At 56.6% G+C, this 71551-nt stretch overlaps 2 protein-coding genes across 3 annotated transcripts; one reads left to right on the top strand and one right to left on the bottom strand.

The window, feature by feature from the left end:
• Positions 1-14815: 14815 nt before the first annotated feature.
• Positions 14816-53904, top strand: LOC311164843 (retinal guanylyl cyclase 1-like; the record flags this gene model as incomplete). Its single annotated transcript, XM_084224470.1, has 26 exons — positions 14816-16037; positions 16194-16781; positions 19449-19750; positions 23167-23521; positions 24467-24551; positions 25052-25148; positions 25892-25942; positions 26028-26126; positions 26540-26599; positions 27520-27597; positions 29038-29118; positions 31250-31426; positions 36041-36197; positions 37173-37322; positions 37937-38085; positions 40191-40354; positions 41488-41680; positions 44364-44538; positions 45388-45486; positions 48202-48296; positions 50093-50178; positions 53198-53276; positions 53327-53369; positions 53432-53488; positions 53580-53668; positions 53830-53904. The coding sequence occupies 26 exons, from the start codon at positions 14816-14818 to the stop codon at positions 53902-53904; spliced, it is 4806 nt and encodes a 1601-aa protein (XP_084080596.1).
• A 615-nt stretch (positions 53905-54519) lies between these two features.
• Positions 54520-67545, bottom strand: ZNHIT1 (zinc finger HIT-type containing 1). 2 transcript variants are annotated; one of them, XM_084224458.1, is made up of 6 exons: positions 67488-67545; positions 63775-63887; positions 63111-63168; positions 60499-60578; positions 56601-56770; positions 54526-54983 (listed from the first exon to the last, which is right to left on the bottom strand). In XM_084224458.1, exons 1-6 carry the CDS (start codon positions 67510-67512, stop codon positions 54962-54964), a joined length of 468 nt encoding a protein of 155 aa, XP_084080584.1. In that variant the 5' UTR covers positions 67513-67545; the 3' UTR covers positions 54526-54961. The 2 variants fall into 2 exon arrangements, with proteins under 2 accessions (XP_084080583.1, XP_084080584.1); XM_084224457.1 differs by lacking the exon at positions 63111-63168 and having other exon boundaries at positions 54520-54983; positions 63717-63887.
• Positions 67546-71551: the final 4006 nt, after the last annotated feature.

Raw genomic sequence — 71551 nt, 5'->3', positions numbered from 1 at the left:
CAAAAAATTCCCAAAAAATCCAAAAAAAATCCCCCTAAAATTCCCAAGAAGTTCCCAAAAATCCCTAAAAAATCCTGGAAAAAATCCAAAAAAATTCCAATTAAATCTCAAAAAATCCCCCCAAAATCCCAAAAAAGTCCCAAAAAATCCCCAAAAAATTCCCAAAAAATTCCCAAAAATTCCCCCCAAAAAATCTCAGAAAAATTCCCCAAAAAATCCTCAAAAATCCTAAAAATTCCCCCAAAATTCCAAAAAAAATCCCCCAAAAAATTCAAATTAAATCTCAAAAAACCCCAAAAAAATCCCCCAAAAAATCAAAATAAATCCCCCAAAATCCCCTAAAAATTCCCAAAAAATCCCCAGAATTCCCAATTTTCCCCCCAAATTCCCAAAATTCCCCAGAATTCCATGGAAAGTTCTGGAATGTCACCTCCTCCTGGGGGATGCCCGGGCTCCTCCTGCGGTGCCACTCGCTGTAGCAGAGGCAGCGGCCGCTGCGGTCGAAGATGTACAGGTTGTGGATGGTCATGGGATCCCCAAAATTCCCAAAAAATTCCCAAAAAATTCCCAAAAAATTCCCAAAAAATTCCCAAAAAATGAGGAAAAAAAATTGGGGGGAAAAGTCCCCAAAAAAATCCGGGAATGGGGAGAAATTCCTGTGGGAAAAGGGAAAAAATCGGAATTAAATTGTGATTTTTGAGGGGAAAAATTCCCCAAATTCCATCAAAAAATGGAGAAAAAATTCCCAAAAAATTCCCAGAAATTTTGGGATCCCAAAAAATCCGGGAATGGGGAGAAATTCCTGTGGGAAAAGGGAAAAAATTCAATTTAATTCTGATTTTTGAAGCTAAAAATTAAAAAAAAATCCCAAAAAATTCCCCCAAAAATTCCCCAAAAATTTCCCAAAAAATTCCCAGAAATTTTGGGATCCAAAAAAATCCGGGAATGGGGAGAAATTCCTGTAGGAAAAGGGAAAAAATTCCAATTAAATTCTGATTTTTGAGGGGAAAAATTCCCCAAATTTCCTCAAAAATTCCCTCAAAAATTCCAAAAAAATTCCAAAAAAATTTCAAAAAAAATCCCAGAAATTTTGGGATCCAAAAAAATCCGGGAATGAGGAGAAATTCCTGTGGGAAAAGGGAAAAATTCCAAATAAATTCTGATTTTTGAAGCTAAAAATTCCCCAAATTTCCTCAAAAATTCCCCAAAAATTTCCAAAAATTCCCAAAAAATTCCCCCAAAACTTTCCAAAAAAATTCCCAAAAATTCCCAGAAATTTTGGGATCCCAAAAAATTCGGGAATGGGGAGAAATTCCTGTGGGAAAAGGGAAAAAATGCAGTTAAATTCTGATTTTTGAAGCTCAAAATTCCCAAAAGAATCCCAAAATTTCCCCAAAAATTCCCAAAAAATTCCCCAAAATTTCCCAAAAATTCCCAAAAAATTCCCAGAAATTTTGGGATCCCAAAAAATCCGGGAATGCCGAGAAATTCCTGTGGGAAAAGGGAAAAAAATCCAATTAAATTCTGATTTTTGAGGGTAAAAAATCCCCAAATTCCCCCCAAAATTCCCAAAAAATTCCCAAAAAATTCCAGAAAATTCCCAAAAAATTCCCAAAAAAATTCCCAAAAATTCCCAGAAATTTTGGGATCCCAAAAAATTCGGGAATGGGGAGAAATTCCTGTGGGAAAAGGGGAAAAATTCCAATTAAATTCTGATTTTTGAGCCTAAAATGAACAGGAAAATTCCCCCCAAAAAATGCCCAAAAATTTCCCAAAAAATTCCAAAAAAATTTCCAAAAATTCCCAGAAATTTTGGGATTCCAAAAAAATCCGGGAATGGGGAGAAATTCCTGTAGGAAAAGGGAAAAAAAATCCAATTAAATTCTGATTTTTGAGGGTAAAAAATCCCCAAATTCCCCCCAAAATTCCCCAAAAATTCCCAAAAAATTCCCAAAAAATTCCCAAAAAATTCCAGAAAATTCCAGAAAATTCCCCAAAACTCTCGAGATTCGGGAATGCCCAAAAATTCCAAGAAAATTCCCCCAAAATTTGGGGAATTCCACCCAAAAATTCCCGGAAGATCCCAAAAATCGGAAGAACGGGGGGGGGGGGGGAAGGGGGAAGGGGGGGGGGGGGAATTTTTGGGAGAAACCAAAATTGAAAAGGGGGGGGGGGAAATCTGGTGGGGTCCAAAATTCACCCCCGGGGCTCCCAGTATGGACCAGTATGGACCAGTATGGACCAGTACGGACCAGTATAAACCAGTATGGACCAGTATAAACCAGTATGGACCAGTATGGACCAGTACGGACCAGTATAAACCAGTATGGACCGGTATGGACCAGTACGGACCAGTATAAACCAGTATGGACCGGTATGGACCAGTATAAACCAGTACGAACCAGTACAGACCAGTATAAACCAGTATGGACCAGTACAAACCAGTATAAACCAGTATGGACCAGTATGGACCAGTACGGACCAGTATGGACCAGTATAAACCAGTATGGACCAGTATGGACCGGTATGGACCGGTATGGACCAGTATGGACCAGTACGGACCAGTATGGACCAGTATAAACCAGTATGGACCAGTATGGACCGGTATGGACCGGTATGGACCAGTATGGACCAGTATGGACCGGTACAGACCAGTATGGACCGGTACGGACCAGTATAAACCAGTATGGACCGGTATGGACCGGTACAGACCAGTACGGACCAGTACGGACCAGAATGGACCAGTATGGACCAGTATGGACCGGTACAGACCAGTATGGACCAGTACGGACCAGTATAAACCAGTACGGACCAGTATGGACCGGTACAGACCAGTACGGACCAGTACGGACCAGAATGGACCAGTACGGACCAGTATAGACCAGTATAAACCAGTATGGACCGGTACGGAGCAGTGTAACCAGTATGGACCAGTATAAACCAGTATAAACCAGTATGGCCCTGTATAAGCAGGACAGACCAGTATAAACCAGTGCTCCCAGTATAACCAGTCCCAGTGCTCCCAGTCCCTCCCAGTATCCCCCAGTCCTTCCCAGTATCAGTCCCAGCATTCCCAGTATAAACCAGTGTTCCCAGTATAACCAGTCCCAGCAATCCCAGTATCCCCCAGTGCTCCCAGTATCCCCCAGTGCTCCCAGTCTCTCCCAGTATAACCAGTCCCAGCAATCCCAGTAACCCCCAGTGCTCCCAGTATAAACCAGTTCCAGTGCTCCCAGTAAGTCCCAGTCCCTCCCAGTGCTCCCAGTATAAACCAGTCCCAGTGCTCCCAGTGCTCCCAGTATAACCAGTCCCAGCATTCCCAGTATAAACCAGTGCTCCCAGTATCCCCCAGTCCCTCCCAGCATTCCCAGTATAACCAGTCCCAGTGCTCCCAGTCCCTCCCAGTATCCCCCAGTATAACCAGTCCCTCCCAGTATCCCCCAGTATAACCAGTCCCTCCCAGTATCCCCCAGTATAACCAGTCCCTCCCAGTATAACCAGTCCCAGTAACCCCCAGTGCTCCCAGTATGGACCAGTCCCAGTGCTCCCAGTACAAACCAGTGCTCCCAGTATGTCCTGGTGGCTCCCAGTCCCTCCCAGTATAAACCAGTCCCCCCCAGTCCCCTCCCAGTCCCTCCCAGTATAAACCAGTGCCCTCCAATCCCATCCCAGTCCCTCCCAGTCCATCCCAGTTCCTCCCAGTTTGTCACTCCCAGTCCCCCCCAAACCTCTCCCAGTCCCTCCCAGTATAAACCAGTCCCCCCCAATCCCCTCCCAGTATAAACCAGTCCCCCCCAGTCCATCCCAGTTTGTCAGTCCCAGTTCCCCCCCAGTCCATCCCAGTATAAACCAGTGCCCCCCAATCCCCTCCAGTCCCTCCCAGTTCCCCCCCAGTCCCTCCCAGTATAAACCAGTGCCCCCCAATCCCCTCCAGTCCCTCCCAGTTCCCCCCCAGTCCCTCCCAGTATAAACCAGTGCCCCCCAATCCCCTCCAGTCCATCCCAGTTCATTCCCAGTCCCCCCCAGTCCCCACCAGTCCATCCCAGTTCCTCCCAGTATAAACCAGTGCCCCCCAATCCCCTCCCAGTGCTCCCCCAGTCCCCCCCAGTCCCCCCCCAGTCCCTCCCAGTCCCCCCCAGTCCCATCCCAGTCCCTCCCAGTCCCTCCCAGTCCCATCCCAGTCCCTCCCAGTCCCATCCCAGTCCCTCCCAGTCCCTCCCAGTCCCATCCCAGTCCCTCCCAGTCCATCCCAGTCCATCCCAGTCCCCCCCAGTCCATCCCAGTCCATCCCAGTCCCCCCCAGTCTATCCCAGTCCCATCCCAGTCCCTCCCAGTCCATCCCAGTCCCTCCCAGTCCCCCCCAGTCCCTCCCAGTCCATCCCAGTTTCTCGCTCGCCTCTTTTCCCGCCGCCTTCACTTCCGCCCTCCCTGCCGCTTTCCGTGACGTCACTTCCGCTTTCCGCCCGAATCCAACATGGCGGCGAAGCCAGATTCCACCCCATTAAGGGGCGTGGTTACGTGGAGTGGGCGTGGTCTCGCGCCATATAAGGATATCTCCATATAAGGCGCGAAGGGGCGTGGCCACGCCTTATGCGGCTTGATTGACAGTTCGGCTGCGGTGGGCGTGGCCTCGGCGGCGCTTTCGGGGCCGTTTTGGGGCGGCGGGGGCGTCCCGATAATCGGAAAAAATCCCAAAATTGCCCCAAAAATTTGGAAAATCGGCAAAATTGAAAAAAAACCAAACAAACCAAAAAATCCCCCCCCCAAATAAAAAAAAATCCTCCCAAAAATTCCCCAAAAAATCGCGAAAATCATCAAAATTAAAAAAAAATCCCCACAAAAATCCCAAAAAATCCCCAGAAAGTCCCAAAAAATCCCCCAAAAATCTCCCCAAAAATCTCGAAAATCCTCAAAATGTAAAAAAAAACAAAACCAAATAATCCCCAAAAAATCCCTCAAATCCCCCCCCAAAATTCACAAAAAATCCCCCCCAAAATTCACAAAAATCTCGAAAATCCTCAAAATTAAAAAAAAAAAATCCCCAAATAATCCCCAAAAATCCCCAAAAAAATCCCCTAAAAAATCTGAAAAAAATCCCCCCCAAAAATCCCACAGAATAAAAATAAAAAAATCAAAAAAATCCTCAAAAAATCCCCAAAAATCCCTAAAAATAAAAATTTTAAAAATCAAAAAAATTCTAAAAAAATCTCCTCAAGAAATCCCTTAAAATAAAAATTAAAAAATTCCAAAAAATCCTCAAAAAATCCCCCAAAAATCCCAAAAAATGAAAAATAAAAAATCCCCCCAAAATCCTCAAAAAATCCCCCAAAAAATCCCTAAAAATAAAAATTAAAAAATCAAAAAAATCCCCCCAAAATCCCAAAAAATAAAAATAAAAAATTTCAAAAAATCCTCAAAAATCCCCCCAAAAATCCCTAAGAATAAAGATTTTAAAAATCAAAAAAATCCTCAAAAATTCCCCCAAAAAATCCCAAAAAATAAAAATAAAAATCAAAAAAATCCTCAAAAAATCCCCCAAAAATCCCTAAAAATAAAAATTTAAAAATCAAAAAAATCCTCAAAAAATCCCCCCAAAATCCCTAAAAATAAAATTTTAAAAAATCCAAAAAATTCTCAAAAAATCCCAAAAAAATCCCCCCCAAATAATTTTAAAAAATTTTTAAAATCCTCCAAAAATCCCAAAAAATAAAAATTAAAAAAATTCCAAAAAATCCTCAAAAAAAATCCCCAAAATTCCTAAAAATAAAAATTTAAAAATAAAAAAATAAAAAAAATTTAAAAAAAAATCCCAGAAAATAAAATTTTAAAAATCCAAAAAATCCAAAAAAATCCCTAAAAATCAAAATTTAAAAATCAAAAAAATCCCCCAAAAACCCCAAAAAATAAAAATTTAAAAAATCCAAAAATCCTCAAAAAATCCCCAAAAAATCCCAAAAAATAAAAAAAAAAATTAAAAAAATCCTCAAAATTTCCCCTCCCCCCCATTTTCCCACCCCCCCCCACCGTGTCCCCCCCCCTCCCCTCCCCCCCCCCTCCGGTGTCCCCGTGTCCCCTCCCCGCCCCTCCCCCACCCCCCCCCCCGTTAATCCGATTTTCCCCCGGGGGTGGGGGAGGGGCGGATTAACTCCCCCCCCCCTCCCCTCCCCTCCCCCACCCCCCCCGCGCCCCCTCCCCCCCCCGCTCCGGCCGCACTCGGGCGGCGCCGCCGGCGGGGGCTGCAGGGGGAGAGCCGAGACCCCCCCGGGAGCCCCCAAAAACCCCCCCGGGATCCCCCTAAACCCCCCCTGGATCCCCAAATTCCCCCCGGGACCCCCCTAAACCCCCCGGGACCCCCAAACCTTCCCCGGGATCCCTCCCCGGGACCCCCCCGGGACTCCTAAACCCCCCCGGGACCCCCCCGGGACCCCCAAACCTTCCCCGGGATCCCCCCCCCGGGACCCCTAAACTCCCCCCGGGACCCCTAAACCCCCCCCGGGATCCCCCAAACCTTCCCCGGGATCCCCCCGGGACCCTCCCGGGACCCCTAAACCACCCCGGGATCCCTAAACCCCCCCGGGACTCCCCCAAAACTCCCCCCGGGACCCCCAAACCCGTCCCGGGACCCCCCCGGGACCCCCAAACCTTCCCCGGGATCCCCCCCCGGGACTCCTAAACCCCCCCGGGACCCCCAAACCTTCCCCGGGACCCCCCCGGGACCCCCAAACCTTCCCCGGGATCCCCCCCCGGGACCCCCAAACCTTCCCCGGGATCCCCCCCCGGGACTCCTAAACCCCCCCGGGACCCCCAAACCTTCCCCGGGATCCCCCCCCGGGACCCCCAAACCTTCCCCGGGACCCCCCCGGGACCCCCAAACCTTCCCCGGGATCCCTCCCCGGGACTCCTAAACCCCCCCCGGGACCCCCAAAACCCCTCCCGGGACCCCCCCGGGACTCCTAAACCTTCCCCGGGATCCCCCCCCGGGACCCCTAAACCCCTCCCGGGATCCCCAAAATCGCCCCCGGGACCCGAAACCCCCCCCCCGAAACCCCCCCGGGACCCCCACCGGGACCCCCTAAACCCCTCCCGGGACCCCCAAACCCCCCCCGGGACTCCCCCGGGACCCCCCCGCGACCTCCAAAACCCCCCCGGGACCCCCGAATCCCCCCCCCCGGGACCCTCAAAACCCCCCGGGAACCCCCAAACCCCCCCGGGGACCCCTAAATTTCCCCCGGGACCCCCCCCACGACCTCTGAACCCCTCCCAATTCCCCCCAGGACCCCCCCAAAACCCCCCCGGGACCCCCCCAAACCCCCCGGGACCCCTAAACCCCTCCCAACCCCTCTCCCCCCACCCCCAAATCCCCCCGGGACCCCCCCAAAACCCCCCCGGGACCCCCCCCGGGACCCCCGAAACCCCCCCGGAATCGTCTCAGAGCCCCCCCGAGACCCTCAAACCCCTCCCCCCTCCTCCAAACCCCCCCGGGAACCCCCCTAATTCCCGGGACCCCCCCAAAATCCCCCCTCGGGACCCCTAAACCCCTCCCAATCCCCCTCCCCCCACCCCCAAATCCCCCCGGGACCCCCAAAACTCCCCCGGGATCCTCTCAGAGCCCCCCCGAGACCCTCAAACCCCCCCGGGACCCCCCCCTAATTCCCGGGACCCCCCTCCCCAGGACCACCCCAAACCCTCCCGGGACCCCCAAAAATCCTCCCAACCCCCCCTCCAGACCCCGAAAACCCTCCCGACCCCCCCCAAATCCCTCCCGACCCCCCCCAAACCCGCCGGGACCCCCAAACCCCCCCCGGGACCCCCCCCAAATCCCTCCCGACCCCCCCAAACCCCCCGGATCCCCCCCAAAACCCCCCGGGACCCCCAAACCTCACCCGGGACCCCCCCCGGACCCGCGGACAGGTAAGAGACCCCCCCAAACCCCGCCCACCCCCTAATTAAGGGATCACCCCACTAATTAAGGACCCTCCTCTAATTAAGGACACCCCCTTAATTAAGGACCCCCCCCAAAATAAGGACCCTCCCCTAATTAAGGAGTCCCCCTTAATTAAGGACCCCTCCCAAATTAAGGACCCCCCCCCTAATTATGGACCTCCCCCCCCTTAATTAAGGACCTCCTCTAATTAAGGACCCACTCCCTAATTAAGGACTGCCTCTAATTAAGGATCCCCCCCTAATTATGGACCTCCCCCCCCCTTAATTAAGGACGTCCTCTAATTAAGGACCCCCCCCAAATTAAGAACCCTCCTCTAATTAGGGACCTCCCCCTAATTATGAAACCCCCCACCAATTAAGGACCCTCCTCTAATTAAGGACCCTCCCCAAATTAAGGGACCCTTCTAATTACGGACCCCCCCCAAATTAAGAACCCTCCTCTAATTAGGGACCTCCCCCTAATTATGAAAACCCCCCCCTTAATTAAGGACCTCCCTCTAATTAAGGACACCACCCTAATTAAGGGCCCTGTCTAATTATGGACCCCTCCTGCTAATTAAAGGCTGCCTCTAATTTAGGGACTCCCCCCCCCCTAATTAAGGACCCCCCCTCTAATTAAGGACCCCCCCCCCAATTTACTGACCCCTCCCATTTTGGGACCCCCCCCTAATTAACGGAACTCCTCCCAATTAATGGACCCCTCCCAATTAAGGGATTCCCCCCTAATTAACGGCCCCCATCCGCAATTAACGGACCCCTCTCAATTTAGGACCCCCGCCAATTAATAGACCCCCCCGTCCTAATTAATGTACCCCCACTAATTAACAGCCCCCTCCCACTTAACGAACCCACCCCCCCCCAATTAATTGACCCCTCCTAATTAAGGGGCCGCCCATTAATGAACCCCTCCCTAATTAATTGATCCCTCCTAATTAAGGGACCGCCCATTAATGAACCCCTCCCTAATTAATTGACCCCTCCTAATTAAGGGATCACCCATTAATGGCCCCCCCCAATTAATTGACCCCTCCTAATTAAGGGACCGCCCATTAATGAACCCCCCCCAATTAATTGACCCCTCCTAATTAACGGATCACCCATTAATGAACCCCTCCCTAATTAATTGACCACTCCTAATTAAGGGGCCGCCCATTAATGAACCCCTCCCTAATTAATTGTCCCCTCCTAATTAAGGGGCCGCCCATTAATGGACCCCTCCCTAATTAATTGACCCCTCCTAATTAAGGGACCGCCCATTAATGGACCCCCCCCAATTAATTGACCCCTCCCCTAATTAATGGAGCCATTCTAATTAATGGAATCCCCCAATTAACAGACAGCCCCTAATTAAGGGACCTCCCCCCATTTCTGGGTTCCCGGGGGGGGTTGGGGACAGGTGACACGGACAGGTGACAGGTGACATGGACAGGTGACAGGTGACAGGGGACACGGACAGGTGACACGGACAGGTGACACGGTCAGGTGACATGGACAGGTGACACGGACAGGTGACAGGTGACAGGGACAGGTGACACGGACAGGTGACACGGTCAGGTGACACGGACAGGTGACACGGACAGGTGACAGGTGACAGGGACAGGTGACACGGACAGGTGACACGGACAGGTGACACGGTCAGGTGACACGGACAGGTGACAGGTGACACGGACAGGTGACAGGGGACAGGTGACAGGTGACAGGGGACACGGACAGGTGACATGGACAGGTGACACGGACAGGGGACAGGGGACACGGACAGGTGACAGGTGACAGGGACAGGTGACAGGTGACATGGACAGGTGACACGGACAGGGGACAGGTGACACGGACAGGTGACAGGTGACAGGGGACAGGTGACACAGACAGGTGACACGGACAGGGGACAGGTGACACGGACAGGTGACAGGTGACACGGGCAGGTGACACGGACAGGGACAGGTGACACGGACAGGTGACATGGACAGGTGACATGGACAGGTGACAGGTGACACGGACAGGTGACAGGTGACACGGGCAGGTGACACGGACAGGGACAGGTGACACGGACAGGTGACAGGTGACACAGACAGGTGACACAGACAGGTGACACGGACAGGTGACAGGTGACATGGACAGGTGACAGGTGACCCAGACAGGTGACAGGGACAGGTGACAGGGACAGGGGACACAGACAGGTGACACGGACAGGTGACAGGTGACAGGTGACACGGACAGGTGACAGGTGACACGGACAGGTGACACGGACAGGGGACAGGTGACAGGTGACAGGGACAGGTGATACGGACAGGTGACACGGACAGGGACAGGTGATACGGACAGGTGACACGGACAGGTGACAGGTGACACGGACAGGTGACAGGTGACATGGACAGGTGACAGGTGACAGGTGACACGGACAGGTGACAGGTGACCCAGACAGGTGACACGGACAGGTGACAGGTGACAGGTGACACGGACAGGTGACAAGTGACACAGACAGGTGACACGGACAGGTGACAGGTGACACGGACAGGTGACACGGACAGGTGACACGGACAGGGGACAGGTGACAGGTGACACGGACAGGGGACACAGACAGGTGACAGGGGACAGGTGACACGGACAGGTGACACGGACAGGGGACAGGGGACAGGTGACACGGACAGGTGACACGGACAGGTGACACGGGCAGGTGACACGGATAGGTGACAGGTGACAGGTGACACGGACAGGTGACAGGTGACACGGACAGGGGACAGGTGACAGGTGACACGGACAGGTGACACGGACAGGGGACAGGGACAGGTGACACGGGCAGGTGACACGGATAGGTGACAGGTGACATTTGATAAGTGACACTTGATATGTGACAGGTGACAGGTGATATTTGACAGGTGACACGGGCAGGTGACAGATGACAGGTGACATTTGACAGGTGACAGGTGACATTTGACAGGTGACATGTCACACAGGCAGTGACATGTGACGTGGCCCCGTGCCACGCACAGGTGACACGCAGGTGACACACAGGTGACACACAGGTGACACTCAGGTGACACTCAGGTGACATGCAGGTGTGACACAGGTGACACTCAGGTGACACTCAGGTGACACACAGGTGACACACAGGTGACACAGGTGACACAGGTGACACACAGGTGACACTCAGGTGACACTCAGGTGACACACAGGTGACACAGGTGAAACTCAGGTGACACACAGGTGACACAGGTGACACAGGTGACACAGGTGACACTCAGGTGACACGCAGGTGACACTCAGGTGACACACAGGTGACACAGGTGAAACTCAGGTGACACAGGTGACACTCAGGTGTGACACAGGTTACACAGGTGACACAGGTGACACTCAGGTGACACTCAGGTGACACAGGTGACACACAGGTGACACTCAGGTGACACAGGTGACACAGGGCACAGGTGACACCGGGCAGGTGACACACAGGTGACACAGGGGACAAGTGACACAGGGCACAGGTGACACAGGTGACACCAGGAACAGGTGACACAGGGCGGAGGTTTTGCCAGGTGAGGGTGACACAGGGGGTTGTGGGTGACACCGGGATGTGACCCCAGGTGTGACAGGGACAGGTGTGACAGGGACAGGTGTGACACCAGGGGGTGTCCCAGGTGGGAGTGTCCCTCCCCAGGTGTGTCCCCAGGTGTGTCCCCAGGTGTGTCCCCCCTCCCCCAGGTGTGTCCCCAGGTGTGTCCCCAGGTGTGTCCCCCCTCCCCAGGTGTGTCCCCAGGTGTGTCCCCAGGTGTGTCCCCTCCCCAGGTGTGTCCCCAGGTGTGTCCCCAGGTGTGTCCCCTCCCCCAGGTGTCCCCTCCTGTCCCCCCCTCCCCTCCCCTCCCCCCCCCCGTGTCGCTCCCTCACGTGGCCCCGCCCGGGTGGGGGAGGGGCGGGGATTATCCCGGTTTAACCCCTCCCCCCCCTCCCCTCCCCCCAGGGATTACCGCGGGGCATGATGGGAACGGGGGGGGAGGGGGGGGGGATGATCCTGCCCTGCCCCTCCCCCCACTCCCATCCCCTCCCCTCCCCCATTCCCGGAAGTGAGAGCGCGGCCGGAGCCCCCACGGACCAGTGACCCCTGACCCCCACTGACCACTGACCACTGACCACTGACCACTGACCACTGACCACTGACCAGTGACCCCCAGTGACCACTGACCACTGACCCCCACTGACCACTGACCCCCACTGACCACTGACCACTGACCACTGACCACTGACCACTGACCAGTGACCCTCAGTGACCACTCACCAGTGACCAGTGACCAGTGACCCCCACTGACCACTGACCACTGACCACTGACCCCACTGACCACTGACCACTGACCACTGACCACTGACCACTGACCACTGACCCTCAGTGACCACTGACCACTGACCACTGACCACTGACCCCCACTGACCACTGACCAGTGACCAGTGACCCCTGACCCCACTGACCACTGACCAGTGACCAGTGACCCCTGACCCCACTGACCACTGACCACGGACCCCTGACCACTGACCCTCAGTGACCAGTGACCACTGACCACTGACCACTGACCCTCAGTGACCAGTGACCACTGACCACTGACCACTGACCACTGACCCTCAGTGACCACTGACCACCGACCAGTGATCGCTGACCAGTGACCCCACTGACCACTGACCACTGACCACTGACCCCACTGACCACTGACCCTCAGTGACCACTGACCACTGACACTGACCAGTGACCAGTGACCACTGACCACTGACCCCTGACCACTGACCAGTGACCCCTGACCACTGACCAGTGACCCCTGACCCCTGCCCCCCCACTGACCCCTGCCCGCTGTCCCCGTGTCCCCCCAGGTGACCGCTGGTGGCCATGGTGACATCGCTGGACGCCTCCGGCCGCGGCCTGGCCTGAGGGACATCGCTGGACATGCGGCCGAGCGGGGGAGGGGCTGGGGACAGCGCCGGGGGTGGCACCGGGACCTTCCCTGGGGACACCAGGGACACCGGGACCTTCCTTGGGGACACCGGGACCTCCTGCAGGGACATTTCCCACGGTGGTGGTACCGGGACCTTCCTTGGGGACACCGGGACCTTCCTTGGGGACACCGGGACCTCCTGCGGGGACACTGGGACCTTCCCTGGGGACACCGGGACCTTCCTTGGGGACACCGGGACCTTCCTTGGGGACACCAAGACCTTCCCTGGTGACATCAGGACCACCAGGGGTGGCACCAGGATCCTCCCTGGGGACACCGGGACCTTCCTTGGGGACACCGGGACCTCCTGCAAGGACATTTCCCACGGTGGTGGCACCGGGACCTTTCTTGGGGACACTGAGACCTTCCCTGGGGACACCGGGACCTTCCTTGGGGACACCGGGACCTTCCTTGGGGACACCGGGACCTCCTGCGGGGACACCGGGACCTTCCCTGGGGACACCGGGACCTCCTGCAGGGACATTTCCCACGGGGGTGGCCTCTCCCGTGGCTTCGTCTCCCATGGTGGCACCGGCAGCAGGGACATCTGCGACAGCGGTGGCACCTCCCACGGTGGCATCTCCCACGGTGACATCTCCCAAGGGGACATTTCCTACGGTGACGTCTCTGACAGCAGTGGCACCTCCCACGGTGGCATCTCCCGCAGTGGTGGCACCTGCCACAGGGACATCTCCAGCAATGGTGACATCTCCCATGGTGGCATTTCCCACGGTGGTGGCACCTGCCACAGGGACATCTCCTGCAGTGGTGGCACCTCCCACGGTGGCTTCTCCCATGGTGACATTTCCTATGGTGGCATCTCCCACGGTGACATTTCCTACAGGGACATCTCTGACAGTGCTGGCACCTCCCATGGTGGCACCTCCCACGGTGGCATCTATCATGGTGACATTTCCAATGGTGGCATCTCCCATGGTGACATTTCCCACGGTGGCATCTCCCATGGTGACATTTCCCACGGTGGCTTCTCCCATGGTGACATTTCCTATGGTGGCATCTCCCACGGTGACATTTCCTACAGGGACATCTCCGACAGTGCTGGCACCTCCCATGGTGGCATCTATCATGGTGACATTTCCCATGGTGGCATCTCCCACAGTGGCATTTCCCACGATGGCATCTCCCAAAGTGACGTCTCCAACAGTGGTGACATTTCCCACGGTGGCATCTCCAGCAGTGGTGACACCTCCAATGGTGGCATCTCCCATGGTGACATCTCCAACGGTGACATCTCCCATGGTGGCATCTCCAGCAGTGGTGGCATCTCCCACGGTGGCACTTATCATGGTGACATTTCCAATGGTGGCATTTCCAATGGTGACATCTCCCATGGTGGCACTTCCCACAGGGACATCTCCCACGGTGGTGGCACCTGCCAGAGGGACATCTGCAGCAGTGGTGGCACCTCCCACAGTGGCATTTATCATGGTGACATTTCCAATGGTGGCATCTCCCACGGTGGCATCTCCCATGGTGACATCTCCCACGGTGGCATCTCCAGCAGTGGTGGCGTTTATCATGGTGGCATTTCCCACGGTGGCATCTCCCGTGGTGGCATCTCCCACGGGGACATCTCCCAGAGTGACATCTCTGACAGTGGTGGCACTTCCCACAGGGACATTTCTGATGGTGACATCTCCCACGGTGACAATTCTCACGGTGGTGGCTCCTCTCACGGTGACATCTCCAACAGCGGTGGCATCTCCAGCGATGGTGGCACCTCCAAAAGGGACACATCCCGTGGTGGCACCTCCAAAAGGGACACATCCCGTGGTGGCACCTCCGAAAGGGACACATCCCATGGTGGCACCTCCAAAAGGGACACATCCTGTGGTGACATCAGCCACAGTGACATTTTCCACGGTGGTGGCACCTGTCAGGTCATGACCCCCCACCATGGCCCCTCCCAGGGTGGTGGCATCTCCAACGGTGACGTCTCCCATGGTGACATCTCCAGGGGTGGCATCTCCCATGGTGACATCTGCCATGGTGGCGTCACCCACGGTGGCATCTCCAACGGTGACATCGGCCACAGTGACACTTCTTACGGTGGTGTCACCTCCCGCAGTGGTGGCACCTCCCATAACGACGTCCCCCAGGGTGGTGGCACCTCCAACAGGGACATCTCTGACAGTGGTGGCATCTCCCGTGGTGGCACCTCCTGTGACAATGACATCTCCCATGGTGGTGACATCTCCCATGGTGGTGGCACCTCCCATGACGTTGACGCCTCCCATGACAGTGACATCTCCCATGACGGTGCCACCTCCCATGACGGTGCCACCTCCCACAGTGACGTCTCCCATAATGGTGTCACCTCCCACGCTGGTGTCACCTCCCGCAGTGACACCTCCCATGACGTCATCACCTCCCATGACGCCATCACCTCCCGTGATGTCGTCACCTCCAATGACATCATCACCTCCCATGACGTCCTCACCTCCCATGACATCGTCACCTCCCATGACATCATCACTGCCAATGACGACATCACCTCCCATGATGTCATCACCTCCCATGACATCATCACCTCCGATGACGTCACCACCTCCCATGACATCACCACCTCCCATGACATCATCACCTCCAATGACGTCATCACCTCCCATGACATCATCACCTCCCATGACGTCATAACCTCCCACGACGTCACCACCTCCCATGACGCCATCACCTCCCGTGATGTCGTCACCTCCAATGACATCATCACCTCCCATGACGTCCTCACCTCCCATGACATCGTCACCTCCCATGACATCATCACTGCCAATGACGTCATCACCTCCCATGACGTCGTCGCCTCCAATGACATCGTCACCTCCCATGACGTCGTCACCTCCCATGACATCATCACCTCCAATGACGTCATCACTGCCAATGACGTCATCACCTCCCATGACGTCGTCGCCTCCAATGACATCGTCACCTCCCATGACGTCGTCACCTCCCATGACATCATCACCTCCAATGACGTCATCACCTCCTGTGACGACATCACCTCCCACGACGCCATCACCTCCTGTGACGTCACCACCTCCCATGACGTCATCACCTCTCGTGTTGTCACCTCCCATGACGTCATCACCTCTCGTGTTGTCACCTCCCGTGACGTCATCACCTCCCCCTCCACCCCCATCACCCGCACCTTCCCCTGCTCCCCCCTCCTCCCCCTCTCCCCCCACCCCCGCTCTCCCCTCCCCCCACCCTTCCTCCCCCTCCCCCTCCCCCTCCTCCTCCTCCTCCTCCTCGTCCCCGTCCCCTGCTCGGCCGCCACCTTCAAGGTGGGCGTCCTGGGCCCCTGGAGCTGCGACCCCGTCCTGGCGCGGGCGCTGCCGGACGTGGCCTCGCGCCTGGCGGTGGCGCGGCTCAACCGCGACCCGGCGCTGACCGCCGGCTACTGGTGGGACGCCGTGGTGATGTCCGAGGCCTGCGCCACGCCCCAGGCCGTGGCCGGAGTGGTCAGCGCCGAGCGTTACGCCAGCGCCATCGTCGGCCCGCTCAACCCCGCCGCCTGCGGCGCCGCCGGACTCTTGGCCGCCGCCTGGAACAAGCCGCTGGTGTCGTGGGCGTGCGGCGCGGCCGGAGCGGCCGGAGGGGGAGCAGCGGTCACTCTGGTGCGGCCGCTGCCCGCGCCGGCGGCCGTGCTGCACGCCGTGCTGCGGTATTTCCGGTGGGCGCACGTGGCCGTGGTGGCGGCGCCGCAGGACCTGTGGGTGGACACCGGGCAGGAGGTGGCCAGAGAGCTGAGGGCCAGGGGGCTGCCGGTCAGCGTGGTGACCGTGGCCGGAGAGGAGGAGGAGGAGGCGGAGGAGGCGCTGAGGAGGGTGCAGAGGGCGGATGGGGTGAGAGGTGAGGAGGGGGATGGGATGGACGGACAGATGGACGGATGGGCGGATGGATGGGTGGATGGGTGATGGAGGGAGGGATGGATGATGGATGGATGGATGATGGATGATGGATGATGGATGGATGGATGGATGGATGGATGATGGATGATGGATGATGGATGATGGATGATGGATGATGGATGGATGATGGATGGATGATGGATGGATGATGGATGATGGATGGATGATGGATGGATGATGGATGATGGATGGATGGATGGATGGATGATGGATGGATGGATGGATGGATGATGGATGGATGGATGGATGGATGGATGGATGGATGGATGATGGATGGATGATGGATGGATGATGGATGGATGATGGATGGATGGATGATGGATGGATGGATGACGGATGATGGATGATGGATGGATGGATGGATGATGGATGATGGATGGATGGATGGATGATGGATGGATGGATGGATGATGGATGGATGGATGGATGATGGATGATGGATGATGGATGGATGATGGATGGATGATGGATGGATGGATGGATGATGGATGGATGGATGGATGATGGATGATGGATGATGGATGGATGGATGATGGATGATGGATGATGGATGATGGATGGATGGATGATGGATGGATGGATGGATGGATGATGGATGGATGGATGGATGGGTGATGGATGATGGATGGATGATGGATGGATGGATGATGGATGATGGATGGATGATGGATGGATGATGGATGATGGATGGATGGATGATGGATGGATGGATGGATGGATGATGGATGGATGATGGATGATGGATGGATGGATGGATGATGGATGGATGGATGGATGATGGATGGATGGATGATGGATGGATGGATGGATGGATGGATGATGGATGGATGGATGGATGGATGGATGGATGGATAGATGGATGGATGGATGGATGATGGATGGATGGATGGATGGATGATGGATGGATGGATGGATGGATGATGGATGATGGATGGATGATGGATGATGGATGGATGGATGGATGGATGGATGGATGGATGGATGGATGATGGATGATGGATGGATGATGGATGATGGATGATGGATGGATGGATGGATGGATGATGGATGGATGGATGGGTGATGGATGGATGATGGATGGATGATGGATGGATGGATGGGTGATGGATGGATGATGGATGATGGATGGATGGATGCATGGATGATGGATGATGGATGGATGGATGGATGGATGGATGGATGATGGATGATGGATGGATGGATGATGGATGGATGATGGATGGATGGGAGATGGATGGATGGATGGATGGATGGATGGATGGATGGATGGGAGATGGATGGATGGATGGATGATGGATGGATGGATGATGGATGGATGGATGGATGATGGATGGATGGATGGATGGATGGATGGATGGATGGATGGATGATGGATGATGGATGGATGGAATGGATGGATGATGGATGATGGATGATGGATGGATGGATGATGGATGGATGATGGATGGATGGATGATGGATGGATGATGGATGATGGATGGATGATGGATGGATGATGGATGGATGATGGATGGATGGATGATGGATGATGGATGGATGGATGGATGATGGATGGATGATGGATGGATGGATGATGGATGGATGGATGGATGATGGATGGATGATGGATGATGGATGGATGATGGATGGATGGATGGATGATGGATGGATGGATGGATGGATGATGGATGATGGATGGATGATGGATGGATGGATGATGGATGGATGGATGGATGGATGATGGATGGATGATGGATGATGGATGGATGATGGATGATGGATGGATGATGGATGATGGATGATGGATGATGGATGGATGATGGATGGATGATGGATGGATGGATGGATGGATGATGGATGGATGGATGATGGATGGATGATGGATGGATGGATGATGGATGGATGATGGATGGATGGATGGATGATGGATGATGGATGGATGATGGATGATGGATGATGGATGATGGATGATGGATGGATGATGGATGATGGATGGATGGATGATGGATGGATGATGGATGATGGATGGATGGATGGATGGATGGATGATGGATGGATGGATGATGGATGGATGGATGGATGGATGGATGATGGATGGATGGATGGATGGATGGATGGATGGATGATGGATGGATGATGGATGGATGGATGATGGATGATGGATGGATGATGGATGGATGATGGATGGATGATGGATGATGGATGATGGATGGATGGATGATGGATGGATGATGGATGATGGATGGATGATGGACAGATGGATGGATGATGGATGGATGGATGGATGATGGATGGATGGATGATGGATGGATGGATGGATGGATGGATGGATGATGGATGGATGATGGATGGATGATGGATGGATGATGGATGATGGATGATGGATGGATGGATGGATGATGGATGGATGGATGGATGATGGATGGATGATGGATGGATGGATGGATGGATGGATGGATGGATGGATGATGGATGATGAATGCATGATGGATGGATGGGGATTGATCAACAATGGATCGATGGATGGATGGATGAACACAAACCCAGACAGACAGACAGATGACACCCCCTGCACCCCACCCCCTCCCCGTGTCCCCGTGTCCCCGTGTCCCCGTGTGTGTCCCCGCAGTGGTGCTGATGTGCATGCACTCGGTGCTCCTGGGCGGCCGCGAGCAGAAGGTGCTCCTGGAGAAGGCCGAGGACCTGGGCATGACCGACGGCTCCCTGGTCTTCATCCCCTACGACGCGCTCACCTTCGCGCTGCCCTACCGCCGCGTGCCCTACCCCGTGCTGGCCAACAACACCAAGCTGCGCCTGGCCTACGACGCCGTGCTCACCGTCACCATCGACTCGCCCGACGCCTCCTTCCGCGAGGCCCTGGAGGAGGCCAAGAAGGCCTACGAGGTGCCGGCCAACCTCGACCCCGCCCAGGTGGGGCTGGGGTCTGCGGTGGGGTTGGGGAGGTGTGTGGAGAGGGGTTGGGGGTGTGTGGAGAGGGGTTTGGGGTGTCTGGAAAGGGGTTGGGGGTGTCTGGAAAGGGGTTGGGGGTGTCTGGAGGGGTTGGGGGTGTCTCCAGGAGGTTTGAGGGCATCTTGAGAGGTTTGGGAGAGTCTCCAGGGGGTTTGGGGGGATCTCCAGGGGCTTTGGGGGAGTCTCCAGGGGGTTTGAGGGCATCTCCAGGGGGTTGGGTGTGTCTTGAGGGGGTTTGGGTGGTGTCTGGAGGGGTTGGGGGTGTCTCAAGAGGGTTTGGGGGTGTCTTGCGAGGGTTTGAGGGCATCTCGAGAGGTTTGGAGGAGTCTTGAGGGGGTTTGGGGGTGTCTGGAGGGGGTTTGAGGGCATCTCGAGAGGTTTGGGGGTGTCTTGAGGGGGTTTGGGTGGTGTCTGGAGGGGTTGGGGGTGTCTCCAGGGGGTTTGGGGGCATCTCTAGGGGGTTTTGAGGGCAACTCGAGAGGTTTGGGGGTGTCTTGAGAAGGTTTGAGGGCATCTCCAGGGGGTTTGAGGGGATCTCTGGAGGTTTGGGGGGGTCTCCAGAGGGTTTGAGGGCATCTCCAGGGAGTATGGGGGAGTCTCCAGGTGGTTTGGGGGGTGTCTGGAGGGGTTGGGGGTGTCTCCAGGGGGTTTGGGGGCATCTCCAGGGGGTTTGGGGGAGTCTCCAGGGGGTTTGAGGGCATCTCGAGAGGTTTGGGGGTGTCTCAAGGGGGTTTGGGTGGTGTCTGGAGGGGTTGAGGGCATCTCCAGGGGGTTTGGGGGAGTCTCCAGGGGGTTTGAGAGCATCTCCAGGGGGTTTGGGGGTGTCTCCAGGGGGTTTGGGGGCATCTCCAGGGGGTTTGAGGGCATCTCGAGAGGTTTGGGGGTGTCTTGCAAGGGTTTGAGGGCATCTTGAGGGGTTTGGGGGTATCTTGAGAGGTTTGGGGGCGTCTCCAGGGGTTTTGAGGGCATCTCAAGGGGGTTTGGGGGTGTCTCCAGGGGGTTTGGGGGTGTCTTGAGGGGGTTTGGGTGGTGTCTGGAGGAGTTGGGGGTGTCTCAAAAGGGTTTGGGGGTGTCTCCAGGGGGTTTGAGGGCATCTCAAGAGGTTTGGGGGTGTCTTGAGAGGGTTTGAGGGCATCTCCAGGGGGTTTGGGGGTGTCTTGAGGGGGTTTAGGTGGTGTCTGGAGGAGTTGGGGATGTCTCAAGAGGGTTTGGGGGTGTCTGGAGGGGGTTTGGGGGCATCTCTAGGGGGTTTTGAGGGCAACTCGAGAGGTTTGGGGGTGTCTTGAGAAGGTTTGAGGGCATCTCCAGGGGGTTTGAGGGGATCTCCAGGGGGTTTGGGGGTGTCTGGAGGGGTTGGGGGTGTCTGGAGGGGGTTTGAGGGCATCTTGTGAGGTTTGGGGGTGTCTTGAGAGGGTTTGAGGGCATCTCCAGGGGGTTTGGTGGAGTCTCCAGGGGGTTTGGGGGTGTCTCCAGGGGGTTTGAGGGCATCTCCAGGGGGTTTGGGGGAGTCTCCAGGGGGTTTGGGGGTGTCTCCAGGGGGTTTGAGGGAATCTCCAGGGGGTTTGGGGGTGTCTTGAGAGGGTTTGAGGGCATCTTGAGGGGTTTGGGGGTGTCTTGAGAGGCTTTGAGGGCATCTCCAGGGGCATCTCTGGAGGATTGGGTGGACATGGCCACGGGATGGAGGTGACAACGGCCAAGAGGAGATGACCACGGCCAGTGGGAGATGATTGTGGCCATCTTGCCTTGACCATGACTGTCTTGGTTGACCGTGGCCAATGGGAGATGACCGTGGCCAATGGGAGGTGATCGTGGCCAATGGGAGATGACCATGGCCAATGGGAGATGACCGTGGCCATCTTTGTTGATCATGGCCAATGGGAGATGACCGTGGCCAATGGGAGATGACCCTGGCCGTCTTTGTTGACCGTGGCCAATGGGAGATGAACGTGGCCAATGAGAGATGATCATAAACATCTTGGTTGACCATGGCCAATGGGAGATGATCATGACCATCTTCATAGACCATGGCCAACACAAGCTGACCATGGCCATTTCCATTGACCATGGCCAATGGAAGATGACCATGGCCAACACAGGCTGCCCATGGCCACCTCCATTGACCATGGCCAATGGAAGATGACCATGGCCAACACAGGCTGCCCATGGCCACCTCCATTGACCATGGCCAACACAAGCTGACCGCGCCCATCCCCATTGACCATGGCCAATGCAAGCTGCCCATGGCCATCCCCATTGACCATGGCCAATGGAAGATGACCATGGCCAACACAAGCTGACCACCCCCATCCCCATTGACCATGGCCAATGGAAGATGACCATGGCCAACACAGGCTGCCCATGGCCATCCCCATTGACCATGGCCAATGGAAGATGACCGTGGCCAACGCAAGCTGACCGCGCCCATCCCCATTGGCCATGGCCAACGCAAGCTCCCCATGGCCACGTCCATTGACCATGGCCAACACAGGCTGACCGTGGCCATCCCCATTGACCATGGCCAACGCAAGCTGCCCATGGCCATCTCCATTGACCATGGCCAACACAGGCTGCCCATGGCCATCTCCATTGACCATGGCCAACGCAAGCTGACCACGCCCATCCCCATTGACCATGGCCAACACAAGCTGCCTGCGCCCATCCCCATTGACCATGGCCAATGGAAGATGACCATGGCCAACACAAGCTGCCCATGGCCATCTCCATTGACCATGGCCAACGCAAGCTGCCCATGGCCATCTCCATTGACCATGGCCTACACAGGCTGACCGCGCCCATCCCCATTGACCATGGCCAATGGAAGATGACCATGGCCAACACAGGCTGCCCATGGCCATCTTCATTGACCATGACCAACACAAGATGACCATGGCCAATGGGACATGACCATGGCCACTTCCATTGACCATGACCAACGCAAGCTGCCCGTGCCCATCCCCGTTGACCATGGCTAATGGAAGATGACCATGGCCAACACAAGCTGACCGTGTCCATCTCCATTGACCATGGCCAACAGAAGCTGACCGCGCCCATCCCCATTGACCATGGCCAATGGAAGATGACCATGGCCAACACAGGCTGCCCATGGCCGCCTCCATTGACCATGGCCAATGGAAGATGACCATGGCCAACACAGGCTGCCCATGGCCATCTTCATTGACCATGACCAACACAAGATGACCATGGCCAATGGGACATGACCATGGCCACTTCCATTGACCATGGCCAACACAAGCTGACCGCACCCATCCCCATTGACCACGGCCAACACGAAACCACCTCCTCCAACCCAACCCAACCCAACCCAACCCCCCCAGTGCCACCACCACCACCACCTCCCACCTGTCCCCTCCCACCAGGTCCACCCTCTCTTCTCCACCATCTACAACTCCATCTACTTCCTGGCCACGGCGGTGGAGGCCACGCGCCGCAGCGGCCGCTGGGTGATGGGCACCAGCGTGGCCGACCACGCCCGCGACTTCACGCTCCAGGGCTTCTGCCAAACCTTCACCGTGGACCAGGACGGCGCCGTCTCGGTGCCCTACGTGGTGCTGGACACGGACGGCAAGGGCCAGCACCTGTGGGCGGTCTACGGGCTGGAGCCGGGCACGCGCGGCCTCAGCTACCGCAGCCACAGCCCCCACTGGCCCCACAGCGCCAGCCCGGCCACCGACGCCGGCTGCTGGTTCGACTCCGGCGCCATCTGCAACGGCGGTGAGCGGCGCCGGGGCGCGGGAGGGGCGGCGGGGGGGTGGTGGAGGGGGTTTGGGGGGGCTGTGGTGGCACCGTGGTGATGGGATGGTCATGGTGGCACCGTGGTGATGGGATGGTCATGGTGGCACCGTGGTGATGGGATGGTCATGGGGGTGGTGGAGGTGGATATGGGGGTGCTGTGGTGGCACCGTGGTTGTGGTGGCACCATTGTCCCCAGCATGGTCACGGTGCCACCATGGCTCTGGGTCAGCTGTGGTGGCACCGTGGTGCTGGGATGGTCATGGTGGCACCGGGTTTCTGGATCAATTGGGGTCATGGTGGCACCATGGTTCTGGGTCAGCCGTGGTGGCACCGTGGTGCTGGGATGGTCATGGTGGCACCGTGGTTTTGGGTCTGCTGCGGTGACACCATGGTCAGGATGGTCATGGTCGTGGTGCCACCATGGTTCTGGGTCTGCTGTGGTGACACCGTGGTTGTGGTGGCACCATTGTCCCCAGCATGGTGGTGGTGCCACCATGGAGCTGGGTCAGCTGTGGTGCCTGCTCACTCCTGGTCCCCCCTGGTCACTCCTGGTCCCCCCTGCTCACTCCTGGTCCCCCCTGGTCACTCCTGGTCACTCCTGCTCTCCCCTGGTCACTCTTGGTCACTCCTGGTGCCCCCGGTCACTCCTGGTCACTCCTGGTCCCCCCTGGTCACTCCCGTGGTCACTCCTGGTCACTCCTGGTCCCCCCTGGTCACTCCCATGGTCACTCCCATGGTCACTCCCATGGTCACTCCCGTGGTCACTCCTGGTCACTCCCAGTCACTCCCCTGGTCACTCCCAGTCACTCTCGTGGTCACTCCCGTGGTCACTCCTGGTCACTCTCGTGGTCACTCCCGTGGTCACTCCTGGTCACTCCTGGTCACCCCTGGTCACTCCCGGTCACTCCTGTGCTCTCTCCGCAGGGATGGACGCCGGCTTCGTCTTCTTCCTCTTCCTCCTCATCGCCGCCCTTGGTGCAGCCGGCGCCGCCCTCGCCTGCCACATCAGGTGGGTGGCCCTGGTGGCCCTGGTGGCCCCATTGTCCCCAATGTCCCTCAGTGTCCCCAGTGTCCCCCAATGTCCCCAATGTCCCCAGTGTCTCCCCCAGTGTCCTCAGTGTCCCCTCAGTGTCCCCTCAGTATCCCTGCTGTTCCCAGTGTCCCCCCAGTGTCCTCAGTGTCCCCAATGTCCTCAATCCCCCCAATGTCCGCAACCCCCTCAGTGTCCCCAGTGTCCCCAGTGTCCCTCAGTGTCCCCAATGTCCCCAATGTCCCCAACCTCCTCAGTGTCCCCAGTGTCCCCAATGTCCCCAGTGTCCCCCCAGTGTCCCCAATGTCCCCAGTGCCCCCAGTGTCCCCTGAGTGTCCCCAATCCCCCAATGTCCCCAATGTCCCCAATGTCCCCAATCCCCCAATGTCCCCAATGTCCCCAATGTCCCCAGTGTCCCCAGTGTCCCCAGTGTCCCCCCAGTGTCCCTCAGTGTCCCCAGTGTCCCCCTGTCCCCGCAGGCGCCGCATCCAGCAGGCCCAGCTCATGAAGGGCCCCAACAAAATCATCCTGACCATGGAGGACCTGACCTTCATCAACACGCAGAGCAGCAAACAGGTGACAGCGGGGACAGAGGGGACACCGAGGGGACACCCAGGGGACAGCAGGGACAGCGGGGACAGAGGGGACACGGAGGGGACAGCGGGGACAGCGGGGACAGCGGGGACACCGAGGGGACATTGGGGACAGCGGGGACAGCGGGGACAGCGGGGGGGTTTGGGGACATTGGGGACATTGGGGACAGCGGGGACACCCAGGGGACACCGAGGGGACAGCGGGGACACAGCGGGGACACCCAGGGGACAGCGGGGGGACAGCGGGGACAGCGGGGGGATTGGGGACACTGGGGACATTGGGGACGGGGGATGTTGGGGACATTGGGGGGGTTGGAGACATTGGGGACATTGGTGATACTGGGGGCATTGGGGACATTGGGGCTTTGGGGACACCGAGGACACTGGGGACATTGGGGACAGCAGGGATACTGAGGGACAGGGGAGACAGCGGGAACGCTCCAGTGACCCCTGAGTGACCCCTGAGTGACTCCAGTGACCCCTGAGTGACCTCACTGACCCCTGAGTGACCCCAGTGACCCCAGAGTGACTCCAGTGACCCCTGAGTGACCTCTGAGTGACCCCTGGGTGACCCCAGAGTGACTCCAGTGACCCCTGGGTGACCCCTGAGTGACCCCAGTGACCCCAGAGTGACCCCAGAGTGACCCCAGTGACCCCAGTGACCCCAGGGTGACCCCTGAGTGACCCCTGGGTGACCCCTGAGTGACCCCTGTGTCCCCCACGCAGGTGGACAGCAGCCAGGCCAGCCTGGCCGGACAGAGCGGGGGGGACACCAGGGTGACCCCAGTGACCCCAGGGTGACCCCAGTGACCCCTGAGTGACCCCTGGGTGACCCCTGAGTGACCCCTGTGTCCCCCCGCAGGTGGACAGCAGCCAGGCCAGCCTGGCCGGACAGAGCGGGGGCAGCGCCCCCGGCAGCGCCGCCCCCGGCCCCGACAACACCAACGTGGCCGTGGCCGAGGTGAGGCCCCTCCCCCGGCCCCGCCCACGCCTCCTGGCCCCGCCCCTCCCGCCCCCTCCTCCTCCTCCCCTCCCCCATCCCCCTCCCCACCCACGGGGGCGACAAGGCCAGGCCACCGGCGAGGGGACAGCGGGGACCCCGGCCCCGCCCCCCGAGCGATGATTGACAGCTGATCCACGCCCCTGGTCCATGAGTGACAGCTGATAAATGCAGCCAGGGCGATGATTGACAGCTGATCCACGCCGCCTGGGCGATGATTGACAGCTGATTACCCCAGGCAGGGCGATGATTGACAGCTGATCTCAGCCCCCCCCGGAGATGATTGACAGCTGATTCTGGCTCCACCCCTGAGCAATGATTGACAGCCGATCCCCAACCCATAGCAATGATTGACAGATGTGCCCCACCCCCAGGCAATGATTGACAGCTGGCCCCGCCCCCAGGCAATGATTGACAGCTGGCCCCACCCCCAGGCAATGATTGACAGCTGGCCCTACCCCCCACACTGATTGACAGCTGGCGCTACCTCGTGGTGCTGATTGACAGCTCATCCCCACCCCTGGGGAATGATTGACAGCTATCCCTGCCTCCTGGGGAATGATTGACAGCTAGCCCCGCCCACGGGGTGCTAATTGACAGCTGTGCCCCGCCCCCGGGGCAATGATTGACACCTGGCCCCGCCCCCGGGGTGCTGATTGACAGCTGGCCCCGCCCCCCGAGGTGCTGATTGACACCTGGCCTCGCCCCCCCGGGGTGCTGATTGACAGCTGGGCCCGCCCCCGGGGTGCTGATTGACAGCTGGTGCCACTTTGGGGTGCTGATTGACAGCTGGCCCCGCCCCCCGCACTGATTGATAGCTTTGCCCCACCCCCAGGTGCTGATTGGCAGCTAATCCCCACCCCCGGGGTGCTGATTGACAGCTGTGCCCCGCCCCCGGGGTGCTGATTGACAGCTGGCCCCGCCCCCCGGGGTGCTGATTGACAGCTGGCCCCGCCCCCCGGGGTGCTGATTGACAGCTGGGCCCGCCCCCCACACTGATTGACAGCTGGTGCCACCTCGAGGTGCTGATTGACAGCTAATCCCCACCCTTGGGGAATGATTGACAGATGGCCCCGCCCCCCGGGCACAGATTGACAGCTGGCCCCGCCCCCACTCTGATTGACAGCTGGCCCCGCCCTCCACGCTGATTGACAGCTAGCCCCGCCCTGTGGGTGCTGATTGACAGCTGGCCTCGCCCCCCGGGGTGCTGATTGACAGCTGATCCCCACCCCTGGACAATGATTGACAGTTGGCCCCGCCCCCCGGGCAATGATTGACAACTAGCCCCGCCCCCGGGTTGCTGATTGGCAGCTGGCCCCGCCCCCCACGCTGATTGACAGCTGCTTTCCCGCAGGATCCCGCCAGGGCCAGCAGCAACCTGCCCCTGCTGCTGCTGCTGTTTAACCAGCAGGGCCTTGTCGCCTCCGTGCAGGTAAGCGCCAAAAACCCCAAATCCACCCCAAAAACCGCCCCAGGCACCCCCCGAACCCAGCCTGGCCCGAGCCACCCCGAAACTGTCCCAAATTCACCCCAAAACCTCCCAAACTCACCCCAAAACTGACCCAAATTCACCCCCAAACCTCCCAAATGCATCCCAAACTGACCCAAATCCACCCCAAAACCTCCTAAATCCACCCAAATCCACCCCAAAAACCGCCCCAGGCACCCCCCGAACCCAGCCTGACCCGAGCCACCCCGAAACTGCCCCAAACTCACCCCAAAACTGACCCGAATTCACCCCCAAACCTGACCCAAATCCACCCCAAAACCTCCCAAATCCACCCCAAACCTGACCCAAATTCACCCCAAAACCTCCCAAACTCACCCCCAAACTGACCCAAATCCACCCCAAAACTGACCCAATTCACCCCAAAACTGACCCAAACTCACCCCAAAACTGACCCAAACTCACCCCAAACCTGACCTAAACTCACCCCAAAACCTCCCAAATTCACCCCAAAACTGACCCAAACTCACCCCAAAACCTCCCAAACTCACCCCAAAACCTCCCAAACTCACCCCCAAACTGACCCAAATTCACCCCAAACCTGACCTAAACTCACCCCAAAACCTCCCAAATTCACCCCAAAACCTCCTAAATCCACCCAAATCCACCCCAAAAACCGCCCCAGGCACCTCAAAACCCAAACCCGGCCCGAGCCACCCCAAAACCTCCCAAATTCACCCCAAAACCTCCCAAATGCATCCCAAAACCTTCCAAACTCACCCCAAACCTGACCCAAATTCACCCCAAAACTGACCCCAGGCACCCCCAGACCCCAACCCGGCCCCCAAACCTCCCAAATTCACCCCAAAAACCGCCCCAGGCACCCCCCGAACCCAGCCCGACCCGAGCCACCCCAAAACTGACCCAAATTCACCCCAAAACCTCCCAAACTCACCCCAAAACCTCCTAAACGCACCCCAAAACCTCCCAAACTCACCCCAAAACCTCCCAAATTCACCCCAAAACCTCCTAAATCCACCCAAACTCACCCCAAAACCTCCCAAACTCACCCCAAAACTGACCCAAATTCACCCCAAAACCTCCTAAATCCACCCAAATCCACCCCAAAACTGACCCCAGGCACCCCAAACCCCCAGGTGTGTCCCCAGCTGTCCCCAGCTGTCCCCAGCTGTCCCCAGGTGTGTCCCCAGCTGTCCCCAGCTGTCCCCAGCTGTCCCCAGGTGTGTCCCCAGCTGTCCCCAGCTGTCCCCAGGTGTGTCCCCAGCTATCCCCAGCTGTCCCCAGCTGTCCCCAGCTGTGCCCAGGTGTGTCCCCAGCTGTCCCCAGGTGTGTCCCCAGCTGTCCCCAGCTGTCCCCAGCTGTCCCCAGCTGTCCCCAGGTGTCTCACCCCGCCCCTCCCCCCAGGGTGACTGGGTGTGGCTGAAGAAGTTTCCGGGTGACCAACACACCGAGGTGAAACCGGCCACCAAGCTGACCTTCTGCAAGGTGGGGCTTGGGGACATCCGGGGGGACATCGGGGGGACATTGGGGGGACATGGGGACACCAGGGGGACATGGGGACATTGGGGGGGTTGGGGACACTGGGGGACATGGGGACACCAGGGGGACATGGGGACATTGGGGGGGTTGGGGACATTGTGGGGCTTGGGGACATCCGGGGGACATCGGGGGGACACTGGGGGGACATGGGGACACTGGGGGGGTTGGGGACATTGTGGGGGTTGGGGACGTTGTGGGGCTTGGGGACACCGCAGGGACATGGGGACATTGGGGGGACATGGGGACATTGGGGGGCTTGGGGACATCCCCGGGGGGGGACACATCTGGGGGGGTCATGGGGACATGGTGGGGTGTTGGGGACATTTGGGGGGGTTGGGGACACTGGGGGGGTTGGGGACATTGGGGGAGCTTGGGGACATTGGGGGGACATGGGGACATTGGGGGGACATGGGGACATCGGGGGGACATGGGGACACTGGGGGGTTTGGGGACACCAGGGGGCTTGGGGACACCAGGGGGCTTGGGGACACTGGGGGGGACATGGGGACACTGGGGGGACATGGGGACATTGGGGGGTTTGGGGACACCGGGGGGCTTGGGGACATGGGGACACCAGGGGACATGGGGACACTGGGGGGGATATGGGGACATCCAGGGGGGCTTGGGGACATGGGGACATGGGGACACTGGGGGGCTTGGGGACATTGGGGGGACATGGGGACACCGGGGCCTTGGGGACACCGTGGGGACATGGGGACACCAGGGGACATGGGGGGGCTTGGGGACACTGGGGGGACTTGGGGACATCATGGGGCTTGGGGGGGGCTTGGGGACATGGGGACACTGGGGGATCATGGGGACATTGGGACATCTGGGGGGTTGGGGACATGGGGACATTGGGGGGCTTGGGGACACTGGGGGGCTTGGGGGCATTGGGACATCCGGGGGGTTGGGGACATGGGGACATTGAGTGAGGTTAGGGACATTGAGGGGCTTTGGGGACATTGAGGAGGGTTGGGGACATTGGGGGGACATGGGGACATCCCGGGGGGTTGGGGACATCCCAGGGGGGTTGGGGACATCCCGGGGGGGTTGGGGACATCGTTGGGTCACCGTGGTCAAGGTTGGGCCGTGGTGATCCATGGCTGGGCCGTGGGAACATGATCGGGTTGTCCCCACCCCCTCCCGGTGTCCCCTCCTGGTGTCCCCTCCCTGTCCCCGTGTCCCCTTCTGGTCCTGGTGTCCCCTCCCGGTGTCCCCTCCCTGTCCCCATGTCTCCGTGTCCCCATCTCGGTGTCCCTGTCCCCGTGTCCCCGTCCCGGTGTCCCTGTCCCCGTGTCCCCATCCCAATGTCCCCGTCCTGGTGTCGCCGTCCTGGTGTCCCCGTCCCCGTGTCCCTGTCCCGGTGTCCCCTCCCTGTGTCCCTGTCCCTGTGTCCCCATCCCGGTGTCCCCGTCCTGGTGTCCCTGTCCCGGTGTCCCCTCCCTGTGTCCCTGTCCCTGTGTCCCCATCCCGGTGTCCCCGTCCTGGTGTCCCTGTCCCGGTGTCCCCTCCTGGTGTCCCCTCCCTGTCCCCGTGTCCCCATCCCGGTGTCCCTTTCCCCGTGCCCCGTCCTGGTGTCCCTGTCCTGGTGTCCCTGTCCCGGTGCCCCCTCCCTGTCCCGGTGTCCCCTCCCGGTGTCCCCTCCCTGTCCCTGTGCCTCCGTCCTGGTGTCCCCATCCCTGTGTCCCCATCCCCGTGTCCCTGTCGCCATGTCCCCGTCCCCGTGTCCCCATGTCCCCGTGTCCCCGTGGGTGTTCCTGTCCCGGTGTCCCCTCCCTGTCCCGGTGTCCCCTCCCTGTCCCGGTGTCCCCGTGTCCCTGTGTCCTGGTGTCCCTTCCCGGTGTCCCTGTCCCCGTGTCCCCGTGTCCCCATGTCCCTATCCTGGTGTCCCTGTCCCCATGTCCCCGTGTCCCGGTGTCCCTGTCCCCGTGTCCCCTCCCTGTCCCGGTGTCCCCTCCCTGTCCCCGTGTCCCCTCCCCATGTCCCCATGTCCCCGTGTCCCTATCCTGGTGTCCCCTTCCCGGTGTCCCCTCCCTGTGTCCCCGTGTCCCCGTGTCCCCTTGGGCGTCCCCAGCTGCGGGACCTGCGCCACGAGAACGTGAACCTGTTCCTGGGCTTCTTCCACGACTGCGGCATCTTCGCCATCGTCTCGGAGCACTGCTCGCGCGGCAGCCTGGAGGACCTGCTGCGCAACGAGGACATGAAGCTCGACTGGATGTTCAAGTCCTCGCTGCTCATCGACCTCATCAAGGTGACCACCGAGGTGGCCGCGGTGGCCACGGGGTGGCCGTGGTGGTCTGGTGGCCATGGAGTGGTCATTGGAGTGGTCAGTGGTGGTCTGGAGGCCATGGAGTAGTCATTGATGGTCTGGTGGCCATGAGTTGGTCATTGGGGTGGTCATCGTGGTGGTGGCGGCCATGGAGTGGTCATTGGTGGTCTGGTGGCCATGGAGTGGTCATTGGTGGTCTGGTGGCCATGGAGTGGTCATTGGGGTGGTCATCGCGGTGGTGGTGGTCATGGAGTGGTCATGGTGATGGTGGTGGCCATGGAGTGGTCATTGGTGGTCTGGTGGCCATGGAGTGGTCATTGGTGGTCTGGTGGCCATCAGGTGGTCATTGGTGTGGTCTGGTGGCCATGGAGTGGTCATTGGTGGTCCGGTAGCCATGGTCATTGGGGTGGTCATTGGGGTGGTCATTGGTGGTCTGGTGGCCATGGAGTGGTCATTGGGGTGGTCATCGTGGTGGTGGCGGCCATGGAGTGGTCACTGGTGGTCCGGTGGCCATGAGTTGGTCATTGGTGTGGTCATCGCGGTGGTGGTGGCCATGGAGTGGTCAGTGGTTTTCTGCTGGCCATGGAGTGGTCATTGGGGTGGTCATCGCGGTGGTGGTGGCCATGGGGTGGTCATTGGTGGTCTGGAGGACATGAGTTGGTCATGGAAGTGACCATTGGGGTGGTGGTGGCCATGGAGTGGTCATTGGTGGTCTGCTGGCCATGGAGTGGTCATTGGTGGTCTGGTGACCATGGAGTGGTCATTGGTGGTCTGGTGGCCATCAGGTGGTCATTGATGTGGTCATTGGAGTGGTCATTGGGGTGGTCATCAGGGTGGTCATTGGGGGGGTCATCGGGGTGGTCTGGTGGCCATGGGGTGGCTGCGGCAGCCTGCAGGACCTGCTGCGCAACGAGGACATGAAGCTCGACTGGATGTTCAAGTCCTCGCTGCTCATCGACCTCATCAAGGTGACCACGGCGGGGTCTGGTGGCCATGGAGGTGGCCGTGGTGGCCACGGGGTGGCCGTGGTGGTCTGGTGACCGTGGAGTGGTCAGTGGTGGTCTGGTGGCCATGAGCTGGTCATGGAAGTGACCATTGGGGTGGTGGTGGCCATGGGGTGGTCATTGGGGTGGTCGTGGCCATGGTGGTCTGGTGGCCATCAGGTGGTCATTGGGGTGGTCACTGGGGTGGTCTGGTGGCCATGGAGTGGTCATTGGGGTGGTCATTGGGGTGGTCATCGCGGTGGTGGTGGTCATGGAGTGGTCATTGGTGGTCTGGTGGCCATCAGGTGGCCATGGGGTGGTCATGCTGATGGTGGTGGCCATGGAGGTGTCCACGGTGGTCTGGTGGCCATCAGGTGGTCATTGGGGTGGTCATTGGGGTGGTCATTGGGGTGGTCATTGGGGTGGTCATTGGGGTGGTCCGGTGGCCATCAGGTGGTCATTGGGGTGGTCATCGGGGTGGTCTGGTGGCCATGGGGTGGCCGCGGCAGCCTGCAGGACCTGCTGCGCAACGAGGACATGAAGCTCGACTGGATGTTCAAGTCCTCGCTGCTCATCGACCTCATCAAGGTGACCACGGCGGGGTCTGGTGGCCACCGAGGTGGCCGCGGTGGCCACGGGGTGGCCGCGGTGGTCTGGTGGCCATGGAGTGGTCATTGATGGTCTGGTGGCCATGGGGTGGTCATTGGAGTGGTCAGTGGTGGTCTGGAGGCCATGAGTTGGTCATTGGGGTGGTCATCGCAGTGGTGGTGGCCATGGGGTGGTCATGGTGATGGTGGCCATAGAGTGGTCATTGATGGTCTGGTGGCCATGACTTGGTCCTGGAAGTGACCATTGGGGTGATGGTCATGGGTGTGGTCATGGTGATGGTGGTGGCCACGGGGGTGGCCATGGTGGTCTGGTGGCCATGGAGTGGTCATTGGTGGTCTGGTGGCCATGGAGTGGTCATTGGTGGTCTGGTGGCCATCAGGTGGTCATTGGGGTGGTCATTGGTGGTCTGGAGACCATGAGTTGGTCATGGAAGTGACCATTGGGGTGGTGGTGGCGATGGGGTGGTCATTGGTGGTCTGGTGGCCATGGAGTGGTCATTGGGGTGGTTGTGGCCATGAGTTGGTCATAGAAGTGACCATTGGGGTGATGGTGGCCATGGGTGTGGTCATGGCCATGGTGGCGGCCATGGTGGTGGTCATGGAGGTGGCCATTGGGGTGCTCATGGCCATGGGGTGGTGATGGTGATGGTGGTGGCCATGGGTGTGGTCACTGGGGTGATGGTGGCCATGGGTGTGGTCATGGCCATGGTGGCGGCCATGGTGATGGTCATGGAGGTCGTCATTGCCATGGGTGTGGCCTTGGTGGTCTGGTGGTCACGGGGTGGTCATGGCCATGGTGGTGGCCACAGGGTGGCCTTGGTGATGATGACCACGACCGTGATGACCACGAGCTCTGCACTCATGGCATTGGTGACCACGGCTGACCATGATGTTGATGACCATGGCCATGCTGACCGTGCCCTTGATGACCATGGCTATGTTGACCATGACGTTGATGGTTGACCATGGCCATGCTGACCATGATGTTGATGACCATGCCATGGTTGACCATGCCATTGTTGGTTGACCGTGGCCATGCTGACCATGACATTGATGGTTGACCATGGCCATGCTGACCGCGCCATTGGTGGCTGACTGTGGCCATGCTGACCATGATGTTGATGGTTGACCACGCCATGCCGTTGATGGTTGACCATGCCATTGTTGACCATGGCCATGCTGACCATGAGTATGATGGTTGACCATGATGTTGACGATCATGGCCACGCTGGCCATGACGTTGATGGTTGACCACACCATGACGGTGATGGTTGACCATGCCATTGCTGGTTGACCGTGGCCATGATGACCATGCCATTGATAGTCAACCACGCCATGCCGTTGATGGTTGACCATGCCATTGTTGACCATGGCCACGCTGACCACGATGTTGATGGTTGACCACACCACGATGTTGATGGTTGACCATGCCATTGGTGGCTGACGGTGGCCATGCTGACCATGAGGTTGATGGTTGACCATGCCATTGGTGGCTGACGGTGGCCATGCTGACCATGCCATTGGTGGTTGACCATGGCCATGCTGACCATGGCGTTGATGGTTGACCACGCCATTGTTGACCATGCTGTTGATGGTTGATGATGCCATTGTTGACCATGCCATTGGTGATTGACCATGGCCATGCTGACTGTGCCGTTGATGGTTGACCACACCATGACGTTGGTGGTTGACCGCGCCATTGGTGGCTGACGGTGGCCATGTTGACCATGACGTTGATGGTTGACCATGGCCATGTTGACCATGCCATTGGTGGTTGACCATAGCCATGCTGACCGTGCCGTTGATGGTTGACCACGCCATTGTTGACCACGCCATTGACCACGCCATTGGTGGTTGACCATGGCCATGCTGACAACACCATTGTTGACCGCACCATTGGCGGTTGACCGTGGCCATGCTGACCATGATGTTGATGGTTGACCACACCATGACGTTGATGGTTGACCACGCCATTCTTGACCACGCCATTGGTGGTTGACCATGGCCATGTTGACCGTGCCATTGGTGGTTGACCATGGCCATGCTGACCATGCCATTGGTGGTTGACCATGGCCATGCTGACCATGGCGTTGATGGTTGACCACACCATGACGTTGATGGTTGACCATGCCATTGGTGGCTGACGGTGCCCATGTTGACCATGACGTTGATGGTTGACCATGGCCATGCTGACCGCGCCATTGGTGGCTGACCATGGCCATGCTGACCACACCATTGGTGGCTGACCATGGCCATGCTGACCACGCCATTGGTGGTTGACCGTGGCCATGTTGACAATGACGTTGATGACCAGGGCCATGCTGACCATGCCATTGATGGTTGACCATGCCATTGTTGGCTGACCGTGCCATTGGTTGACCATGGCCATGCTGACCATGACGTTGATGGTTGACCACACCATGACGTTGATGGTTGACCACGCCATTCTTGACCACGCCATTGGTGGTTGACCATGGCCATGCTGACCACGATGTTGATGGTTGACCACGCCGTGCCGTTGATGGTTGACCATGCCATTGTTGACCATGGCCACGCTGACCACGATGTTGATGGTTGACCACACCATGACATTGGTGGTTGACCGTGCCATTGTTGGTTGACTGTGGCCATGCTGACCATGACGTTGATGGTTGACCACACCATGACATTGATGGTTGACCACACCATGACGTTGATGGTTGACCACACCATGCCATTGCTGGTTGACCGTGGCCACGCTGACCATGATGTTGATGGTTGACCACACCATGACGTTGGTGGTTGACCGTGCCATTGTTGGTTGACTGTGGCCATGCTGACCATGACGTTGATGGTTGACCATGACATTGTTGACCATGGCCACAATGACCATGACGTTGATGGTTGACCACACCATGATGTTGATGGTTGACCACACCATGACGTTGATGGTTGACCACACCATGACGTTGATGGCTGACCACGCCATTGGTGGCTGACGGTGGGCGTGGCCGTGTCGCCGGCAGGGCGTGCGGTACCTGCACCACCGGGACGTGGTGCACGGGCGGCTCAAGTCGCGGAACTGCGTGGTGGACGGGCGCTTCGTGCTCAAGGTCACCGACCACGGCTACAACCAACTGCTGGAGGCGCAGCGCGTGCCGGCCCCGCCCCCCCAGCCCCACGGTGAGCGGGGCGGGGCCGCGGGGGCGTGGTCTCGTGGGCGTGGCATCACGGAGATGAGATCGTGGGCGTGGCATCAATGGTGGGGCCTCGTGGGTGTGGCATCGAGGGTGCGGCCTCACGAGTGGGACCCCGTGGGTGTGGTCTTGTGGGCGTGGCATCGTGGGTGGGGTCAGAAGGGTGTGGTGTAAGGGGTGTGGCCTCATGGGTGTCCTCTCATGGATGCGGCATCATCAGCGCGGCATCAAGGGTGTGGTCTCGTGGGCGTGGCATCATGGGTGTGGCTCTGTGGGGGGGGTCTCAGGGGTGTGGCGTCATGGGTGCAGCCTTGTGGGTGTGGCCTCGTGGGCGTGGCATCATGGGTGTGGTATAATGGGTGTGGTATCATGGGTGTGGCTTTATGGGTGTGGCCTGGTGGGCGTGACCTCCAGAGAATTAATGGGGACTCTGTGGGGGTGGGGCTTTGGGGTAGGTGTGGCCAATGGGGCAGGGCTAAAAGGAAGGGTGTGGCTTCACTGAGGGAAGGGGCGGGGCCTCAGGGATGGGTGTGGCCTGTGGAAAGGGACAGAGCCTTTGATTTAGGGGTGTGGCCTTTGGGTTAGGGGTGTGGCTTTTTGTTTAGGGCCTATGGGTGTGTGGGGCATGGAGGGGCGGGGCTTACAGTGTGGGTGTGGCCACAACCAACCCGACCCAATTAAGGTGGGGTCTTCTTGGAGAGGGCGTGGCCTATCCATTCATTGGTGCCACCACCGCTGGCTGGTGGCCATGTGAAAGGGGGTGTGGCTTGCATGAGAGGGGGCGTGGCCCACAACTCACACACCCCCATGTGGGCGTGGCTTCAAGCTGGGCATGCCTGGGGACGTGGCCACACCCCTTAAGCATCTTCCCATTGGGCACCGGCTTGGGGTGGGCGCGGTCTATGGGGGTGGGCGTGTCTCATGCCGAGTGGGCGTGTCCGAGCGTGGCCCCGCCCCCCAGAGCGGCTGTGGACGGCGCCGGAGCTGCTGCGGGACGAGGCCCTGGAGCGCCGCGGCTCCTTCCGGGGCGACGTCTACGGCATCGGCATCATCATGCAGGAGGTGATCTGCAGGAGCCCCCCCTACTGCATGCTGGGGCTGCCCCCCGAAGGTGCGACCCCAAAACCGACCCCAAAAACGAGATCCTCACCCCAAAAACCCCCTGAGCCCCCCCCCTGCATGCTGGGGCTGCCCCCCGAAGGTGCGACCCCAAAACCCCAAAACTGACCCCAAAAAACCCCATAACTGACCCCATAACTGACCCCAAACCCCATAACTGACCCCACAACTGACCCATAACTGACCCCGTAACTGACCCCATAACTGACCCCAAACCACCCTGGGTGACCCCGAGTGACCCCAGTGACCCCGAGTGACCCCAGTGACCCTGAGTGACCTTGAGTGACCCCATAACTGACCCCATAACTGACCCCATAACTGACCAATAACTGACCCCAAAAACCCCATTACTGACCCCAAACTGACCCCAAACAACCCAGGGTGACCCCAAATGACCCTGAGTGACCCACAGTGACCCCGAGTGACCCCAGTGACCCCAAATGACCCCAGTAACCCCGAGTGACCCCGAGTGACCCCGAGTGACCCCGAGTGACCCCAGTAACCCCGAGTGACCCCGAGTGACCCCGAGTGACCCCAAATGACCCCAAATGACCCCAGTGACCCCGAGTGACCCCGAGTGACCGCGGTGTCCCCCGATGTCCCCAGAGATCATCGAGAAGGTTCAGCGGCCGCCGCCCCTGTGCCGCCCCGCGGTCTCGGCCGACCAGGCCCCGCTGGAGTGCATCCACCTGATGAAGGAGTGCTGGAGCGAGCAGCCCGAGAAGAGACCCACCATCGACCAGGTGTTCGACCAGGTGAGACTCACCTGGACAGGTGTGGGGCACTGGGACCAGTATGGGACCAGTATGGGACTGGTATGGGACTGGTATGGGCTGGAGCGAGCAGCCCGAGAAGAGACCCACCATCGACCAGGTGTTCGACCAGGTGAGACTCACCTGGACAGGTGTGGGGCACTGGGACCAGTATGGGACCAGTATGGGACCGGTATGGGACCAGTATGGGATAATGGGACCAGTATGGGCTGGAGCGAGCAGCCCGAGAAATGACCCACCATTGACCAGGTGTTCGACCAGGTGAGACTCACCTGGACAGGTATGGGGCACTGGGACCAGTATGGGGCACTGGGACCAGTGTGAGACCAGTATGGGACCAGTATGGGGTGATGTAACCAGTACGGGCTGGAGCGAGCAGCCCGAGAAACGGCCCACCATCGACCAGGTGTTCGACCAGGTGAGACTCACCTGGACAGCTGGGACCAGTATGGGACTGGTGAGACCAGTATGGGGCTGGTGTGGGACTGGTGAGACCAGTATGGCTCTCTGTAAGGGTCTCCATGGGGTCTCCATGGGGTTTCCATGGGGTTCCGTGGAATTCTATGGGGTTCTATGGGGTCTCCACGGGGTTCTATAGGCTTCCATGGAATTCTATGGGGTTCTACAGGGTCTCCACAGGGTCTCCATGGAATTCCATGGAATTCCGTGGGGTTCCATGGGATCTCCATGGGGTCTCCATGGGGTCTCCACACCCTATAAATATATTTATTTATTTTTATTTATTTTTATTTATTTTTATTTATTTTTATTTATTTTTATTTATTTTTATTTATTTTTATTTATTTTTATTTATTTTTATTTATTTTTATTTATTTTTATTTATTTTTGGGGTCAGTTCAAGGGCATCAACAAGGGCCGCAAGACCAACATCACGGGATCTCCACACCCTATAAATATATTTATTTATTTATTTATTTATTTATTTATTTATTTATTTATTTGTTTGTTTGTTTATTTTTAATTTATTTTTAATTTATTTTTATTTATTTATTATTTATTTTTGGGTCAGTTCAAGGGCATCAACAAGGGCCGTGAGACCAACACCACGGGGTCTGCATGGAATTCCACGGGATCTCCATGGGGTCTCCACGCCCTATAAATATATTTATTTATTTTTTATTTATTTTAATTTATTTTAATTTATTTTTTGGTCAGTTCAAGGGCATCCACAAGGGCCGCAAGACCAACATCACGGGGTCTGCATGGGGTCTCCATGGAATTCCACGGGGTCTCCACACCCTATAAATATATTTATTTATTTATTTATTTATTTATTTATTTATTTATTTATTTTTAATTTATTTTTATTTATTTATTATTTATTTTTGGGTGAGTTCAAGGGCATCAACAAGGGCCGCAAGACCAACACCACGGGGTCTGCATGGAATTCCACGGGATCTCTGCGGGGTCCCCACGCCCTATAAATATATATATTTAATTTTATTTATTATTTTTATTTTTGGGGTCAGTTCAAGGGCATCAACAAGGGCCGCAAGACCAACACCTCGGGGTCTGCATGGAATTCCGTGGGGTTCTATGGGGTCTCCACGCCCTATAAATATATTTATTCATTTTTATTTATTTTTATTTATTTTTGGGCAGTTCAAGGGCATCAACAAGGGCCGCAAGACCAACATCACGGGGTCTCCATGGAATTCCACGGGATCTCCACACCCTACAAATATATTTATTTGCTTTTATTTACTTTTATTTACTTTTATTTATTTTTATTTATTTTTGGGCAGTTCAAGGGCATCAACAAGGGCCGCAAGACCAACATCACCCCAACGGGGTCTCCATGGAATTCCATGGGGTTCTATGGGATCTCCACAGGGTCTCCACGCCCTATAAATATATTTATTTAATTTTATTTATTTTTATTTATTTTTGGGGCAGTTCAAGGGCATCAACAAGGGCCGCAATACCAACATCACCCCAACGGGGTCTCCATGGAATTCCATGGGGTTCTATGGGATCTCCACGGGGTCTCCACGCCCTATAAATATATTTATTTATTTATTTTCATTTTTATTCATTTTTATTTATTTTTATTTATTTTGGGTCAGTTCAAGGGCATCAACAAGGGCCGCAAGACCAACATCATCGACTCGATGCTGCGCATGCTGGAGCAGTACAGCAGCAACCTGGAGGATCTGATCCGCGAGAGGACCGAGGAGCTGGAGATCGAGAAGCAGAAAACCGACAAACTGCTGACCCAGATGCTGCCGCCGTGGGTCACCGGGGGGCTGGGGGGCGCCCCACGGGGGGCTTGGGGTGTTTGGGGTGGGGGGAGATCGGGATTGGGATGTGGGGCAGGAGAGGGCAACAATGGGGGAGCTGTGGGGCGGGAGAGGGCAGTGGGGGAGCTGTGGGGCGGGAGAGGGCAATGGGGGAGCTGTGGGGCAGGAGAGAGCAATGGGGCAGGAGAGGACAATGGGGGAGCTGTGGGGCAGGAGAGGACAACAATGGGGGAACTGTGGGGCAGGAGAGGACAATGGGGCAGGAGAGGACAATGGGGGAGCTGTGGGGCAGGAGAGGACAATGGGGGAGCTGTGGGGCAGGAAAGGACAATGGGGGAACTGTGGGGCAGGAGAGGGCAATGGGGCAGGAGAGGACAATGGGGCAGGAGAGGACAATGGGGGAGTTGTGGGGCGGGAGAGGACAATGGGGGAGTTGTGGGGCAGGAGAGGACAAAGGGGGAGCTGTGGGGCAGGAGAGGGCAATGGGGCAGGAGAGGGCAATGGGGGAGCTGTGGGGCAGGAGAGAGCAATGGGGGAGCTGTGGGGCAGGAGAGGACAATGGGGGAGCTGTGGGGCAGGAGAGGTCAGTGGGGCAGGAGAGGGCAATGGGGGAGCTGTGGGGCAGGAGAGGACAATGGGGGAACTGTGGGGCAGGAGAGGACAATGGGGCAGGAGAGGGCAATGGGGGAGCTGTGGGGCAGGAGAGGACAATGGGGGAGCTGTGGGGCAGGAGAGGACAATGGTGGGGTTATGGGGCAGGAGAGGACAATGGGGGTCACCAGGGGGAGGTTGGGGTCAGCATTGACCCACTGACCCCACCCAGATCTGTGGGGCAGGAGAGGACAATGGGGTCAACCTTGACCCCCTGACCCCTCCAGCCCTATGGGTCCAAGTGACCCTTGGTGACCCCTGTGGTCAACCCTGACCCACCGACCCCCACGGGTCACCAGTAGCTCCCAGTGGTCACACCGTCCACTCCTTGCCCACCGAGCCACCATGTCCGGTGTGGCTGACCCCCCTGACCCCGCTGCCCCCTGTGTGACCCCGCTGCCCCCCGGGTGACCCCTGTGTGACCCCGCTGCCCCCCGTGTGACCCCCCTGCCCCCCGTGTGACCCCCGTCAGGTCGGTGGCCGAGGCGCTGAAGATGGGGACGCCGGTGGAGCCCGAGTACTTCGAGGAGGTGACGCTGTACTTCAGCGACATCGTGGGCTTCACCACCATCTCGGCCATGAGCGAGCCCATCGAGGTGGTCGACCTGCTCAACGACCTCTACACCCTCTTCGACGCCATCATCGGCTCCCACGACGTCTACAAGGTGACACGGCCGGACACGGGGGTCACGGGGTCAAGGGTGGTCACCTCAGGGTGGTCACTCGGTCATGGAGTCATGGGTGGTCACTCGGTCATGGGTGGTCATCTCAGGGTGGTCACTCGGTCAAGGGGTGATGGGTGGTCATCTCAGGGTGGTCACTCGGTCATGAGATCATGGGTGGTCACCTCAGGATGGTCACTTGGTCACTCGGTCATGGGTGGTCATCTCAGGGTGGTCACTCGGTCATGAGGTCATGGGTGGTCATCTCAGGGTGGTCACTCGGTCATTGGGTCATGGGTGGTCATCTCAGGGTGGTCACTCAGTCATGGGTGGTCATCTCACGGTGGTCACTCGGTCATGAGGTCATGGGTGGTCACCTCAGGGTGGTCACTTGGTCATGGGTGGTCATCTCAGAGTGGTCACTCGGTCGTGGGGTCGTGGGTGGTCATCTCAGGATGGGGGTTGGGGTCAGGGGTGGTGGCTACAACGTGACCATGGCAGTGGTGGCCACGGTGGTCACTTGGTCATAGGGTCATAGGTGGTCACCTCAGGGTGGTCACTGGGTCATGGGTGGTCACCTCAGGGTGGTCACTCAGTCATGGGTGGTCACCTCAGGGTGGTCACTCAGTCATGAGGTCGTGGGTGGTCATCTCAGGGTGGTCACTCAGTCATGGGTAGTCATCTCAGGGTGGTCACTCGGTCATGGGTGGTCACCTCACAGTGGTCACTCGGTCATGGGTGGTCATCTCAGGGTGGTCACTCGGTCAGGGGGTCATGGGTGGTCATCTCAGGGTGGTCACTCAGTCATTGGGTCATGGGTGGTCACCTCAGGGTGGTCACTCGGTCACTCGGTCATGGGTGGTCACCTCAGGGTGGGGGTTGGGGACAGGGGTGGTGGCCACAGTCAAGGTGCACCATGGTCAAGGTGACCTCATGGAATTGGTCAAGGTGACCTCATGGCCATGGTCAAGGTGACCTCATGGAATTGGTCAAGGTGGCCTCAAGGCCATGGTCAAGGTGACCTCAGGGCCATGGTCAAGGTGACCTCATGGCCATGGTCAAGGTGACCTCAGGGCCATGGTCAAGGTGACCTCAAGGCCATGGTCAAGGTGACCCCATGGCCATGGTCAAGGTGACCTCAAGGCCATGCTCAAGGTGACCCCATGGCCATGGTCAAGGTGACCTCAAGGCCATGGTCAAGGTGACCCCATGGAATTGGTCAAGGTGACCTCATGGAATTGGTCAAGGTGACCCCATGGCCATGGTCAAGGTGACCTCAAGGCCATGCTCAAGGTGACCCCATGGCCATGGTCAAGGTGACCTCAGGGCCATGGTCAAGGTGACCTCAGGGCCATGGTCAAGGTGACCTCAGGGCCATGGTCAAGGTGACCTCATGGCCATGGTCAAGGTGACCCCATGGCCATGGTCAAGGTGACCCCATGGCCATGGTCAAGGTGACCTCAAGGCCATGGTCAAGGTGACCCCATGGAATTGGTCAAGGTGACCTCATGGAATTGGTCAAGGTGACCCCATGGCCATGGTCAAGGTGACCTCAAGGCCATGCTCAAGGTGACCCCATGGCCATGGTCAAGGTGACCTCAGGGCCATGGTCAAGGTGACCTCAAGGCCATGGTCAAGGTGACCCCATGGCCATGGTCAAGGTGGCCTCAAGGCCATGGTCAAGGTGACCTCAGGGCCATGGTCAAGGTGACCTCAGGGCCATGGTCAAGGTGACCCCATGGTCAAGGTGACCCCATGGAATTGGTCAAGATGACCCCATGGCCATGGTCAAGGTGACTTCATGGAATTGGTCAAGGTGACCTCAGGGCCATGGTCAAGGTGACCCCATGGAATTGGTCAAGGTGACCCCATGGAATTGGTCAAGATGACCCCAGGGCCATGGTCAAGGTGACCCCATGGGCTTGGTCAAGGTGACCCCATGGCCATGGTCAAGGTGACCCCATGGGCTTGGTGAAGGTGACCCCATGGCCATGGTCAAGGTGACCCCATGGCCATGGTCAAGGTGACCCCATGGAATTGGTCAAGGTGACCCCATGGCTGTGGTCAAGTTGACCCCATGGCCATGGTCAAGGTGATCCCATGATCAAGGTGACCCCATGGTCAAGGTGACCCAATGGAATTGGTCAAGGTGACCTCAAGGCCATGGTCAAGGTGACCCCATGGAATTGGTCAAGGTGACCTCATGGAATTGGTCAAGATGACCCCATGGTCAAGGTGACCCCATGGAATTGGTCAAGGTGACCCCATGGGCTTGGTCAAGGTGACCCCATAGCCATGGTCAAGGTGACCCCATGGAATTGGTCAAGGTGACCTCATGGCCATGGTCAAGGTGACCTCAGGGCCATGGTCAAGGTGACCCCATGGTCAAGGTGACCTCAGGGCCATGGTCAAGGTGACCCCATGGTCAAGGTGACTCCATGGCCATGGTCAAGGTGACCCCATGGCCATGGTCAAGGTGACCCCATGGAATTGGTCAAGGTGACCTCAAGGCCATGGTCAAGGGGTCAAGGTGACCCCACGTTGATCCAACCCACTCTCTCACCATTGGCCACCACCATCGGCCACGCCCACCCCACAATCCCCCTGCTGCCCCCTCCAAGCTCTCAGGTGCGTCCCGGTGGGCGTGTCCACCCCCTGACCCGCCCCCTGCTGCCCTCCCGGCCAGGTGGAGACCATCGGCGACGCCTACATGGTGGCCTCGGGGCTGCCCAAGCGCAACGGCAACCGGCACGCCGGCGAGATCGCCAACATGTCCCTGGACATCCTCAGCTCCGTCGGCACCTTCAAGATGCGCCACATGCCCGAGGTGCCCGTGCGCATCCGCATCGGGCTGCACTCGGGTACGGCCCCGCCCCCCGCGCCCCATTGGCTGCCCTGGCCACGCCCCGACACGCCCCGGTCGCGCCCCACGTGGTGGTCCAAGGTTGGGTGATGGCGCCTTGGCCAATGGTCAATGGGGCGCGTTGGGTGGGGCCTGGGGGTTGTGAGGTGGTGGTCACGCCCGGTGGGCACGCCCTTTGAGGTCACGCCCACCTTGTGGTTGGGTGATGGCCACACCCCTTATTGGCCACGCCCAACTTGGCCGCTGCTCAATGGCCACACCCAACTCGGCCAACGTTTAATGGCCACGCCCAACTTGGCCACGCCCAACTTGGCCAACGCTCAATGGCTACGCCCTTCTTGGCCAAAGCTCAATGGCCACGCCCTTCTTGGCCACACCCAACTTGGCCGACGCTCAATGGCCATACCCAACTTGGCCAACGTTTAATGGCCATGCCCTTCTTGGCCACGCCCAACTTGGCCAACGCTCAATGGCCACACCCAACTTGGCCAATGGTCAATGGCCACGCCCAACTTGGCCAACGCTCAATGGCCACGCCCAACTTGGCCAATGCTCAACGTGGTTGCGACCCATTGGATCAATCTGAGCCACTCCCCTTCTAGGACACGCCCCAAAGACCACACCCACTGTGACCACACCCTCATTGGCCGCACCCATCTATGACCACACCCAACTTGGCCACACCCCATTGGCCACACCCAACTCCTTGGCCAACTCTCAATGCTCTTCGCCTGTTGACCCAACCCCTTCCACGACCTGACCCCTTTGTGACCCCGCCCATTTGTGACCCCGCCCATTTGTGACCCCGCCCATTTGTGACCACGCCCATTTGTGGCCCCGCCCCCAGGGCCGTGCGTGGCGGGCGTGGTGGGGCTGACCATGCCCCGGTACTGCCTGTTCGGGGACACCGTCAACACCGCGTCACGCATGGAGTCCACCGGGCTGCGTGAGTGACACCGGGACAGGGGACACTGATGGGGACAGGGATGGGGACAGGGGACATGGCTGGGGACAGGGGACAGGGATGGGGACATGGGGACATGGCTGGGGACAGGGACAGGGGACACCGTCAACACCGCGTCACGCATGGAGTCCACCGGGCTGCGTGAGTGACACCGGGACAGGGGACAGGGATGGGGACAGGGGACAGGGATGGGGACAGGGGACATGGGGACATGGGGACATGGGGACATGGGGACATGGGGACATGGGGACAGGGGACACCGTCAACACCGCGTCACGCATGGAGTCCACCGGGCTGCGTGAGTGACACCGGGACAGGGGACAGGGGACAGGGGGACATGGGGACATGGGGACAGGGATGGGGACAGGGATGGGGACAGGGACAGCAGACACCGTCAACACCGCGTCACGCATGGAGTCCACCGGGCTGCGTGAGTGACACCGCGACAGGGGACACTGATGGGGACAGGGGACAGGGGACAGGGATGGGGACATGGGGACAGGGATGGGGACATGGGGACATGGCTGGGGACAGGGATGGGGACAGGGGACACAGGGACAGGGGACACTGTCAACACCGTGTCACGCACGGAGTCCACCGGGCTGCGTGAGTGACACCGGGACAGGGGACAGGGGGACATGGGGACATGGGGACAGGGACATGGGGACAGGGATGGGGACAGGGGACATGGGGACAGGGATGGGGACAGGGGACACAGGGACAGGGGACACACGGACAGGGATGGGGACATGGGGACATGGGGACAGGGATGGGACAGGGATGGGGACACAGGGACATGGGGACAGGGGACACCGTCAACACCGCGTCACGCATGGAGTCCACCGGGCTGCGTGAGTGACACCGGGACAGGGGACACTGATGGGGACAGGGGACAGGGGACACGGGGACAGGGATGGGGACATGGGGACAGGGATGGGGACATGGGGACATGGCTGGGGACAGGGATGGGGACAGGGGACACAGGGACAGGGGACACTGTCAACACCGTGTCACGCATGGAGTCCACCGGGCTGCGTGAGTGACACCGGGACAGGGGACAGGGGACAGGGGGACATGGGGACATGGGGACAGGGATGGGGACAGGGATGGGGACAGGGACAGCAGACACCGTCAACACCGCGTCACGCATGGAGTCCACCGGGCTGCGTGAGTGACACCGCGACAGGGGACACTGATGGGGACAGGGGACAGGGGACAGGGATGGGGACATGGGGACAGGGATGGGGACATGGGGACATGGGGACATGGCTGGGGACAGGGATGGGGACAGGGGACACAGGGACAGGGGACACTGTCAACACCGTGTCACGCACGGAGTCCACCGGGCTGCGTGAGTGACACCGGGACAGGGGACAGGAGACATGGGGACATGGGGACAGGGACATGGGGACAGGGATGGGGACAGGGGACATGGGGACAGGGATGGGACAGGGATGGGGACAGGGGACACAGGGACAGGGGACACACGGACAGGGATGGGGACATGGGGACATGGGGACAGGGGACACCGTCAACACCGTGTCACGCATGGAGTCCACCGGGCTTCGTGAGTGACACCGGGACAGGGGACAGGGATGGGGACAGGGGACAGGGGACACGGGGACAGGGATGGGGACATGGGGACAGGGATGGGGACATGGGGACAGGACAGGGACAGGGGACAGGGATGGGGACAGGGATGGGGACATGGCGACAGGAACAGGGACAGGGGACAGGGATGGGGACATGGGGACAGGAACAGGGACAGGGGACAGGGATGGGGACACGGGGACAGGACAGGGGACAGGGATGGGGACACGGGGACAGGGGACAGGGACAGGGGACAGGGATGGGGACACGGGGACAGGGGACAGGGATGGGGACATGGGGACAGGACAGGGACAGGTGACACGGCCATCGGGGGGATTTGGGGATCTTCTGGGGGTTTTCCTTTAATTTTTGGGGCGTTTTTGGGTTTTTAATTTGATTTTTTGGGGGATTTTGTTGGTTTGGTTTTTTTTTCAGATCTACGGCGGTTTTGGGGTTTTTTTGGGGGTTTTGGGGTGGTTTGGGGGTTTTGGGGTTATTTTGGGGTGGTTTTGGGGTTTTTTGGGGTGGTTTTGGGTTTTTGGGGTTTTTTGGGTTATTTTGGGGTGGGTTTGGGGTTTTGGGGTTATTTGGGTTATTTTGGGGCGGTTTTGGGTTATTTTGGGGTCATTTTGGGGTGGTTTTGAGGTTTTTTTGGAGTGGTTTGGGTTATTTTGGGGTTTGTGGGGTTATTTTGGGATGGTTTTGGGTTTTTTTGGGTTATTTTGGGGTGGTTTGGGGTTTTTTTGGGGTGGTTTTGGTTTTTTTGGTTTATTTTGGGATGGTTTAGGGGGTTTTGTGGTTATTTTGGGGTTTTTTGGGTTATTTTGGGGTTTTTTTGATTCTTTTGGGGTTTTTTTGGTTATTTTGGGTTTTTTTGGTTCTTTTGGGGTAGTTTGGGGTTATTTTGGGGTGGTTTTGGGTTTTTTTGGGGGTCTCTGACCCCGATCTCCCCCCAGCCTATCGCATCCACGTGACCCAGCGCACTGGGGGGGCTGTGGGGTCGGTTATGGGGATTTTGGGGTTTTTGGGGTTTTTTGGGGTGGTTTTGGGGTTTTTTGGGGTTCTTTTGGGGTTTTTTTGGGGTCTCTGACCCCGATCTCCCCCCAGCCTATCGCATCCACGTGAACCAGCGCACGGTCGCCATCCTGCTCTCGCTGCAGGAGGGGTTCAAGGTCGACATCCGCGGCAAAACCGAGCTCAAGGTCAGCCCGAAAATCCCAAAAATGCCCAAAATACCCCAAAAAACCCCGCAAATGCAGCTCCAAATACCCCAAAACTGCCTGGAAAATCCCAAATCTGCCCAAAATACCCCAAAAAACCCCGCAAATGCAGCTCCAAATACCCCAAAACTGCCTGGAAAATCCCAAATCTGCCCAAAATACCCCAAAACCCCCACAAATGCAGCTCCAAATGCCCCAAAACTGCCTGGAAAAATCCCAAAACTGCCCAAAATACCCCCAAAAACCCCGCAAATACAGCTCCAAATACCCCAAAACTGCCTGAAAAACCTCAAATAGAGCCCAAAATACCCCAAAACAGCCCCATATGTGACCCTATACCTGACCCCATACATGACCCCATACCTGAAACTATAACTGACCCCGTACCTGACCCCATACCTGACTGACCCCATACCTGACCCCATAACCCCATACCTGACTGACCCCATAGCTAACCCCATAACTGACCCTGACCCTATAAATTCCATAGGGTAAGGGAGTGGAGAACACCTATTGGCTGTGCCCATACCTGACCCCATACCTGACCCCATACCTGACCCCATACCTGACTGACCCCATACCTGACCCCATACCTGACCCCGTACCTGACCCCATACCTGACCCTATAACTGACCCTATACATTCTATAGGGTAAGGGAGTGGAGGACACCTATTGGCTGTGCCCATACCTGACCCCATAACCCCATACCTGACCCCATAACTGACCCTGACCCTACACATTCTATAGGGTAAGGGAGTGGAGGACACCTATTGGCTGTGCCCATACCTGACCCCATAACCCCATACCTGACCCCATAACCCTATACCTGACCCTATAACTGACCCTACACATTCTATAGGGTAAGGGAGTGGAGGACACCTATTGGCTGTGCCCATACCTGACCCCATACCTGACTGACCCCATACCTGACCCCATAACCCCATACCTGACCCCATACCTGACCCCATAGCTGACTGACCCCATAACCCTATACCTGACCCTACACATTCTATAGGGTAAGGGAGTGGAGGACACCTATTGGCTGTGCCCATACCTGACCCCATACCTGACTGACCCCATAACCCTATAGCTGACCCTATAACTGACCCTGACCCTACACATTCTATAGGGTAAGGGAGTGGAGGACACCTATTGGCTGTGCCCATACCTGACCCCATAACCCCATACCTGACCCCATACCTGACCCCATAACCCTATACCTGACCCTATAACTGACCCTGACCCTACACATTCCATAGGGTAAGGGAGTGGAGGACACCTATTGGCTGTGCCCATACCTGACCCCATACCTGACTGACCCTATACCTGACCCCATACCTGACCCTATAACTGACCCTACACATTCTATAGGGTAAGGGAGTGGAGGACACCTATTGGCTGTGCCCATACCTGACCCCATACCTGACTGATCCCAGATCTGACCCCATAGCTGACTGATCCCAGATCTGACCCCATAGCTGACCCTATAACTGACCCTACACATTCTATAGGGTAAGGGAGTGGAGGACACCTATTGGCTGTGCCCATACCTGACCCCATAACCCCATACCTGACCCCATAGCTAACCCCATAACCCTATACCTGACCCTATAACTGACCCTACACATTCTATAGGGTAAGGGAGTGGAGGACACCTATTGGCTGTGCCCATACCTGACCCCATAGCTGACCCCATAACCCCATACCTGACCCCATAGCTGACCCCATAACCCTATACCTGACCCTATAACTGACCCTGACCCTACACATTCTATAGGGTAAGGGAGTGGAGGACACCTATTGGCTCGTGGGCCGTGAGGGATTCACCAAACCCATCCCCACCCCCCCCGACCTCCTGCCGGGGTGAGTGCGGCTGATGTGGGGTCGGGTTATGGGGTCAGGGGTTATGGGGTCAGGGTTATGGGGTTATGGGGTGTTATAGGGTCAGGGGTTATGGGGTTATGGGGTCAGGAGTTATGGGGTCAGGGGTTATGGGGTTATGGGGTCAGGAGTTATGGGGTGAGTGCGGCTGATGTGGGGCTGATATGGGGTCAGGGGTTATGGGGTCGGGGTTATGGGGTTAGCAGTTATGGGGTTATGGGGTGTTATAGGGTCAGGGGTTATGGGGTTATGGGGTCGGGGTTATGGGGTTATGGGGTCAGGGGTTATGGGGTGTTATAGGGTCAGGGTTATGGGGTGAGTGCGGCTGATGTGGGGTCGGGTTATGGGGTTATGGGGTGTTATAGGGTCAGGGGTTATGGGGTCATGGGGTTATGGGGTGAGTGGGGCTGCTGTGGGGTCGGGGTTATGGGGTCGGGTTATGGGGTCAGGGTTATGGGGTTATGGGGTTTGGGGTTATGGGGTGTTATAGGGTCAGGGGTTATGGGGTCGGGTTATGGGGTTATGGGGTGTTATAGGGTCAGGGTTATGGGGTCAGGGGTTATGGGGTCAGGGGTTATGGGGTTATGGGGTCAGGGTTATGGGGTGAGTGGGGCTGCTGTGGGGTCAGGGGTAATGGGGTTATGGGGTTATGGGGTGTTATAGGGTTAGAGGTTATGGGGTGAGTGCGGCTGATGTGGGGTCGGGTTATGGGGTCGGGGTTATGGGGTGCTATAGGGTCAGGGGTTATGGGGTGAGTGGGGCTGCTGTGGGGTTAGGGGTTATGGGTTATGGGGTCAGGGGTTATGGGGTCAGGGGTTATGGGGTCAGCAGTTAGGGGTTATGGGTTATGGGGCTATGGGGTGAGTGGGGCTGCTGTGGGGTCGGGGTTATGGGGTGTTTCGGGTCAGGGGTTATGGAGTTAGCAGTTATGGGGTTATGGGGTCGGGGTTATGGGGTTTGGGGTTATGGGGTTATGGGGTGAGTGGGGCTGATATGGGGTCAGGGGTTATGGGGTCGGGGTTATGGGGTTTGGGGTTATGGGGTGAGTGGGGCTGATATGGGGTCAGGGGTTATGGGGTTGGGGTTATGGGGTTATGGGGTCAGGGTTATGGGGTTATGGGGTCAGGGTTATGGGGTTATGGGGTGAGTGCGGCTGCTGTGGGGTCGGGTTATGGGGTCAGGGGTTATGGGGTCAGGGTTATGGGGTGAGTGCGGCTGATGTGGGGCTGCTGTGGGGTCAGGGGTTATGGGGTTATGGGGTGTTATAGGGTCAGGGGTTATGGGGTCAGGGTTATGGGGTTATGGGGTGAGTGGGCTGCTGTGGGGCTGCTGTGGGGTCGGGGTTATGGGGTGTTACAGGGTCTGGGGTTATGGGGTCAGGGGTTATGGGATCAGGGGTTATGGGGTTATGGGGTCAGCAGTTATGGGGTTATGGGGTTTGGGGTTATGGGGTTATGGGTTATGGGGTGAGTGGGGCTTATGTGGGGTCGGGGTTATGGGGTTATGGGGTCAGGGGTTATGGGGTGAGTGGGGCTGATGTGGGGTTGGGGTTATGGGGTCAGGGGTTATGGGGTCAGGGGTTATGGGGTTATGGGGTCGGGGTTATGGGGTTATGGGGTGAGTGCGGCTGATGTGGGGTTATGGGGTTATGGGTTTATGGGGTGAGTGGGGCTGATGTGGGGCTGATGTGGGGTCAGGGGTTATGGGGTGTTTTGGGTCAGGGGTTATGGGGTTAGCAGTTATGGGGTTATGGGGTCGGGGTTATGGGGTTTGGGGTTATGGGGTTATGGGGTGAGTGGGGCTGATATGGGGTCAGGGGTTATGGGGTCGGGGTTATGGGGTCAGGGGTTATGGAGTCAGGGGTTATGGGGTAATGGGGTCAGCAGTTATGGGGTTATGGGGTTTGGGGTTATGGGGTGAGTGGGGCTGATATGGGGCTGATATGGGGTTGGGGTTATGGGGTTATAGGGTCAGGGTTATGGGGTGAGTGGGGCTGCTGTGGGGTCGGGGTTATGGGGTGTTACAGGGTCTGGGGTTATGGGGTCAGGGGTTATGGGATCAGGGGTTATGGGGTTATGGAGTCAGCAGTTATGGGGTTATGGGGTTTGGGGTTATGGGGCTATGGGTTATGGGGTGAGTGCGGCTGATGTGGGGTTGGGGTTATGGGGTCGGGTTATGGGGTCAGGGTTATGGGGTGAGTGCGGCTGATGTGGGGTTGGGGTTATGGGGTCAGGGGTTATGGGGTCAGGGGTTATGGGGTCAGGGGTTATGGGGTTTGGAGTTATGGGGTGAGTGGGGCTGATGTGGGGTCGGGGTTATGGGGTCAGGGTTATGGGGTTATGGGGTTTGGGGTTATGGGGTGTTATAGGGTCAGGGGTTATGGGGTCGGGTTATGGGGTCAGCAGTTATGGGGTTATGGGGTCAGGAGTTATGGGGTGAGTGAGGCTGCTATGGGGTCGGGGTTATGGGGTTATGGGGTTTGGGGTTATGGGGTGAGTGGGGCTGCTATGGGGCTGCTATGGGGTCGGGGTTATGGGGTTATGGGGTCAGGGGTTATGGGGTTGGGGTTATGGGGTCGGGGTTATGGGGTCGGGGTTATGGGGTTGGGGTTATGGGGTCGGGGTTATGGGGTTGGGGTTATGGGGTCGGGGTTATGGGGTTGGGGTTACGGGGTTATGGGGTCAGGGGTTATGGGGTTATGGGGTCAGGGTTATGGGGCTATGGGGTGAGTGGGGCTGCTGTGGGGCTGGGGTTATGGGGTGTTATAGGGTCTGGGGTTATGGGGTTATGGGTGGGGCTATGGGCGGGGCTATGGGGTGTGGTCATGCGACAACAATAAGACCGGGGTGAAAATCCCCAAAAAAACCCAAACCCCCCCAAAAAACCTCCCAAAACCCCCAAAACCCCACCAAAAAACCCTCCAAAAAATCCCAAAAATTCCAAAAACCCCAAAACCCCCCAAAAAACCCCAAACCGGCCCGAATTTGCCCCAAACGCCCAGGGCCAGCAACCACGGGATCAGCCTGGACGAGATCCCGGCCGAGCGGCGCCGCAAGCTGGAGAAGGCGCGGCCGGGCCAGGTGCTGAAATAGCCCCGCCCACCAGGTGAGCAGGCCACGCCCACCGCCAGAAACCCCGCCCTCATCGAGCCACGCCCACACGGTTAACAGAGTGTAAGCCCCGCCCCTTTGGGCAATGGCCGTTGGGTTAGAATGATCATAAACCACGCCCCCAGATGAGACGGCCACGCCCACAGGGAGAAACCCCGCCCACATCAAGCCCCGCCCACAAAGTGAGCGGGGAAATAAACCACGCCCCCATGGACCACTCCCATTGGGTTAGAAAGGGTATAAACTCTGCCCACTCCGGGCCACGCCCACCAGGTGAGCAGGGACATAAACCACGCCCCATTAGGCCACGCCCACCAGGTGAGCAGGGACAAACCCCACCCCCAATGAGCCACGCCCATTGGGTGAGAAAGGAGGTAAGCCCCGCCCCTCATTAGGCCACACCCCCTGATATGAGACACTCTGACCATGCCCTGCCGTGGCCACACCCCTCCACTGGCCACACCCACTCCCTTTCATCCACCTATCCCCTCCCTAGCTCATTTGCATCTCATTATCCCCACAGCTGCAGGCGGCCTTGCCCCGCCCCCGAGGGGCGGAGCCAATGCAGATTGGCCGCCGAGGGACCCAGCCCTGGTGACATCACAGGAGGCGGAGCCTGGGCACCACAAGGGGATGTGGGGGCGGGGCCTGCTCCTAAAGTGGGCGTGGTTTGGATTTGTTGGTGGATCTTTGTCCTAGACGGGGGTGTGGCTACCCAGAAGTGGGCGTGGCTTGCATTTTGGGGTGTGGCTTGTCCCTAACATGGGCGTGGTCTGATCCCGGGGCGGAGCCCCAGCAGCCAATAGGATCCCGACTCTCACAAAGGGGCGGAGCCCTCACGGGGACGTTCGTCCAATCCGAGCCCGGAGCGGCCATCTTGCGCCCGCGGCGCCGACCAATGGCGGCGCAGCTCCGCCCTCGAAGGGCGGGGTCACCGTTCCCGCTCATTTCTCCCGGAATTTTTCCCGATTTTCCCCCCAATCCCGAGGCCCCGCCCCCTTCCACAGGCCCCGCCCACCTCTCCTGTAGCTCCTCCCACCCTTTCCAAATAAAGTCGATCCCAAAGATTTTGGTAGGAAAAAGTCGGATTTTGGTTCAAACCGGGCCCGGCCGCCATCTTGGGGAGGGGTGGGGGCAGCCATTTTGTGGGCGTGGCCACAGCAGCCATATTGTGGGTGTGGCCACAGCAGCCATTTTGTGGGCGTGGTCATGGCAGCCATCTCAGGGTGGGACCACAGCGGCCATTTTGTGGGTGTGGCCACGGCAGCCATCTTGAGAGTATGTTCGTGGCAGCCATTTTGTGGGCGTGACCACGGCAGCCATTTTGGGGGTGTGGCCAAGGTGGCCATCTTGGGGTGGGGCTACGGCTGCCATTTGTGGGCGTGGCTTTGGCAGCCATATTGAACACGTGGTCATAGCAGCCATTTTGGGGGTGTGGCCTTTTTGGGGGTGGAGTCATGGCAGCCATCTTGGGGTGGAACCACAGCAGCCATCTTGGGGTGAGTGTTGCCATGACAACCATCTTAGGGACGTTGCCACGGCAGCCATTTTAGGGGGCGGGACCAAACGAGACGCGCTCACGGCGGCCATTTTGGGGGTGGCGTCGCGGCAGCCATGTTGTGGGCGTGGCCGCGGCAGCCATATTGGGGGCGGGGTCACACCGTCCACTTCAGGCACCTGTGGGGGAGGGGAGGGAAAGGTCAGAGGTCAGCGGGGTGAGGCCCCTCCCCCCCCAAATTTGGGGTCCCCCTTCCAGGCAACATTCCCACGAGATTTTTTCCATTTTTTTGCCATTTTTCCCCATTTTCCCCAAAGTTTTCCCATCTTTTCCAGTTTTTTCCAATTTTTTCCCATTTTCCCTCATTTCCCCCAAATTTTTTTCCATTTCCTCAGGGTTTTTTCCCGTTTTCCTGGGATTTTTACCATTTTTTGTTGCTTTTCCCATTTTTCTCTTGTTTTTTTCTCCAGTTTTTTCCCATTTTTTCACCATTTTTCCCACTTTATTGCCCTTTTTCCCATTTTCCCCAGTTCTTCTCTCATTTTTCCCACCTTCTTTCCCATTTTTTGTTGGTTTTCCCCTTTTGTCGACTTCCCCCCATTTTCCCTCTTTTTTCCCCCATTTACTCTCCCATTTTCCCCCATCTTTTCCTGTTTTTCCCATTTTTTCCCCATTCCCCCCCATTTTCCAATTTTCATAATTTTTTCCCCTTTTTTTCACCATTTTCCCATTTTTTTGTTCGTTTTTCCAGTTTGCTGATTTTCCCCAATTTTTCCTGGGATTTTTCCCCATTTACTTTCCCATTTTCCCCATTTTTCTGCCATTTTTTCCCGTTTTCCCCCATTTTTTCACAATCTTTTCCCGTTTTTTCAACGTTTTTCCCATTTTTTCCCATTTTCCCCCGTTTTTCCCCCGTTCTGGGGTGGATCCTGACCTGGTGTCCTGGTGGGTGCCCAGGCAGCGCCTGCAGCCCCACAGGTGACACAGCTCTGTCCCCAAACCCATTTTTGGGCCATTTTGGGCCGTTTATTCCCATTTTTTCACAGTTTTTTCCCATTTTTTCACCGTTTTTTCCCATTTTTTCCCTGTTTTTGCCCCGTTCTGGGGTGGATCCTGACCTGGTGTCCTGGTGGGTGCCTGCAGCCCCACAGGTGACACAGTTGGGTCCCCAAACCCATTTTTGGGCTGTTTTCCCCCATTTTTCCCCATTTTCCCCATTTTTTCACCCTTTTCCCCCATTTTTTCCCATTTTTTCACCGTTTTTCCCCCGTTCTGGGGCGGATCCTGACCTGGTGTCCTGGTGGGTGCCTGCAGCTCCGCAGGTGACACAGCTCTGTCCCCAAACCCATTTTTGGCTGTTTTTCCCATTTTTCCACCCTTTTTTCCCATTTTTCCACCATTTTTTCCCATTTTATCCCCGTTTTTGCCCCATTTTGGGGCGGATCCTGACCTGGTGTCCTGGTGCGTGCCCAGGCAGCGCCTGCAGCAGTACCTGGCGCCACAGGTGACACAGCTCTGTCCCCAAACCCATTTTTGGGCCATTTCTCCACCCTTTTTTCCCATTTTTCCACCGTTTTTTCCCATTTTTTCCCCGTTTTTGCCCCGTTCTGGGCCGGATCCTGACCTGGTGTCCTGGTGGGTGCCCAGGCAGCGCGTGCAGCAGTACCTGGCCCCACAGGTGACACAGCTCTGTCCCCAAACCCATTTTTGGGCCATTTCTCCACCCTTTTTTCCCATTTTTCCCCGTTTTTCCCCGTTTTTCCCTGTTTTTGCCCCGTTCTGGGGCGGATCCTGACCTGGTGTCCTGGTGGGTGCCCAGGCAGCGCGTGCAGCAGTACCTGGCCCCGCAGGTGACGCAGGTGTAGCCCGAGGGGAAGCCGCAGACGGCGCAGAAGTGGCGCTGGGGCAGCCGGGACGGGGCCGCCCCGGCCGAGACGTAATTGGGGCCCTCGGCCGCGCTCAGGTTCTGAAGGGGTTAAAATAAAATTGTTCCGACCCCAGAATCGGCCACAAATTCCTGGAATGAAGCTGAAAGTTCAGCCCCAAAATTCAGGCCAAAAATTCGGGTTGAAATCCAGAGTTCAGGCACAAAATTCAGCCCAAAAATCAAAAATTCAGACCCAAAATCAGCCCCAAAATCAAAAATTCAGCCCTAAAATCAAAAATTCAGCTCCAAAATCAGCCCCAAAATCCAGAGTTCAGCCACAAAATTCCGGGTTGAAATCCAGAGTTCAGACACAAAATTCAGCCCCAAAATCCAGAATTCAGACCCAAAATCAGCCCCAAAATCAAAAATTCAGCCCCAAAATTCAGCCCAAAAATTTGGGTTAAAATCCAGAGTTCAGACACAAAATTCAGCCCCAAAATCAAAAATTTAGCCCCAAAATCCAGAATTCAGCCCAAAAATCAGCTCCAAAATAAAAAATTCAGACCCAAAATCCAGAATTCAGATCCAAAATCAGCCTCAAAATCAAAAATTCAGCCCCAAAATTCCGGGTTGAAATCCAGAGTTCAGACACAAAATCCAGCCCCAAAATCCAGGTTAAAATCCAGAGTTCAGACACAAAATTCAGCCCCAAAATCAAAAATTCAGCCCCAAAATCAGCTCCAAAATCCAGAATTCTGCCCCAAAATCAGCCTCAAAATCCAGCCCAAGTATCCAGGTTGAAATCCAATGTTCAGACACAAAATTCAGCCCCAAAACTCAGAATTCAGCCCCAAATCCAACACAAAATCCAGAGTTCAGACCCAAAATCAGTTTAAAATCAAAAATTCAGCCCCAAAATCCAGCCCAAGAATCCAGGTTGAAATCCAAAGTTCAGACACAAAATTCAGCCCCAAATTCCAGAATTCAGACCCAAAATCAGCCCCAAAAATCAAAAATTCAGCTCCAAAATCCAACACAAAATCAAAAATTCAGCCCCAAAATTCAGCTCAAGAATCCAGGTTAAAATCCAGAGTTCAGACACAAAATTCAGCCCCAAAATCAAAAATTCAGCCCCAAAATCAGCACCAAAATCAAAAATTCAGCCCCAAAATCCAGAGTTCAGCCCCAAAATCCGGGTTAAAATCCAGAGTTCAGACACAAAATCAGCCCCAAAATCAAAAATTCAGACCCAAAATTCAGCCCAAAAATCCGGGTTGAAATCCAGAGTTCAGCCCCAAAATCAGCCCCAAAATGAAAAATTCAGCCCCAAAATTCAGCTCCAAAATCAAAAATTCAGCCCTAAAATCAAAAATTCAGCTCCAAAATCAGCCCCAAAATCAAAAATTCTGCCCAAAAATCAAGAATTCAGCTCCAAAATCAGCCCCAAAATCAAAAATTCAGCCCCAAAATTCCGGGTTGAAATCCAGAGTTCAGACACAAAATTCAGCCCCAAAATCCAGAATTCAGCCCCAAAATCAGCACCAAAATCAAAAATTCAGCCCAAAAATTTGGGTTAAAATCCAGAGTTCAGACACAAAATTCAGCCCCAAAATCAAAAATTCAGCCCCAAAATCCAGCCCAAGAATCCAGATTGAAATCCAAAGTTCAGACACAAAATTCAGCCCCAAAATCAAAAATTCAGACCCAAAATCAGCCCCAAAATCCAGAATTCTGCCCCAAAATCAGCCTCAAAATCCAGCAAGAATCCAGGTTGAAATCCAGAATTCAGCCCCAAAATCAGCCTCAAAATCCTGAACTCAGCCCCAAAATCCAACACAAAATCCAAAATTCAGCCCCAAAATCCAGAGTTCAGACCCAAATTCAGCCCCAAAATCAAAAATTCAGCCCCAAGATCCGGGGTAAAATCCAGAGTTCAGACACAAAATTCAGCCCCAAAATCAAAAATTCAGCCCCAAAATCAGCTCCAAAATCCAGAATTCTGCCCCAAAATCAGCCTCAAAATCCAGCCCAAGAATCCAGGTTGAAATCCAATGTTCAGACACAAAATTCAGCCCCAAAACTCAGAATTCAGCCCCAAATCCAACACAAAATCCAGAGTTCAGACCCAAAATCAGTTTAAAATCAAAAATTCAGCCCCAAAATCCAGCCCAAGAATCCAGGTTGAAATCCAAAGTTCAGACACAAAATTCAGCCCCAAATTCCAGAATTCAGACCCAAAATCAGCCCCAAAAATCAAAAATTCAGCTCCAAAATCCAACACAAAATCAAAAATTCAGCCCCAAAATTCAGCTCAAGAATCCAGGTTAAAATCCAGAGTTCAGACACAAAATTCAGCCCCAAAATCAAAAATTCAGCCCCAAAATCAGCACCAAAATCAAAAATTCAGCCCCAAAATCCAGAGTTCAGCCCCAAAATCCGGGTTAAAATCCAGAGTTCAGACACAAAATCAGCTCCAAAATCAAAAATTCAGACCCAAAATCAGCCCCAAAATCAAAAATTCAGACCCAAAATCAGCCCCAGAATCAAAAATTCAGACCCAAAATTCAGCCCAAAAATCCGGGTTGAAATCCAGAGTTCAGCCCCAAAATCAGCCCCAAAATGAAAAATTCAGCCCCAAAATTCAGCTCCAAAATCAAAAATTCAGCCCTAAAATCAAAAATTCAGCTCCAAAATCAGCCCCAAAATCAAAAATTCAGCCCAAAAATCAAGAATTCAGCTCCAAAATCAGCCCCAAAATCAAAAATTCAGCCCCAAAATTCCGGGTTGAAATCCAGAGTTCAGACACAAAATTCAGCCCCAAAATCCAGAATTCAGCCCCAAAATCAGCACCAAAATCAAAAATTCAGCCCCAAAATTCAGCCCAAAAATCCGGGTTGAAATCCAGAGTTCAGACCCAAAATTCAGCCCCAAAATCAAAAATTCAGCCCCAAAATCCAGAATTCAGCCCCAAAATCAGCTCCAAAATCAAAAATTCAGACCCAAAATCCAGAATTCAGACCCAAAATCAGCCTCAAAATCAAAAATTCAGCCCCAAAATTCCGGGTTGAAATCCAGAGTTCAGACACAAAATTCAGCCCCAAAATCCAGCCCCAAAATCCAGGTTAAAATCCAGAGTTCAGACACAAAATTCAGCCCCAAAATCAAAAATTCAGCCCCAAAATCAGCTCCAAAATCCAGAATTCTGCCCCAAAATCAGCCTCAAAATCCAGCCCAAGAATCCAGGTTGAAATCCAATGTTCAGACACAAAATTCAGCCCCAAAATCCAGAATTCAGCCTCAAAATCAGCACCAAAATCAAAAATTCAGCCCCAAAATCCAGCCCAAAATCCAGAATTCAGTCCAAAATCCAAAATTCACCCCCAAACCCCAGAATTCAGCTCCAAAATTTCTCCAAATGCCCCCAAACTTCCCCCAAATTTCCCAAATTCCCCCAAATTTGCCCCAATTTTCCCCAAATCCCTTCAGATTTACCCAAATTCCCCCAAACTTCTCCTGAGTTCCCCTCAAATCCCCCCAAAATCCACAAGAAAATAAAAAAAAATCTCCTACAGTCACCCCAAAATCTCCTTTTTAGTCTCCAAAATCCTCTAAAATGCCCCAAAATCCCCCCAAAATAGAAAAAAATCTCCCCAAAAATCCTCAAAAATAGAAAATAAAAGCCCCAAAATCCTCAGAAATATTTCAAAAATGCCTCAAAATCTCCCCAAAATTCTCAAAAATAGAAAAAAATGCCCCAAATCAGCCCAAAATTTCCAAAATTTCCCCAAATTTTCCCAAATTTTTCCCAATTTTCCCCAAATTCCCACCTGCTCCTCCAGCAGGGCCTGGAAGTTCTTGCGGAAGCGCAGCTTGAAATGATCCCCCCGCGTTTTCTTCTTCTTCTTCCCTGGGGAAAAGCCAAAATTCGGCCCCAAAAATTCAGAATTCAGCCCCAAAATTTCAGTTCCCCAAATCCCCACCGCGAATCCGACCCCAAATCCAGAATTCCGCCCCAAAATCGGAGCAAAATTCGGCCAAAAATGCAAAATTCAGCCCCAAAATTCAGAATTCAGCCCCAAATTCAGCTGAAAATGCAAAATTCAGCCCAAAATTCAGCCCAAAATTCAGAATTCAGCCCCAAATTCAGCTGAAAATGCAAAATTCAGCCCAAAATTCAGAATTCAGCCCCAAATTCAGCTGAAAATGCAAAATTCAGCCCAAAATTCAGCCCAAAATTCAGCCCAAAATTCAGAATTCAGCCCCAAATTCAGCTCAAAATGCAAAATTCAGCCCCGAATCCAGCTCCAAATCCACCCCAAAATCCAGAGTTCAGCCCAAAATCGGTTCCAAATCCAGCAAGAAATGCAAAATTTGGCCCCAAAAATTCAGAATTCAGCCCCAAAATTTCAGTTCCCAAAATCCCCACCGCAAATCCAACCCCAAATCCAGAATTCCGCCCCAAAATCGGAGCAAAATTCGGCCAAAAATGCAAAATTCAGCCCCAAATTCAGCTGAAAATGCAAATTTCAGCCCAAAATTCAGAATTCAGCCCAAAATTCAGCCCCAAAATCCAGAATTCAGCCCCAAATTCAGCTGAAAATGCAAAATTCAGCCCAAAATTCAGAGTTCAGCCCCAATTCCAGCCCAAAATTCAGAATTCAGCCCCAAATTCACCCAAAAATGCCAAATTTATCCCAAAATCAGCACAAAAAAATCCAATTAAAATGCAAAATTCAGCCCCAAAAATTCAGAATCCGGCCCTAAAATCAGCAAAAAATTCAAAACTCGGCCTCAAAATCTGATCCCAAGTTTGAAATCCCCCCCAAAATCCAAAATCCGACCCAAAAATGCCGAATTTAGTCCCAATTCCAGGCCCAAAATCCGATTAAAATGCAAAATTCCGCCCCACGTGTGGCGCCAGATTTGGATTTCAGCCCCAAAATCGACCCCAAATGCAGCAAAACCAGCAAAATTCGGCATCAAAATTCCAAATTCAGCCCAAAATTCCCCCAAAATCTCCTGATTCCGGCTCCCCCCGGTCCGGTTCGATCCAGTTCTGGTCCCAGTTCCGGTTCTGGTCCCGGTTCGGTTCCGGTTCTGTCGCTGAAGTTCGGGAGGGGTTTCCCAGCCCAGGATCCCCCAAATCCCTTTCAAACCCCCCCAATCCCGATCGCCCTCGGTTCCCCCCGGTCCCGGTTCTGGTTCACCCCCGGTTCGGTTCCGGTTCCCGGTTCCAGTCCTGGCGGTGTCGCTGAAGTTCGGGAGCCCCAAAACGCCCCCAAACCCCCCTAAATCCGCCATTCCCGACCCCCCCGGTTCCCCCGGTCCCGGTTCTGGTTCACCCCCGGTTCGGTCCGGTTCCGGTTCCCGGTCCCGATCTCGGCGGTGTCGCTGAAGTTCGGCAGCCGTTTCCCGGGCCAGGATCCCCCAGAACCCCCAATCCCGGTTCCCCCCGGTTCCCCCCGGTGCCGGTTCAGCCTGGTTCCGGTTCCTGGTGCCGTTCAGCCCGGTTCCAGTTCCCAGTGCCGGTTCAGCCCGGTTCCGGTTCCGGTCCCGGTCTCGGCGGTGTCGCTGAAGTTCGGGAGCCGTTTCCCGGGCCGGGATCCCCCAGAACCCCCAATCCCGGTTCTCCCCGGTACCGGTTCAGCTCCCCCGGTTCTCCCCGGTTCCCGGTTCCGGTCCCGGCAGTGTCACTGAAGTTCGGCAGCCGTTTCCCGGGCCAGGATCCCCCAGAACCCCCAATCCCGGCTCCCCCCGGTTCCCCCCGGTGCCGGTTCAGCCCGGTTCCGGTTCCTGGTGCCGGTTCAGCCCGGTTCCCGTTCACGGTTCCGGTCCTGGTCTCGGCGGTGAAGTTCGGCAGCCGTTTCCCGGGCGGGGATCCCCCAGAACCCCCAGTCCCGGCTCCCCCCGGTCCCGGTACTGGCTCCCCCCGGTCCGGTTCAGCCCGGTTCCGGTTCCCGGTGCCGGTCCCGGTCCCGGCGGTGTCGCTGAAGTTCGGGAGCCGTTTCCCAGCCCAGGATCCCCCAGAACCCCCAATCCCGGCTCCCCCCGGTTCCGGTTCCGGCTCCCCCCGGTCCCGGTTCAGCTGCCCCCGGTTCCCCCGGTCTCGGTACTGGCTCCCCCGAGTCCGGTTCAGCCCGGTTCCGGTTCCCGGTCCCGGTCTCGGCGGGGTCGCTGAAGTTCAGGAGCCGTTTCCCAGCCCGGGATCCCCCAGAACCCCCAATCCCGGTATCCCCCGGTTCCCCCCGGTCCCGGTTCGGTTCTCCCCGGTTCCCCCGGTGCCGGTACCGGTCTTGGCGGTGTCTCTGAAGTTCGGGAGCCGTTTCCCAGCCCAGGATCCCCCAAACCCCCCCAATCCCGGTTCCCCCCGGTTCCCTCCGGTACCCCCCGGTATCTCCCGGTATCTCCTGGTATCTCCCGGTTCCCCCGGTTCCGGTACCGGTCTCGGCGGTGTCGCTGAAGTTCGGGAGCCGTTTCCCGGGCCGCGGCAGCCCGGCCTGCGGATCCCACCCCCAAACCCCCCCAATCCCGGTTCCCCTGGTCCCGGTTCGGTTCCCCCCGGTATCCCCCGGTGCCGGTACCGGTCTCGGCGGTGTCGCTGAAGTTGGGCAGCCGTTTCCCGGGCCGCGGCAGCCCCGCCTGCGGATCCCACCCCCAAACCCCCCCAATCCCGGTTCCCCCCGGTATCTCCCGGTATCTCCCGGTATCTCCCGGTTCCCCCGGTGCCGGTACCGGTCTCGGCGGTGTCGCTGAAGTTGGGCAGCCGTTTCCCGGGCCGCGGCAGCCCCGCCTGCAGATCCCACCCCCAAACCCCCCCAATCCCGGTTCCCCCGGTTCCCCCCGGTCCGGTTCAGCCCGGTTCCGGTTCCCCCCGGTTCCCCCGGTGCCGGTACCGGTCTCGGCGGTGTCGCTGAAGTTGGGCAGCCGTTTCCCGGGCCGCGGCAGCCCCGCCTGCGGATCCCTCCCCCAAACCCTCTCAATCCCGGTTCCCCCCGGTCCGGTTCAGCCCGGTTCCGGTTCCCCCCGTTCCCCCCGGTGCCGGTACCGGTCTCGGCGGTGTCGCTGAAGTTGGGCAGCCGTTTCCCGGGCCGCGGCAGCCCGGCCTGCGGGTCGTCCCCGAAGTTGTCGTTCTCCAGCGCCTCCAGCTGCCGGTGCAGCCGCCGCTGCCGCGCGGGCGCGTCCAGGACCCGCCGGGGGCCGCCCTCGGGAACGCGCGCTGGGCCACAAAGGGTTAAAAAAGCGGGAATTGAACCCCAAAATCCCGGGATTTAACCCCGAAAAATGGGGAATTTATCCCCCCAAAATCGGGGATTTATCCCCCCAAAATCGGGAATTTATCCCCAAAAAATGCAGGAACTTAGCCCTAAAAATATCGGGAATTTAACCACAAAAATGGGGAATTTATCCCTAAAAAATCGGGAATTTAACCACAAAAATTTAAATATTTATCCTGAAAAATGGAGAATTTATCTCTAAAAAATCGGGGATTTATTCCTAAAAAACGGGAATTTATTCCTAAAAAATGGGGAATTTATCCCTAAAAAATGGGGAGTTTATCCCCCAAAAATGAGGAATTTATCCCTAAAAAACCGAAATTTATCCCTAAAGATTCGGGAATTTACTCCTAAAAAAATCAGGAATTTATCCCTAAAATTGGGAATTTATCCCTAAAAAACCAGGAATTTATTCCTAAAAAATAGAGAATTTATCCCTAAAAATCCGGGGATTTAGCACCAAAAATTCAGGAATTTATCCCAAAAAAATCGGGAATTTATCCCTAAAAATCGGGAATTTATCCCTAAAAAATCGGGAATTTAACCCCCCAACATCAGGGATTTAACCCCCAAAAATGCAGGAATTTGACCAAAAAAAAATCGAGAATTTGACCCTAAAAAATCGGGGATTTATCCCCAAAAAATTGGGAATTTATCATCCCAAAATCGGGAATTTATTCCTAAAAAATGGGGACTTTACCCCTAAAAAATTGGGAATTTATCTCTAAAAAATTGGAGAATTTATCCCTAAAAAATGGAGAATTTATCTCTAAAAAATGGGCAATTTATCCCTAAAAAATGGGGAATTTATCCCCAAAAATGGGGAATTTATCCCTAAAAAATGGGGAATTTATCCCCAAAAATGGGGAATTTATCCCTAAAAAACGAGAATTTATCCCTAAAAAATCGGGAATTTATCACTAAAAAATTGGGAAATTATCCTTAAAAAATGGAGAATTTATCCCCAAAAAATCAGGAATTTATTCACAAAAAATGGAGAATTTATCACTAAAAAACAAGAATTTATCCCTAAAAAATCGGGAATTTATCCCTAAATATGCAGGAACTTAACCACAAAAAATGGGGAATTTAACCCTAAAAAATCGGGAATTTGACCCCAAAAAATCGGGAATTTATTCCTAAAAAATTGGGAATTTATCCCTAAAAAATCGGGAATTTATCCCTAAAAAATGGGGAATTTATTCCTAAAAAATGGGGAATTTATCCCAAAAAAATCCGGAATTTATCCCTAAAAAATCCGGAATTTATCACCAAAAACTCAAATATTTATCCCAAAAAAATCGGGAATTTATCCCTAAAAAATCGGGAATTTATCCCTAAAAAATGGGGAGTTTATCCCCCAAAAATGAGGAATTTATCCCTAAAAAACCGAAATTTATCCCTAAAGATTCGGGAATTTACTCCTAAAAAAATCAGGAATTTATCCCTAAAATTGGGAATTTATCCCTAAAAAACCAGGAATTTAGACCTAAAAAATAGAGAATTTATCCCTAAAAATCCGGGGATTTAGCACCAAAAATTCAGGAATTTATCCCCAAAAAAATCGGGAATTTAGCCCTAAAAAATCGGGAATTTAACGCCCCAACATCAGGGATTTAACCCCAAAAAATGCAGGAATTTGACCAAAAAAAAAATCGAGAATTTGACCCTAAAAAATCGGGGATTTATCCCCAAAAAAATTGGGAATTTATCATCCCAAAATCGGGAATTTATTCCTAAAAAATGGGGACTTTACGCCTAAAAAATTGGGAATTTATTCCTAAAATGGGGAATTTATCCCTAAAGAATGGAGAATGTAAACCCCAAAATCCAGGAATTTATCCCTAAAAAATCAGGGATTTATCTCTAAAAAATGGAGAATTTATTCCTAAAAAGTCGGGAATTTATCCCCAAAAATATCGGGGATTAATCTCTAAACAATGGGGAATTTATCCCTAAAAAATGGAGAATTTATCCCTAAAAATTGGGAATTTATTCCTAAAAAATGGGGAATTTATCCCTAAAAAACGGGGAATTTATCCCTAAAAAACGGGGAATTTATCCCTAAAAAATTGGGAATTTATTCCTAAAAAATGGGGAATTTAACCCCAAAATCAACCCCGGGACCCCAGAACCGAATCCGGGACCCCCCCGAACCGACCCCAGGACCCCTAAAATGGCACCGGGACCCTGGAACCGACACCGGGACCCCCGAACCAACACCGGGATCCCCGAACCGACCCCAGAACCGTCCCCGGGACCCCCCCAAATTCAACCCCGGGACCCCAGGACCGAACCCGGGACCCCCCCAAACAGCCCCGGGACCCCCTCAGACCCCACCGGGACCCCCGAACGAACCCCGGGATCCCCAAATTCAACCCCGGGACCCCCTCAGAACCTCCCGGGACCCCTGAACCGACCCCGGAACCGAATCCGGGACCCCTCCGAACCGGCCCCGGGACCCCTAAAATGGCACCGGGACCCCCGAACCGACACCGGGACCCCCCCAAAATCAACCCCGGGACCCCCTCAGAACCTCCCGGGACCCCCGAACCGACACCGGGACCCCCCCAAAAGAGCCCCGGGACCCCTAAAATGGCACCGGGACCCCGGAACCGACCCCCAAAAGAGCCCCGGGACCCCCTCAGAACCCCCCAAACCGAACACCGGACCCCCCCAAAATCAACCCCGGGACCCCAGGACCAACACCGGGACCCCCGAACCGACCCCAGAACCGACACCGGGACCCCCCCCAAACAGCCCCGGGACCCCCTCAGACCCCACCGGGACCCGCGAACCGACCCCGGGACCCCCAAATTGGGGCAGCGGGACCCCCGAACGAAGCCCGGGATCCCCGAACGAAGCCCGGGATCCCCAAAATCAACCCCGGGACCCCCAAAACCGCACCGGGACCCCCGAACCGACGCAGCGGGACCCCCGAACGAACCCCAGGACCCCCGAACCGACCCCGGGACCCCCGAACCGACCCCAGGATCCCCCAAAAGGGCCCCGGGACACCCCCAAAGCCCCTCAGGACACCCGAACCGACCCCGGGACCCCCAAAATCAACCCCGGGACCCCCTCAGAACCTCCCGAGACCCCCGAACCGAATCCGGGACCCCCCCGAACCGACCCGGGGACCCCTAAAATGGCACCGGGACCCCCAAACCGAACCCCGGAGCCCCCCAAAAGAGCCCCGGGACCCCAAGACCGACACCGGGACCCCCGAACCGACCCCGGAACCCCCTCAGAACCCCCCGGGCTCCTCGACCAGGCCCCGAACCGGCCCCGGGACCCCCTCAGAACCCCCCAAAACCCCTCAGAACCCCCCGGGACCCCCTCAGAACCCCCCAAAACCCCTCAGAACCCCCCGGGACCCCCTCAGAACCTCCCGGGCCCCCCGAACCGACCCCGGGACCCCCCAAAACCCCTGAGAACCCCCCGGGCCCCCCGAACCGGCCCCGGGACCCCCTCAGAACCTCCCGGGCCCCCCGAACCGGCCCCGAACCGGCCCCGGGACCCGCGGGCCCCTCCCCCCTCACCCGACGTTTTCTTCTCCCCCATCATGAGGCGACTTCCGGTCGGCCGCCCTTCACTTCCGCCCTCCCTGACGCCACTTCCGCTCCCCGCCCTTCACTTCCGCCCTCACCGCCCTCCGCCGCCATCTTGAGCGCGGCGCGAAAGCCACGCCCCCTTCTTCGCCATATTTGGTGCGGCTTTCAGGAAGCCACGCCCCCTTTTCCCGCGCCTGGCAACGTGGCAATTCCGCTACGGCCACGCCCCTCAGCGCTGATTGGTGGAGAGGGCGGAGCGGCGGGCGGGGATTGGATGAGGCGCGGCGGGAAGCCCCGCCCCTGGGTGTAAGCCACGCCCCCCACGCGCCATGGCCGCGCTGGCGCTGCCGCTGCTGCTGCTGCTGCTGGGGACCCCCGGGAGCGCCCCCGAAACCGCCCGAAACTGCCCCAAAACCGCCCGGAACTGCCCCGGGAACGCCCCCCGGGACCGCCCCGGGATTCCCGCCGGGACTGAGCCCCAAATCCCCCGAAACTGCCCCGAAACCTCCCGGAACGGCCCCCAAATCCTCCGAAATCTCCCCGAAAACTCCCAAAACTGCCCCGAAACTTCTCGAAATTGCCCCAAAATCCCTCCCGGGATCGACTCTGGGAGTGACCCCGAAACTTCCCAGAATTGCCCCGAAAATCCCCAGAATTGCCCCGAAAATCCCCAGAATTGCCCCGAAATCCCCCAAAATTGCCCCAAAACCGACCCCGGGATCGACCCCGGGACCCCCTCAGGGGTTGAAGCCGAAAATGCCCAAATTTGTCCCAAAAACGGCGAAAATTGCCCCGAAAATGAGGAAAATTGCCCCGAAACGGAGCCCGGGAGCGACTCTGAGGATGGTGAGTGGGGGCGGGGCCAAAGGGCAGGGGGCGGGGCCCGGGGTCAGGGGGAGGGGCCAGGGGTCACTCAGGGGTCAGTGGGAGGGGTCAAAGGTCAGGGGGAGAGGCCAGGGGTCACTCAGGGGTCAGTGGGAGGGGCCCAAGGTCAGGGGAGGGGCCAATGGTCAGGGGGAGGAGCCAGGGGTCACTCAGGGGTCAGTGGGAGGGGCCAGGGGATCACTCAGGGGTCAGTGGGAGGGGTCAGGGGTCAGTGGGAGGGGCCAGGGGTCACTCAGGGGTCAGTGGGAGGGGTCAGGGGTCAGTGGGAGGGGCCAGGGGTCACTCAGGGGTCAGTGGGAGGGGCCCAAGGTCAGTGGGAGGAGCCAGGGGTCACTCAGGGGTCAGTGGGAGGGGCCCAAGGTCAGTGGGAGGAGCCAGGGGTCACTCAGGGGTCAGTGGGAGGGGCCCAAGGTCAGGGGAGGATCCAGGGGTCACTCAGGGGTCAGTGGGAGGGGCCCAAGGTCAGTGGGAGGAGCCAGGGGTCACTCAGGGGTCAGTGGGCAGGGCCCAAAGTCAGGGGGAGGGGCCAGAGGTCAATGGGAGGAGCCATGGGTCATCCAGGGGTCAGTGGGAGGGGTCAACAGTCAGTGAGAGGGGGCCCAAGGTCAGTGGGAGGGGCCATGGGTCAGGGGAGGGGCCAGGGGTCACTCAGGGGTCACTCATTGGTCAGCGGTCACTCAGTGGTCACTCAGTGGTCACTCAGTGGTCAATGGTCACTCAGTGGTCACTCAGTGGTCACTCATTGGTCAATGGTCACTCAGTGGTCACTCAGTGGTCACTCAGTGGTCACTCATTGGTCAATGGTCACTCAGTGGTCACTCAGTGGTCAATGGTCACTCAGTGGTCACTCTGGTCCCTCTGTCCAGCCTTCCTGGTGCTCACGGTGGCCATTGGGGTGGGTCAGGGGTCACTCAGTGGTCACTCAGCGGTCACTCAGGGTCACTCAGTGGTCACTCACTGGTCAGTGGTCACTCAGGGTCACTCAGTGGTCACTCATTGGTCACTCACTGCTCATTGGTCACTCAGTGGTCACTCATTGGTCACTCACTGCTCATTGGTCACTCAGTGGTCAGTGGTCACTCAGTGGTCACTCAGTGGTCACTCAGGGTCACTCATGGTCACTCTGGTCACTCAGTGGTCACTCTGGTCCCTCTGTCCAGCCCTCCTGGTGCTCACGGTGGCCGTTGGGGTGGGTCGGCGGTCACTCATTGGTCAGTGGTCACTCAGTGGTCACTCAGTGGTCACTCAGTGGTCACTCATTGGTCACTCAGTGGTCAATGGTCACTCAGTGGTCACTCAGTGGTCAGTGGTCACTCACGGTCACTCAGTGGTCAGTGGTCACTCAGTGGTCACTCTGGTCCCTCTGTCCAGCCCTCCTGGTGCTCACGGTGGCCATTGGGCTGGGTCAGTGGTCACTCAGTGGTCACTCAGTGGTTGTTGGTTGGTCAGTGGTCACTCATGGTCACTCACTGGTCAGTGGTCACTCATGGTCACTCAGTGGTCACTCATGGTCACTCAGTGGTCACTCTGGTCACTCAGTGGTCACTCTGGTCCCTCTGTCCAGCCCTCCTGGTGCTCACGGTGGCCACCGAGCTGACCGACGGCTACCGGCGCTTCCTGCGCTCGGCGCGGCACTTCAACTACAGCGTGCGGGTAGGGGCGGGGCCACGGGAAAGGGGCGGGGCTATGGGAACGGGGCGGGGCTATGGGAATGGGGCGGCACTTCAACTACAGCGTGCGGGTAGGGGCGGGGCCACGGGAAAGGGGCGGGGCCATGGGAATGGGGCGGGGCTATGGGAATGGCGCGGCACTTCAACTACAGCGTGCGGGTAGGGGCGGGGCCACGGCAACGGGGCGGGGCCACGGGAATGGGGCGGGGCTAGGGGCGGGGCTATGGGAATGGGGCGGCACTTCAACTACAGCATGCGGGTAGGGGCGGGGCCGGGGGCGGGGCGGGGCCACGGGAAAGGGGCGGGGCTATGCAAATGGAGTGGGACTGGGGCGGGGCTATGGGAATGGGGCGGCACTTCAACTACAGCGTGCGGGTAGGGGCGGGGCCACGGCAACGGGGCGGGGCCACAACAAAGGGGCGGGGCTATGCAAATGGGGTGGGACTGGGGCGCGGCTATGGGAATGGGGCGGCACTTCAACTACAGCGTGCGGGTAGGGGCGGGGCCACGGGAACGGGGCGGGGCCACGGGAAAGAGGCGGGGCTATGCAAATGGAGTGGGACTGGGGCGGGGCTATGGGAATGGGGCGGCACTTCAACTACAGCGTGTGGGTAGGGGCGGGGCCACGGGAACGGGGCGGGGCTATGGAAATGGGGCAGGGCCATGGGAATGGGGCGGGGCTATGGGAATTTTTCCCCATTTTTTCCTCATTTTTCCCCCATTTTTCCCCATTTTTTCCCCATTTCTTCCCCATTTTCCCCGATTTTTTTCCCATTTTTTCCCATATTTCCCATTTTTATTAATTTTCCCAAAATCCCCGTTTTTCCCCCCAAACTCTGGGCCTGGACTGACGCTGCTCGAGTCAAAGCCACAGAAAAATTTCCCCATTTTTCCCCATTTTTCCCCATTTTCCCCCCATTTTTTCACCGATTTTCCCGCGGTTTTTTCCCATATTTCCCATTTTTGTTAATTTTCCCAAAATCCCCGTTTTTCACCCCAAACTCTGGGCCTGGACCAGCCCTGGTCGAGTCACAGACACAGAAGAATTTCCCCATTTTTTCCCCATTTTTCCCCCGTTTTTCCCCATTTTTCCCAATTTTTGCACCGATTTTTTTGACATTTTTCCCCATATTTATCATTTTTATTAATTTTCCCCAAATCCCCGTTTTTCCCCCCAAACTCTGGTCCTGGACTGATGCTGGCCAAGTCAGAGCCACAGAAGAATTTCCCCATTTTTTCCCCATTTTTTCCCCATTTTTTTCCCGTTTTTCATCATTTTTTCACCCATTTTCGTCATTTTTTCACCAATTTTTTCCCGTTTTTTCCCATTTTTGTTAATTTTCCCAAAATCTCCGTTTTTCCCCCCAAACTCTGGCGCTGAACCAGCACTGGTAGGAGAGGAGACACAGAAGAATTTCCCCATTTTTTCCCCATTTTTCACCTGTTTTTCATCATTTTTTCACCAATTTTCTCACGGTTTTTTCCCATATTTCCCAT

This window comes from Fringilla coelebs (assembly GCF_963513975.1).
Source record: "Fringilla coelebs genome assembly, chromosome: 38".
Classification (NCBI taxonomy): Eukaryota; Metazoa; Chordata; class Aves; order Passeriformes; family Fringillidae; genus Fringilla; species Fringilla coelebs.
This window is presented reverse-complemented; position numbering and strand designations above follow the sequence as displayed.

Coding starts and splice junctions, on each gene's coding strand:
- ZNHIT1 (XM_084224457.1), bottom strand. CDS start 67,512: ATGATGGGGGAGAAGAAAACGTCGG. Junction 60,579..63,716: donor CAGCGACACCGCCGAGACCG/GTACCGGCACCG, acceptor GCTTTTCCCCAG/GGAAGAAGAAGAAGAAAACG. Junction 56,771..60,498: donor AGGCCCTGCTGGAGGAGCAG/GTGGGAATTTGG, acceptor TAACCCCTTCAG/AACCTGAGCGCGGCCGAGGG.